Source organism: Triticum urartu, chromosome 2 (genome assembly GCF_003073215.2).
Source record: "Triticum urartu cultivar G1812 chromosome 2, Tu2.1, whole genome shotgun sequence".
Lineage (NCBI taxonomy): Eukaryota > Viridiplantae > Streptophyta > Magnoliopsida > Poales > Poaceae > Triticum > Triticum urartu.
In genome coordinates this window covers 650,364,366-650,435,264 of record NC_053023.1, presented here as the reverse complement: position 1 = coordinate 650,435,264, position 70,899 = coordinate 650,364,366, and the positions used below count along the sequence as shown (strand labels likewise).

At 46.6% G+C, this 70,899-nt stretch overlaps 4 protein-coding genes across 6 annotated transcripts; 1 reads left to right on the top strand and 3 right to left on the bottom strand.

Moving 5' to 3' along the window:
• Positions 1-31,681: 31,681 nt before the first annotated feature.
• LOC125539444 (coiled-coil domain-containing protein 124) lies at positions 31,682-34,119 on the top strand. 2 transcript variants are annotated; one of them, XM_048702896.1, is made up of 4 exons: positions 31,682-32,417; positions 33,215-33,334; positions 33,739-33,792; positions 33,888-34,119. In XM_048702896.1, exons 1-3 carry the CDS (start codon positions 31,848-31,850, stop codon positions 33,748-33,750), a joined length of 702 nt encoding a protein of 233 aa, XP_048558853.1. In that variant the 5' UTR covers positions 31,682-31,847; the 3' UTR covers positions 33,751-33,792; positions 33,888-34,119. The 2 variants fall into 2 exon arrangements, with proteins under 2 accessions (XP_048558853.1, XP_048558852.1); XM_048702895.1 differs by having other exon boundaries at positions 31,683-32,417; positions 33,872-34,119.
• Positions 34,120-34,787: 668 nt separating this feature from the next.
• On the bottom strand, positions 34,788-39,158 carry LOC125539442 (sucrose synthase 7). Of its 2 annotated transcripts, none has more exons than XM_048702893.1 (16): positions 38,798-39,158; positions 38,524-38,678; positions 38,219-38,411; positions 38,018-38,136; positions 37,718-37,934; positions 37,540-37,635; positions 37,275-37,451; positions 37,069-37,185; positions 36,810-36,976; positions 36,499-36,723; positions 36,102-36,423; positions 35,716-35,960; positions 35,488-35,626; positions 35,271-35,375; positions 35,155-35,178; positions 34,788-35,046 (listed from the first exon to the last, which is right to left on the bottom strand). In XM_048702893.1, the coding sequence occupies exons 1-16, from the start codon at positions 39,032-39,034 to the stop codon at positions 35,005-35,007; spliced, it is 2,580 nt and encodes an 859-aa protein (XP_048558850.1). In that variant the 5' UTR covers positions 39,035-39,158; the 3' UTR covers positions 34,788-35,004. The 2 variants fall into 2 exon arrangements, with proteins under 2 accessions (XP_048558850.1, XP_048558849.1); XM_048702892.1 differs by having other exon boundaries at positions 35,275-35,375; positions 38,798-39,152.
• A 674-nt stretch (positions 39,159-39,832) lies between these two features.
• Positions 39,833-45,101, bottom strand: LOC125539443 (tRNA pseudouridine synthase Pus10). Its single transcript, XM_048702894.1, has 15 exons — positions 44,884-45,101; positions 43,802-44,154; positions 43,281-43,404; positions 43,089-43,203; positions 42,842-42,987; positions 42,676-42,747; positions 42,153-42,221; positions 42,002-42,082; positions 41,818-41,937; positions 41,654-41,728; positions 41,398-41,478; positions 40,904-40,977; positions 40,744-40,804; positions 40,503-40,558; positions 39,833-40,283 (listed from the first exon to the last, which is right to left on the bottom strand). Exons 1-15 carry the CDS (start codon positions 45,001-45,003, stop codon positions 40,205-40,207), a joined length of 1,626 nt encoding a protein of 541 aa, XP_048558851.1. The 5' UTR covers positions 45,004-45,101; the 3' UTR covers positions 39,833-40,204.
• A 14,856-nt stretch (positions 45,102-59,957) lies between these two features.
• LOC125537669 (GDSL esterase/lipase At1g33811-like) lies at positions 59,958-63,008 on the bottom strand. Its single transcript, XM_048700985.1, has 5 exons — positions 62,519-63,008; positions 61,229-61,374; positions 60,926-61,147; positions 60,361-60,631; positions 59,958-60,274 (listed from the first exon to the last, which is right to left on the bottom strand). The coding sequence occupies exons 1-5, from the start codon at positions 63,006-63,008 to the stop codon at positions 60,054-60,056; spliced, it is 1,350 nt and encodes a 449-aa protein (XP_048556942.1). The 3' UTR covers positions 59,958-60,053.
• Positions 63,009-70,899: the final 7,891 nt, after the last annotated feature.

Sequence of the window (70,899 nt, the reverse complement as noted above, 5' to 3'; positions counted from 1 at the left end):
TGTCGCGCCTGCGTAAAGTTTTGTTTAACTGATTTCTTTGCTCTGCCAACTGACAGGTGGGACCCAGAAACCAGGTGACAATTTAACCAGTCAACAAAGTGCCACATCGACTATGTGGCCGGTCAGTAGGGTGCAATACGGTGCTCTACGATGAGCTAGTGATCGCATAATCGCCGCAAAACTATATATAGTGATCGTAAAGAGCGTATTGTTACATACGTTGATCGCCAGTGTATTTTTCTCGTTTCAAATTAAGCCATATTAATCGGAAAGGATGCGGTATGGACTACTACTACTAGTACTAGTATTGCTTCGATGTGTCCCGTCAACTCGCCGAATGAGGAGAAGCTTGCTTACTACGCCTCTCCCTCGCCCACGCGCGCGGTGGTTCATAGGACGAGGAGAGGGTTTTGACTATAGCGCCCTCTCCCTCTCCCTCGCCCTCGCCCTCGCGGTGGACGTGCAGCAGTTCAATCGGTGTCAGATTGCCAGAAGCATATTGTACTGTAGTATCATCATTGTTGGACCTTCCGAAGAGGCAAAGAGCCAAGTGCAAGGTTCACACGAGTACGAACTGTTGAACCTCCCGAAGAGGCAAAGAGACAAGCGCAAGGTTTTATAGGAGTTGTCGTCCTAGTAGGAGTGTACTAGTACAACTATAGCGAACGATGCTACTGTATGATTCCGCCACGTCACGTATATCCAAAGCTGTGCCACCTTTTTTTCTCAAAGAGCATGTTGGAGCCCGTGCAACAACCACACAAGTTGCACGTAGACATAACACATTTACTAGTAATAAATTCTAAAGGACAAATGCAAGTATGCCACACAAGTTCATCTCCAACTCATGTGATAAATTTGTGCACGACTAGTCTACATATATTCACAGCGCTACCGTTCACAATTACCGTACTCCACTTACACGTTATAGATGGGCTACATGTCCTCCTCCAGGTTGCAGTCCCAGGTGTTCTTCATGGATGGCAAGATCCATAGCGGTGGGCAACGGGAATCATTATCGCAGCTTTCTAGTCCGGTTCCACACGATGGAGACTCATCCAAGCTGAAGCGGCATAAATCAGGGATAGCGTGTCCCAGCATGTCGTTCATCCGGCGGTGCGCACTGAAGACACAACCATGCTTCATGAACGGCGGGCCTTCTATGTCCTGCACGGAAGGTGGCATCCGCTTCACAATGGGGTAGCTGTCCCCGATGAAAAGCGAGTACTCTCCAAGAGTGTTCCTCGGCACCCATGTAGCATCACGGGGGGTCAAACTTGGCGCCGTTCATCTGGTACACGCGGCATCCCAGATCTGGACACATGGTGACATACATAGTCAAGGTCCATGCATAATAATGTTGTGCTCAAATGTGGCGGTCAGTAATACTGTGCAGCAAATAGTACTACTCCGGTATAGAGGAAGTAAAATAACCGGCTTATTATATATAGCCACTCTTGGCTACATGGATGAGATAGTAAGACATGGAAAAACAAAAATGGTGGCAGCTAGTGGGTTCAAGTCTTCAAGGGCCTAGCTAGCTATACGCGTCCTCCAAGGTAAAAAGTACTCCTACTAGTACTACAAACTATACTATTAGTACAACAATGAAAGAGAAGGCGAGAGGGCTAAAAAATGGAATACCTGGGTAGATGGTGACGGTCCGATCATGGTAGATTATGTGACCATGTTGCACATCAGTGGTACCATGGGTAACGACTGCTAAGATAGTTGATCCCAATATGCCAAAGTCATCTACAAGGTTCCAGGTTAGACCAAATCGCGGATGCAAATGCACATCCAGGATCGGCGATCTTATTTTGATCACGGGATGACTGGTCCCTGCAAAATAATGGAGTACCGTTAGGGATGCAAATGATGGTTTGTGCATTCCATTTGTAATCTCCCGTACCGTAGGATGTCAAATAGATGAAACAAATCCCCTGGCTTGTCACCGTGAAGATGCGGCCTAGATGGCGCACGGCGTCTTCGAACGTGTAGGGGTACAAATCTGCCGCCGCCAACATGCGCCAGCCTCTGCCATTACTGCCTCCTGCATTGATGGCAATCCTTATGTTGAACACCGCGATGAGATAGTAATCGTTGTAGCCGCGTCGCTTTGTCGGTGGGTCCGCAATTGCTATCTTCTTCAATCTCATGTAGGCATCATCATACGTATTCTTGCCCAGCCAGTCCGGAAGGTCGATCCCAATGGTGGAGAAGGGGTCTACCAGAACGGCCGCACTGTTGTGGATGTTGTGCAAAATCATGGTGGTATCCGGCCAGAGGTATGCAAGCCAATCTTCATTGGCACCGACCCAGACCTATATATAAGACGGTGGGCAGCGGAGAAATTATGGGATGGAAATGGAATAACTAAATACTACATGATCAAACTCCATTACTAACCTGCTCATCGGACAAAATCCGACTACCTCTCAACGTCGTCAACTCTAGCGGAGTCAACATGCAACCATGGCCAGGGAGCGGTGGACTGTTCGAAGAATTGTCCCATAGAAGAACCTTCTCCTCGAGGACACATGGAAGACCAACAAGCATGGCCTTTTCCCAAGCCTGTTTAAGCAACGTCTTGAAAAAGTTGGTGCAGGAAGCACTGAGTCTTGCGGCGGTGAGGACGTCGGAGCGGCGTGCGATTTCTCCCAGAGAATCATCGTCCAAGGTCTCCCAGCCCTGGCGAGGAGGAGAACCGCCTAGCGAATCCATGGGAGCAGCGATGAACTGCCTTCTCTTCGGGGGGAGGGGAACTGGCGAGGAGGAGATAAGAGCGTAGTAACCGCAGGGCCTCGTCCCTTCCAACTGTAGATCGTTCTTCGGCGAAGGGGTGAGGCTATTATTTACTACTCTAAATAATAGCACTAGTAAGAAATTTTTGGCACTAGGTAGTAGTTTTTGGTACCATGGAGTACTAGTACTAGCATTATGGAACGTTATGGGATTGCATTATATTGTAAATAATAGCACTAGTACGAAATTGTTGGCACTAGGTAGTAGTTTTTGGCGTGGATTAAGAAATTTTGGGTATGTTTTTGCCATTTTTTGTACATGACAACTAGTGTCAAAAAACGTCGTACATTATGTGACGGAGGAGTACGTACTCGTACTGTAGCAGTACTAGTACTACTTTTCTCAACTACTCCTCAAAAAAGCACCCAATTAATGCTCTTGTTTTCCTCAAAAAAGTATGTTTACCAATGCATTAATTGCAATGCATGCATGCATAAATTACATTCATTGGTCAATTTTCTCTTAATACTTGCATGCAATGATTTAATGCACCTTGGAATCTGAACATGTGATGGGAAACAACCAAATTGAGCCTTATAAAATGGAAAAACTAAATTTTTGAGATGAGCCCTATAAACCGGAAAGGAGGGAGTACTGTACTTCTAGTCTAGTCTTGTATAGTGCACCAGTTTTGAACTCTTGAATCTCAGGGCCAAGGAGCTACAGTTGGAAGTGGAGGGTACTACTGTTCTCTAGAACCATCGCTGTACTATCAATGCAGGGGAAGTACACCTGCGTAGTGGCCTAGTGGGTACTCTCGGTGCTCTATTCAGCCGCTCCTCTCACGTAGCTGGCCTACTCAGCCGCTCCTCTCACGCACACACTAGCAGCCTGTTTATCAGCAACAGTTACTGCGGGGGCAGAACATTTGAGTTATTTGATACAGCGAGACTAGGCTTTTCGCTTCCATTTGTGGAGGTGTAATGGATCTCGTCGAACTTTGTTAGTAGTTCCTTCTTTATGAATGAGATGAAGCAAAGCTTTTGCCTCCGTTTCAAACAAAACATGTCAAAAGGAATTTCTTTTATAGTAGAGCCGATAATGGAGTGAAGTCCATGCATGCAACGCCACAAGCTACAGAGTAGTAGTAGAGAACTTTACGTACAGAGCCATATTGCACAGTTCCCAATGCCCCGTCAGGCTTTTCCGGCTCCTCGGGCTTAATTGGGAGGCGCTAGTTTAAATATGCTACTAGCTGGAAGCTGCAAGCGAGGTGCGGCTAGGGCGAGCACGCGAGCCACGGGATGCTGGGAAGGAAAACCCGTTCACGTGGCTAGGCTGTCCAGACTCCAGTGCACCCAGATTGTGGGGCCGCACGTCCGTTTGACTTCAAAACTCAAGCTACCCGTGTAAAATATTGGCTCGCAGCGAAGTGTAGTACTCCCTCCATTCCGAATTACTTGTCGCAGGTATGGATGTATCTAGATGTATTTTAGTTCTAGATACATCCATTTCTGCGATGTATCTAGATAGTATACTATTTTAAAAAAAAAGGCCGCCGTGCGTTCGGCCGAGATCGAACCCACAAAACGAGCTATACACTCCCGCGACCACTAGTAGTACTCGTTGGAGTACAACGCAACCTAGAATCGCCTTTTGTCGCTAGTAGTAAGTACATTGTTCCTTACAAGAAACCCCTAAGAGCATGGTTAATAGTATAGCCAGCTGCTGGCTATAAGCCAGTGCCATGTCATCTACAGCCCATCTTATAGCCAACATGTAGTAGTAGTTTATTTCTTATAGCCTGCTGACTCAGCTCTATTGTACTTGCTCTAATAATGCAAGAAACCACTAAAATGCCAAGAAACTACTACCACTTGCATACATGGCAGACTTAAGATAAGACTACCTTATCAACCATTGTACTCCTCTTACCAACAAAAATCCTCGAGTGACCTCCTACCTCCGGCCCGTCCACCTAGTCATCCTCAGCCATGGGACACAGCTACCGCCGCCGGAAGAAGGCGAGGTCAAAACTGCCGGCGGTGCGGAGCCCATGTTGCGGCAGCCCGGATGCCAGCTCCGCCCGGCGCTCGCGGCCGCTAGCTATCCAAGATAGCTTCGTCCAGCTGCTTATTTGCAAGGTTTGCTAGCTAGATTGGCACGGCAGCGCGGTGTCTTGCTAGCTCATGAGTCACGCTCGGGCCAGCCTGCCAACCCGTGCGGAGGCCAGCGCAGCGTCCAGCCCGTCCAGCGGAGCGGCGGCCAACTCGCTCATCACCGGCGCCACCGACGAACACGCATCAGTACTGTTTGAAGTAATGTTCAGGAAAAATAATGATTTTAGGGGGAATAAAAGGATAGAAGGTCAGATGTGGGTCCCTCGTGTCAACAGTCAAACAAAATGTGTTGGTTTAAGCTGCCTCGTCAGCACAGATATGTGGGCCAACCCTGTCATAAATGGGTTAAAACGAACCTAATCGGTAGGAGTACTAGGTAGTTTTGGCGTGGATTAAGAAATTTTGGGTATGTTTTTGCTATTTTTTGTACAATAGATTCCTCCTAGGGCTGGTTGAAAGTGGTAGTTTTTTTTAAATACTCTACATATTGTAAGTAGGAGTGAAAGTTAAGCTTTGGAAACCAATAAGCAAGGCTAGTTACATAGTGCAGATGTGTACATGATTGAAAGTAAATATCAACCATGAGTGACTAATATCTTGATGGAAAACTCGAAACTATGGAATACTAGGAAAAGAAATGCATGGTTGGAAATACTAGCAATGTTCATGTCCGTTGCAACGAATCACAATTAGAATAATACTTATTCACAAACTTGGTACAAAACACTCTAATTTTGATATACATATGTCACTAGAGATATATTATGTTTCAAATAGAATATATTCCTTGGGCTGTTTTGGTGAGGTCAGGGAGGGATGTGGTTGGTTTTAAGATACTAATTATGGGTTTTTCTGCAAATTGGTAGACAAGTGGGATGTTGGTGAGAAAAGGCAACAACTTACCTCACAATCGTTAGATGTAGATCTAATGGTCAGAAACGACGGATGGCAGACACACCAGCATCACCAACTTAGTCTTGTGTAGGAGTACAAGCAAGATCTGTGCATTGCACGGAACATCAAGATGCATTTTTTTATAAAACACTTGTTGTGATTGACCCTTGCGGGAGTAATCCCATGTGTAAAAACTAATGATATCTCGAGAAATATGAGATAAGGTGAAGAGGAGTGGGGTGTGGTGGTGGTTGGTGGTCGGACTGAGCGGAGGCATGGGGATTGACGACGCCGGCAGCGGCCACCAGGCCAGTTTGTTCCAGAGGCTTCCTTTATTAATTGCTCAATAATGAGGTTTGTTGGAGATAAGGATGAATGAGGGAAGGCCTTGTCTGCAAATGTGGAGAGGGGTGCGGGTATCTTTTAGTTTAATTTCCATCCGTCAGATATAGATCGGACGGTCTATATTGCAAGATGGCACACGTACCATCATCACCAACTCGGTTTTTTATAAGAGAAGAAATATAAGTATGGAGATACAAACGTATTATCGATACTTGCTTCCGTAAACTAGCATCTACATTCTATTCAACACCTCGACATGTGGGGCCTTAGCACAATGACTTCTCGACTGTGTAAAACGAAGATTTTCCCGTCGCCGACAAGGAGGGGGTGACGGCGGTGCGCTTTTTGGCTTGATCTAGTCCTAGTAGTCATACTAGGTGGTCTAAGCACGTGTAGATTTATTCTTTTTCACGTCTCATGTTCGCCGTACTGCCACGACTGTTCATGAATAGACGGTAAGTTATTCACGGGGAAACCCTTGTTGAGCGTGTTTGAGAGAGAGAGAGAGAGTGCGTGTGTGATATGTTAGAGACTGAGGCAATGATAACAAATTCTTTGTGTCTATGTGTGTGGAGGATAGAGAGAGACATGTACATGGGGATTTGTGTTGTGTAACGTGGAGACACATATACATAATTAGAGAGTGAGTGTGTGAGATACACATGCGGACATGAGGAGAGATGATGATCCAGGTAAATGGGTGTTTGTGCGTGTCTGTGTGTGTTTGTGCACGCGTTTGTGTGTGAGAGGCAGAGAGTGTATGTGGAGTAGAGAGACCACTGATGATGTAAACCTAGTATAAGGGAAGGGGGATGGTGTGACATGTGTAGTAGCGAGAAAGCACGGGTGCGGGCGGGGGGAGCAGACTATTTGGAAGAGACATCGAGTGTGTGTGTGGGAGAGGGGTGTGAGAGCGAGAGAAAGAGAGAGCTAGCGATGGAGAGAGAGTGAGAGGAAGAGAGGGGGCGAGAGGGGTCGTTTGTGTCCATAAATGGCATACAGATAGGGAGACAATGTTGACGTTGTCCGAAATTGGCCTATGAACGGAGATGCAAGGGAAGCAAGTCATAGTGTGTGTGTGATAGGGACTTCATGAGAGATCTAGAATAGATGGTGTAGAGAACAATGTGCGAAATCGAGAATGATTATACATTAGGGAGCTATGCAAAGAGTCACGACATATATGTATACGGGGAAAGAGCTGGGGCGGGTCCGCATGTGGGAGAGATAGAAAGAGGAGAGTGGTGCACAAGGAGACAAAGTGTTCTTGTTTGCAGTGGGGGTGGTGTGTGAGGTGAGTGCGCGAGAACCACATAACTAGGGAGATAGACGTTTGGGGGTGACGTTTTGTGTGTATGGGAAATATACACTCTACACAGTGCGTGTGCTTGGGTAAGAGAGATAGAGGGAGACCTAGAGAGTGAGGGAAGAGATGTGTGCATGCCCGAGAGACAAAGTGATAGAGACCTATGTTGGGGTCCGGACTTTACAAGAGAGAGGGGTGTTAATGTGCTCGTGTGTTGGTGTTTGGGGGAGAGAACGACTTCTCTGTGTGTGTGTGTGTGTGGTGGGGGTGACTTCAGATAAAAAGTGAGGTGTCTATATTTGAGGGACTTTAGCATGATTGAGATGTTGTGCACTCATGGTTGGTCAATTTGTTTCACAGTTTGTACTATGAGATAACGATACTTTTGAACATGCGTGATATACCTTGATGTACCAGAATTACAAACCTAAGATTGGAATTTTGGAATTCGACTCCATCATTAGCTTTTGTAATTCATTTAAACGGAGGTACATTTTTTAAGCCGGGATTTCATGATTTCAAATTCATATATCAAACCTAGAGATATACACATACGGGCATGTTCAAACTTTATAATCATCCACTTTATTCGTACACATACACATTTTTGCTTTTGTCATCATATTTAGGATAAACACATTTGGAATTACATTTGAATTGGACCGTATGATGGTATTTGCTTGTACTAGCTCAATGATCCATATTTGAATTGAATGGACAATCTAAGTTTCAAGTTGGAGACATTGATTTTCAAAACTTGCACATTTTTTTGCGTGCAAAACAAAAAAATTGTCGGCCATGATATCATAGTCGGCCGTACGAGAGCAGAATACTTATAATTTTAGGCGCCAAAAGCTTTCAAACTTCCCGCTCACATCGAAATATCACGCGCCCGAAAGTTTAGCCCTGCAATATTCCTGTTTTACCCCTGCCACATGAACGGAAAAGGGCTGCTTTGGTAACTCCATTGTTTTCCCCTCTTTGCCCCCACCATTCTTCCCCAGGGCCCCTCCCCTTCCCCTCCCCGACCCCCCCCCAACCACGGCAAGCCGCCGAATCTAGTCCTCCCCCGCAGCGATGGACCTCACACCCCGCCGGATCTACCGTCCGCACCTTGGAACCCCCAACTGCCAACTCACCACTTCATCGGAGCCGCTTCAGCGACTGGCTTGTCCACCGCTCCAGATCTCCTTGACCGCCATCATGGTCCATCACACTGGATCTGCTTAACTGGCGCCCTCGTCCACCACAACGTAGGCCCTTCACTGACTCCCTCGTCCGCCCCTTCACTGGCCCTTCATACAAGCCCTCGTCTGCCGCAACAGATCCGCCTCACCGAAAGCACTGTACAACGCGCCCGCCGAAGCCTTCGTCCACTGCACCGGACCCGCTCCACGGACGCCATATTAAACTCCACCGGCCCTGCTTTACCGATGGCGCAGCCTCATCAGGTTATTTCGATTTGTACTCCTTTCGGTTTTTCTCTTTATCGTGCAACTGTTCACTTACCACAGATGAGCTTTCTTGTATGTCGACAGGCGCCGCAACCGTAGCACCGGAGCCGCTTCAGCGACGACGATAGCCGGCCCAAACTCAACCGCAACACGAGCACCATCGATGATCCTTAGCTATAAAGTATGACAACGATACCCATACGCCGCCGAGAATCAGGTACTATTATCCAACGGCCGGCGCCTACGTTCACTTTTCTAGCATAAGCAGCACACCTTTGAATTTCTTCAGGGCATCATTCATTTTTTCATGAGACGCATTATTCTGCTTGCACCTGTAGGGCCATACTTCTGGCAATGAACATGTTACATGTGCTAAATTACATACCAGTGCACATATAGTTAATATGCTTTAGTTTTGTTCTGATGCCACCTGTTGGTTCCATCAGACTGCTTAATGTTCTCTATGCTTAATTACACATCAGCAAACTAGCATGTGGTTCCGCTGCTTTTTGTTCGTTTTACCCTACATTTTCTAATGCTAGCTATTACATCACTGCTCCGAGCCTCTGTTCATTACTTGTTTCTGTGTTCTTGATCTTCCCAAGTTGCATGACTAATTTGATGCTTCTATTAATTATGGAGCTGCCAACCCCATCAAGCAAAATATTTGTTCTTTTGGGGCTGGCACCTCGAACAAGCATAAAAATATAGGGAAGCAGATATACTCCCTCCGATTCTATTTACTCTGCGCATAACTCTTGACCCGCATACCAAGGAGGGCACTGGTTTAATTTTTCTGGACTAATTTGCCAATTAATTAGGGCAGACGCGGATGGGGCGGGGCACAAAAGGAAACTAGCGCTAGGAATCGGCAACGCGCAGACTAATACGAGAAAACTGAGAAAAAGTTATACGCAAAGTAAAAAGAATTGGAGGGAGTATTGTAGTGTATGCACACACCCTTCTTTCATTAGTTTAGATGAACCATTGATGATCAATTCGGACCAGTGCATGCGATTAAAATTAATTTTACCTAAATAGATGGTGCAGAATAAACTACAACAACTAGATTTGCAACCACGGGATGCTGACGATATCTTCAAAGAACATTGCAACAGCAGCTAGGCTTCACAGCAACATATGGTAAGCCAGTGTGTTTTAGTACATGTGAAATGTAATGTGAGTGGGCTGCTTTCTTGGCTTGTTCCCTCAACGTGTAATCCTACCGAATTACAAATAGTTCAGTTGTCTGCTTTGCTGTATTGCTTGATTTGAATGCTTATTTGTTGTTACGCTATAACTGAGTTGGCCAATATGTCAGCAGTGCCTGCTGTACTATCGTAAAGAAATGCATGCCTATTTCATTTGAGTCCTTAACTTTTCCTCTCAACTTCATCACAAGACTGTCTTCGTAGTTTATATGAGGCCACACTGTTAAGTGATTTCTCAGATTATTTCAACTGCTTAGATGCCTTGGCAACTTAAATATAGCGGTTGTACACTCCCTTTCAACTAGGAATGTCAACTGGGTCCAGTTTAATCCCGATTAAAGTCCACTAGTGGTATGATAGTTCAAAAGAGTTTTTGTTTTTTTGAGGAAAATGAACTAGGGAGGTAGAAAAAACTAACTAGATGGGACTGGCGGATTTCGTTTATTTGCCACTTACATCCCTAGTTTCATCTTACCATTTTAATTTCTTTTCAGCTGGTGCTGCTTCGAACCATTTAAATATAGTTTGCCATGCTCGGCAATAATTCGTCCGTCGTTTACCATGTAAGCTTACTGCCTGGATCATACGATAACTATCTCTTACTGATGTCCAGCGGAAACCTTTCAGGATGCCGTTCACACTAGGACACAATGTACAACCCCAGAATCTATTTGTGGAAGCAGTGCGCCATCCATGTTACCAGATGGTAGCAGTTCAGAGGCAACACCGCCGGAGAGCAGTCTGAGCACAGATATTATAGTGCTTGAGGCTCTACTAGAGGCAGAAAGAGATAGTGTGGCTGCCATGAATGAGGTAATCTTTATCTTGAGGCTGGAAATTACGGAATTAGCGGCACGCATTATGCAAGCAACCCAAGAATTGGAGGGAGTAAGAATGTTGCATTTGAAGACAGAGGAGGTCCTGCTGTTTCTGTTATCTGAAGCCCAAGATAATCCCGGTTCTTCTTTAGATACCAGTTGAAATTTTCATTAGATTATTATACTTGCATGTTGTGTCATGTCTCTGAATGGATTATGTTGCAAGACCCCCTATGTTTTCCATGTGTTGTAATGATCCGAAATTTTTAGGCGAGGTAATCCTCAGTACTTGTATGATTGACATAAGGTGAACTATTTTTCGTGTGAGCATATTGTATTGGATGAAATAACTGTTTCACTCAGAGTGTATCCAACCTACTGAATTCGAAGATCATGGCATTTCTAAATCATAATCATATATAAAGGTGGAATAAATCTTTGTTGTGGTTTTGAAGAAATAAATAACAAAACATATAATTATCTGTGGATATTCGTAATCGAATACAAATTGGATTTGAATTTAGTTTGACAGGTCCCAGGGCAAACATGAATGCTAATTCTCCCAAGTTTTGAACGAAGCGGCTAAACACCCACTATAATTTGTGGGCTGCCCGAAGCAAGTGTTTGCGAGATGGAAATTACTGTCTACCCCTGACACTTGACATCCTTATCGACAGGATTTACACTGCTGTCAATAGGGGTAGACTAGTAACTTCAATCAGACGTGACACGACGGCCTCTGAGCCCATTCAGACACGGTGGGCGCCAAACGTGGGCGGCAAAACACATTTGATTCAAGCTCGTCCGAAAGACATGTGTCTCTACCTCCATTTCCCCATTCATACACGGTGGGCGGCAAAAAAACTCTCCTCATCCGAAATCGATGTAGGCTTATATTTTAAATAGGGGCAGATGTGTAACTTCCATCAGACATGACACAACCGCCCTACCTATCAGCCCCGTTCATAAACCGTGGGCACCAACCGTGGGCGGCAAAACACACTCTCCTCGCCTGAAATAGTTACCGGCAAATATTTGGGAGATGCGAGATTACCGTCCTATCCCCAACCGACGCGATGTTCGAAATTTTAAACACGGGATAACTTCGTAACTTTCCCCCATTTCAGAGAAGCGCGTCCCAAAGTTTGAGATCCCCCCTCCCCTCCATTTCCCCATTCATACACCGGCGGCGGCATGACAACCTCCGCACTTCGGCCAGCCTCCTCCGTCCGCCATCCCATCCTCCACCTTGCCGGAGCCGCTACCCCTACCCCATCGTCCACTGCAAGAGATGGACGTCTCTCATCCACGGCGCTAGACCAGGATCCTTTCATCGCCTCCTCTCGCTTCATCAGCGCCGTCGTCCACCTTGCCGTTGCCGCTCCTACGACCTCCTCGTCCACGGCAACAGGATATATCCCCCAACCTGGCCGTCTGCCATCTAAAGTCTTCTTCCCCGCCGCCGACAGTCATCGCACCCGCAGCACCCTCAATGTATCAGCATAGGCCTACACGGCGTCGCAAGAGAGCTGGTACTCTTCCATATGTGCTTAAGTTATTGATCTCACCCAGAAAATAGATCGTAATTTGTTTACTGTACTTTTCTTGTCCGTACCAAATCGTAGTGGTTAGTTGAAAGCAAACATTGGTTGCGAGCTTTGTCCGGTTTGCACCTTCAGATCCGCCATGGCACGGGCACTATACTTGTAAAGCTTATGGTTTCCCCCTTCATTCACTACCATCATCGTAGGTGCTTCATGTCGTGCTAGCACTGCTCCTCAAGACCTCAACCCAAAGCTTACGTGTTGAAATACGAATCTGATATGATGCTAATATCACTAAAATAGAGAACGTTTAATTGGTCACCTAATGTTCCTATATTTGTTTCGAAAAGTATGTGCGCCACCCACTGGTCCAGCTAGTTCCACTTTCCTGATTTTTCTCTTGATGCTTAGGGTTTTCCCCTTATATATACTCTACTATGATCTGCGTAGGTGCTTTCTGTCGTACTAGCATTACTCCACCCTTGAAGCTAAACAACACAACACTTAGAATTCGAAAGCTTAGTTGTTCAAATATGATTGTGATATGATACTGATATTAGTTAATCGACACATTTAATTGGTTAGCTAAAGGTCCCACTTGAGTTTCCAAATGCATGTCGCGACATATAGAGAGACAGCATAATTGCATTTCTTTATCACTTGTTGACCGTACTTTCTTGTCCATACCAAATCTTAGTTGTTATTTCAAAGCAAACATCAGTTGCTAACTACCCTTTGCGCGGTTTGCAGCTTCAGATCTGCCATCCCACTGCCACGGTCAACACTGTACTCATCATGCTTATGTTTTCCCCATTTTATGATGACCACAATCAGCCTACGTGGTTCGTGTCGTAATAGCACTGCTCCACCCATCGAGCTAAACAAACTTAGTTGTACAAATTCACATATGATATTATTGCTAATATTAGTAAAACTGAGATATGTCTAATTGGTTAGCTAAATGTTCCTACTTTAGTTTCGAAATGCATGTGAGCCACATATGGAGAGACCGGAAAGAATAGTATTTCTCTGTGCGCTCTGGTTCATCATGGGTGGCCAACCGACATTGTATTAAAAGACATATAATATCTTCAATCTGCTTGCTCTTCTGCTCTTCTTTAAGATGATACTCTTCTCTTGCGGTCGACTGGTCAGGTCGAGTTGTTCTCCCTTAGTATATTTTGAATCTGTCAGGTCAGGTTGACTTGTTCTTCTTTACTATATGTTGAAGCTATCATCTGCGAAGTGTCATCACTTCTGGAGCTCTCATATTTTGAGTAGTAGGCCACATTATATTAATGCACACAAAAAATTACAGCATGCATGGCATCTTTTAAAAGAATTGCAGAGATAGCACAAAGGGTTTTACAGGGAGGCAGTATTTGTAACGCCCGGGTAATCAAGCTACAGTAAAACTCTCCTAATGATGTCATGTCATCTGCGATTACTGTTACTAATCTCGGGATAATTCAAAACCGCGTCAAATTCAAACTTAAAATTAAAGTCGACAATAAAAGTTTGCAAAATTGAAACAAAAATGTTCGGTGGACGCCAAATATTACAAAGGTAATTATGGTGCAGAAAACACATTTTTAGTAAAAGACTAAATACTTTAAAATCAAAAAAACAGAAAAGAAAAAAATAAAGAAAAGAAAGAAAGAAAGAGAAAGGAAAACCCCCCAAACCCCCCTGGGCCATCTGGCCCAGTTAACCCACCTGGCCCATCCGGCCGAACCGGCCCGCCTCCCCCTGCCGCCTCCCTTCCCTGTTCCCCCGACCCGGGTCGGAACAGGGGCGCGTCCCCGCCGCACCCTCTCGCCGGCAACGACGAGGGGATAAGGTCGCCACGCCGCGCCCCCTCGGTCTCTCCTCCCACTCACCCCCACGCTCGCCTCGGTTCTTGCGCCTCCCACTCCCCTCCAGAGCCACCGCACCTCGCCCCCTCATTCCCCACCACAACCGAGCGCCACCATGGCCTCGCCGCCGTAGTACTCGCGGCCACAGCGACCTCCAAGCCCTTCCGACGCGTCCGCTCGCTCCACCTCCCTCGACTACGCCTCCACGTCAAGACGCAGGACGCCGAGCACCATCGAACGCTGCCCCAACCTCGTCTTCTTCCTCGGATCCCCGACGCATCTCCGACGAGCGCTGTCGACTCTCCGGCTACTAAACTCCCAAGGGCCATCTTGCGTGCCGCACGGTGAGCTCCCCATCTCCCGCCCATCTCCGTTAGCTCCCTCGCACGCCCTAGCTAGCTGCCGCCGAAGCACCCGAGCGCTCCGCCGCGGACCCCGTCGCCGACGAGTCTCCGGTGACCAAATGGTCACGGGCTCGTGTCAGTTATGCTCCTCATGCCGCGTAGATCCTCCCCAACCTCTCCATTTCTTCGCTAGCTCGCCCCAGCTCCACTCTCCTCGAGCTCCCGACTACGCCGCCGCCTGCGCGCGTCGCCGGCGCCCTTCCGGTGACCAAATGGTCACGGGGCCGTGCCCTTTGTGCTCAGCGCGTCGCGCAGCTCCACCCTAGCCTTCCCGCTCGCCCCGAAGCGTGCTGCGTCGCCGTCTTCGTCCGCGCCCAAACAGCAGCCCGCCGCACTCGTCGCCGGCGACCATTCCGGCCACCCCCGCCGTCGTGCTCCCCTCCATCGGACGCGGCGCGAAGAGGCCGTTCCAGAGAGCCTGGCCGCGCCCGATTTGGTGCCCCGTAGCGCGATTCTGGCCAACTCCGGCGAGGGGCCGCCTCTGTTGGGTCGCCGGAGTCGCTCCGGCACCGTCCGCCGACGTGGCTAGGCGGGCCCCACCCCTGGGTCGCTACTTGTGGGCCTGGGGGCCCCAACTGGCCACGTTGACCAAGTCAACTTCGCTGACGTGGCAGCTACTGCCACTGACATGCGGGCCCCATGCCATAAAACAAATAAAAACAAATATATAAACTACTAATTAATTAAGTTAATTAACTAAAACCTAATTAGACACTGACTGCTGGGGCCACCCACTAATTAACCCATTTTAGTTAGTTTTAAAACTCTGTTAAGGCCCTTGACAATGACATGTGGGTCCCACTGGACCCACCTGTCTGGTTTGACTGGTCAACCGACCAGTTGACCTGCTGACATCACTCTGATGTCATGCCTACGTCATCACACACTGTTTTGGATAATGTTGGAATTAAATATATAATTAAAAACAGAAAATGATTTAAATCTTTAGAAAATCATATCTTTTAATCCGTAACTCGGATGAAAATACTTTGTACATGAAAGTTGCTCAGAACGACGAGACGATTCCGGATATGCAACCCGTTCGTCCGCCACACCTCCCTAACCTATCGAACTCGTAACTTTCCCCCTCCGACTACTCTGCCCGAAAACGCGAAACACCGGGGATACTTTCCCGGATGTTTTCCCCCTTCACCGGTATCACCTCATACCGCGTTAGGGCACCCCTAGCACCGTTACTTGTCTTGTCATGCATCATTATGCATCTGTTTGCATTGTATTCATTGTTTCTTCCCCCCTCTTCTTCCGCTAGACACCGAGACCGACGCCGCTGCTACCTAGTACGACTACGGAGTTGACGACCCTTCTCTCTTGCCAGAGCAACCAGGCAAGCCCCCCCCCTTGATCACCAGATATCGCCTACTCTTCTCTCTACTTCTTGCATTAGAGTAGTGTAGCATGTTACTGCTTTCCGTTCATCCTATCCTGATGCATAGCCTGTCCTTGCTACTACTGTTGTTACCTTTACCTGCAATCCTAATGCTTAGTATAGGATGCTAGTTTATCATCAGTGGCCCTACATTCTTGTCCGTCTGCCATGCTATACTATTGGGGCGTGATCACTCGGGAGGTGATCACGGGTATATACTATATACTTTATACATGATACATGTGATGACCAAAGTCGGGTTGGCTCGAGGAGTACCCGCAGTTGATTCACGAATTGGGGGCTGGAAGGACATACTTTCCCGACGGCCCTCTTTGTGGATCTTTGTGGCGAAGCGACAGGGCAGGTTGAGACCACCTAGGAGAGAGGTGGGCCTGGCCCTGGTCGGCGTTCGCGGTTATTTCAAGATAACACGTTTAACGAGATCTTGGTATTTGATCTAAGTCTGGCTACTGGCCTATACGCACTAACCATCTACGCGGGGACAGTTATGGGCACTCGACGTCGTGGTATCAGCCGAAGCCTTTGTGACGTCAGCGACTGAGCGGCGCGCGCCGGGTTGGACCGCGTAACGCAACTTCCTTTGTAATGGAGGTTGCTAGGTCTGCTCTCCGGCCGCGTACGCAACGTGCAGGTGTGCAATGGGCGATGGGCCCAGACCCCTGCGCCATAGGATTTAGACCGGCGTGCTGACCTCTCTGTTGTGCCTAGGTAGGGCTGCGACGTGTTGATCTTCCGAGGCCGGGCATGACCCAGGAAAGTGTGTCCGGCCAAATGGGATCGAGCGTGTTGGGTTATGTGGTGCACCCCTGCATGGAAGTTAAACTATTCGAATAGTCGTGATCTTCGGTAACAGGACGACTTGGAGTTGTACCTTGACCTTATGACAACTAGAACCGGATACTTAATAAAACACACCCTTCCAAGTGCCAGATACAACCGGTGATCGCTCTCTCACAGGTGGACGAGGGGAGGATCATCGGTTAGGATTATGCTATGTGATGATACTTGGAGGACTTCAGTCTACTCTGTTCTACATGCTGCAAGACGGAGGCTGCCAGAAGCGTAGTCTTCAAAAGGACTAGCTATCCCCCCTTATCCCGGCTTTCTGCAGTTCAGTCCACATATAATAGCCTTATTTCAGTTGATACCAATGCATACATATGTAGTATAGCTCCTTGCTTGCGAGTACTTTGGATGAGTACTCACGGTTGCTTTCTCCCTCTTTTCCCCCTATCCCTTCTACCTGGTTGTCGCAACCAGATGTTGGAGCCCAGGAGCCAGACGCCACCTTCGACGACCACTCCTACTACACCGGAGGTGCCTACTACTACGTGCTTCCCGCTGACGACGACCAGGAGTAGTTTAGGAGGATCCCAGGCAGGAGGCCTGCGCCTCTTTCGATCTGTATCCCAGTTTGTGCTAGCCTTCTTAAGGCAAACTTGTTTAACTTATGTCTGTACTCAGATATTGTTGCTTCCGCTGACTCGTCTATGATCGAGCTCTTGTATTCGAGCCCTCGAGGCCCCTGGCTTGTAATATGATGCTTGTATGACTTATTTTATTTGTAGAGTTGTGTTGTGATATCTTCCTGTGAGTCCCTGATCTTGATCGTACATGTTTGCGTGTATGATTAGTGTACGGTCAAATCGGGGGCGTCATAGTATTGGATTGGAATCACTTCTGCATTACAAAGAAAATCTCACTTGTTTTTATGTTTTCATGCATGTCAGATATTGAACATTATAAAAATGAATATGAGAATGGGCGCATGAGAGGAATATTGCGGAACGATCCACTGGCTATCAAACTTGGCATGGTGGAGGATGGCCTATCTTATTCACCCATCAAGGTGCTTGCTCTAACTTTGCAAAGTTGTATTGGTTGCACATATTTTGCGTCTGACCTCTTGCATTACTTCTACTTTGTTACACCATCTTCTTAGTTTAAGCATCATATATGAGTATATGCCATACCTATCCATTTTCTGTACCTATTCCATGTGTCGTCACACTATGTTTTTCCAGTCAGATGTTGTTCTTTCGTAATAGGTGTCCAAAAGGAAGAGGGTGAGTACAGGTCGTCAAGGAGTACAAACTAGGTATTTGGAAAAGGTAGTGATACCTGTTAAATCAGATAAATTAGCAGCCACAGAAAACACAGGCCCAACTGTACCACACTTTACCCCTACTCCAGTGGCCAAACCCCTATTAGAACTGCTGGGAGCCCAGCGTCAGGTACTGTCTATGATATCAATTCAAAATTTGAACTCCTAAATTTTTGCTTGTGCCTTACCTTCTCTCTTGTATGAAAACTAATTTCAGATGAATCTCCTTGCTCAAAGGATCATACGATCTCAAAACAATAATGGGCTCTGCATTGCTCTTGTCAGTACCTCTCTCCCTTTTGCCTTGTGACGCTGTACTTAATTAATTGCTATTTGATTATGTATCATCAGTCTGCACCTGAGCTTCATTATCCTCTGTTTCTTCCAATATTATTTGATCTATATTTACTCTTTGCAAAATGTAGAATAATGGCAAGCTTATAAAGAATTTTCTTTGGGGAATTTATTGAATTATCCTTCCATCAACATGGAGAAGGGCTTTGTCCAGCCTGTGTTAACATGTAATGTAAGTTCATCCTTCTCAAGCCTTCAAACTTTGTTCTAGTATAGATTAGGATAGGCATCATTTCCTCCACTGCTGTTTGCTTTGCTGTTTACATCTGATTGGATGTTTGCAACAACTACCAGTTTCAAATTGTAGTTGTAAAAACATGTTCCTTATGCAGAACAGATCCATTTATTTGCTTATATAATTGTGAAACCTGTTACGTGTCTCCTTGTTTCTCTTTCAGACTCGTATCTCTTACGCCAGGCAGAACTTTAGGGAAGATAGTGAGCCAAACCATTTTGAGGACAGCGAGATGACCCCAAGGTCCTGTCTTGATGAAGACAGTGAGTTGAAGCTACTCACCAGCAGGTGTGAGACAACCTCTGTGCAGTCGCTGCCTCAATCAGTTCGACTTCTTCAGTCTCAACTTAAAGCGGAAAGGCTTGCTTCAGCTCAGCTCCGACTTGAAGTGAAAGATGCAATGAAGATGTCAGAGGACTGCTGTGCGCACCATCATGCCTTAAATCTAGTGTTAATGCATCTATCGTTGACACAACTGAGGTCTACTCAGCTTCTTCAGCTGTTTGGGGGGGCGACCTGGCCAGGCCTAGTGCCTTCTGAAGTGCTCTCAGTTTTGTATATTCTTTTGTCGGCGTGTTTATTTGCACTGGTGGCGAACTTTGATGCCCAGTGGATAATAGCCGTGATAGCCTAGCGTTAGTTGCTTGCTTATTTATTTCCTTGTTGTATTGTTTATTTGTTTGCTTCTAGTCATTGCAGTTGTTTTTCCGCGGTTTGCTAGTGGCTGCATTAACCTATTTTTTAAAACTAGGCCACAATAACCATGGGCTAATATTTACTGTAGTGACACTGGGCCTCCTATGGGTCGTAGAAACAAACAATGGGCCTTCTACGGGCCGTAGAAACAATGGGCCTTCTACGGGCCGTATCATCAATGGGCCTTATACGGGCAGTATGATCGATGGCCAAACATGGGCCAATAACAGGCCGCATTATGGCCATAAACGGGCTAGAGTTGGAATCGTCTGTTCATGGGCCGACCATAACGGGCCATCGTTAATAGGCCGTATTTGATGACGCTATGAAAATGGCCCAACGTATTAACGGACCACAAACGGGCCGACTGTAACCACGGGCTGAAGTTGGCCCACAAGCAGAAAATGACAGTAACGGGCCATAAGTAAATGAATGCTGGAAATGAGCCCAAGAATAAATGGGCTCTGAGAAGGCCGAAAGATAACATGGGCTGGAAATGGCCCAACGGAATAACGAGTCGTTAATGGGTATAAAGTGATACACTGTTCATCACGGGCCAGTTTCACCACGGGCCGTTAATGGGTGTAAAGTGATACACTGTTCATTACGGGCCGTTAGTAGGCCAAGAGTTACATAGGGCCTCATATGGGCCGAAAGACGTCATGGGCCATACATGGGCCAGAAGTGAAAACGGGCTGGAATCATATTGGATGGCCCAGATGACGCTACTGGGCCTAATTCGGATAGGGTGTAACGGGCCTTGGGTTAGCGGGCTGTAAATGGGCTATATTCGAACAGGCCGTTAACAGGCTTTCCATGGGCCGGCCCGCCAGCTTTTGACCAAGTCAAACGGGCCGGCCTTTACACAGGAATGGGCCTCTGTTGGGCCACCTCATAGTTCGTAGGTTCGTCATGGTCAATTAACATGACCTACCAGAACAGGATTACCATACCACTCTGGTGCGGATCTCACTCTGGTTGACCTACGAGTTTCGGTAGTAACTTGATCTGAAGTTACATGATCATCATCATTAGCTTCCTCACTAATTGGTGTAGGAGTCACAGAAACAGATTTCTGTGTGAACTACTTTCCAATAAGGGAGGAGGTACAATTACCTCATCAAGTTCTACTTTCCTCCCACTCACTTCTTTCAAAGAAACTCCTTCTCTGAAAGGATCCATTCTCAGCAACAAATATCTTGTCTTCGGATCTGTGATAGAAGGTGTACCCAATAGTTACTTTTGGGTATCCTATGAAGACGCACTTCTCCGACTTGGGTTTGAGCTTATCAAGATGAAACTTTTTCACATAAGCATCGCAACCCCAAACTTTAAGAAACGATAGCTTAGGTTCTTGCTAAACCACAGTTCATACGTGTCGTCTCAACGGATTTAGATGGTGCCCTTTTTAATGTGAATGCAACTAATGCATAACCCCAAAACGATAGTGGTAAATCGGTAAGAGACATCATAGATTGCACTATATCAAATAAAGTACGGTTATGATGTTCGGACACACCATTACGTTGGGGTGTTCCAGGTGGCGTGAGTTGCGAAACTATTTCACATTGTTTCAAATGAAGGCCAAACTCGTAACTCAAATATTTCCTCCATGATCAGATCGTAGAAACTTTAGTTTCTTGTTACGATGATTTTCCACTCACTCTGAAATTATATGAACTTTTCAAATGTTTCAGACTTATGTTTCATCAAGTAGATATACACATATATGCTCAAATCATCTGTGCGAAGGTCAGAAAACAATGATACCCGCCGTGAGTCTCAACACTCATGGACTGCATACATCGGAATGTATTATTTCCAATAAGTCAGTGGCTCGCTCCATTGTTCCGGAGAACGAGTCTTAGTCTTCTTGCCCATGAGGCATGGTTCGCAAGCATCAAAATATTCATAATCAAGTGATTCCAAAAGCCCATCAGCATGGAGTTTCTTCATGCGCTTTACACCAATATGACCTAAACGGCAGTGCCACAAATAAGTTGCACTATCATTATTAACTTTGCATATTTTGGCTTCAATATTATGAATATGTGTATCACTACGATCGAGATCCAACAAACCATTTTCATTGGGTGTATGACCATAGAAGGTTTTATTCATGTAAATAGAACAACAATTATTCTTAACTTAAATGAATAACCGTATTGCAATAAACATGATCAAATCATATTCATGCTCAACCAAACACCAATTAACATTTATTTAGGTTTAACACTAATCTCGGAAGTATAGGGAGTGTGCGATGATGATCATATCAATCTTGGAACCACTTCCAACACACATCGTCACTTCACCCTTAACTAGTCTCTGTTCATTCTGCAAATCCCGTTTCGAGTTACTACTCTTAGCAACTGAACGAGTATCAAATACCGAGGGGTTGCTATAAACACTAGTAAAGTACACACAATAACATGTATATCAAATATAGCATTTGTTCACTTTGCCATCCTTCTATCCGCCAAATACTTGGGGCAGTTCCGCTTCCACTGACTAGTCCCTTTGCAGTAGAAGCACTTAGTCTCGTGCTTAGGTCCAGACTTGGGCTTCTTCACTTGAGCAGCAACTTGCTTGCCGTTCTTCTTGAAGTTCCCTTTCTTTCCCTTTGCCCTTTTCTTGAAACTAGTGGTCTTGTTAATCATCAACACTTGATGCTTTTCTTGATTTATACCTTCATTGATTTCATCATCATGAAAAGCGGGAATCGTTTTTTGTCATCCTTGCATACTATAGTTCATCACGAAGTTCTACTAACTTGGTGATGGTGACTAGAGAATTCTGTCAATCACTATTTTATCTGGAAGACTAACTCCCACTTGATTCAAACGATTGTAGTACCCAGACAATCCGAGCACATGCTCATTGCTTGAGCTATTCTCCTCCATCTTTAGCTATATAACTTGTTGGAGACTTCATATCTCTCAACTCGGGTATTTGCTTGAAATATTAACTTCAACTCCTGGAACATCTCATATGATCCATGACGTTCAAAACGTCTTTGAAGTCCCGATTCTAAGTTGTTAACAATGGTGCACTAAACTATCAAGTAGTCATCATATTGAGCTAGCCAAACGTTCATAATGTCTACATCTGCTCCTGCAATAGGTCTGTCACCTAGCGGTGCATCAAGGACATAATTCTTCTGTGCAGCAATGAGGATAATCCTCAGATCACGGATCCAATCCGCATCATTGCTACTAACATCTTTCAACTTAGTTTTTCTCTAGGAACATATCAAAAATAAAACAGAGGAGCTAAACGAGCTATTGATCTACAACATAGATATGCTAATACTACCAGGACTAAGTACATGATAAATTAAAGTTCAATTAATCATATTACTTAAGAACTCCCACTTAGATAGACATCCCTCTAATCATCTAAGTGATCACGTGATCCAATATCGAACTAAACCATGTCCGATCATCACGTGAGATGGAGTAGTTTTCCATGGTGAACATCACTATGTTGATCATATCTACTATATGATTCACGCTCGACCTTTCGGTCTTAGTGTTCCGAGGCCATATCTGCATATGCTAGGCTCATCAAGTTTAACCTGAGTATTCTGCGTGTGCAACTTGTTTGCACCCGTTGTATTTGAATAGAGCCTATCACACCCGATCATCACATGGTGTCTCAGCACGAAGAACTTTCGCAATGGTGCATACTCAGGAGAACACTTTTACCTTGAATTTAGTGAGAGATCATCTTATAATGCTACCGTCAAACAAAGCAGAATAAGATGCATAAAGGATAAACATCACATGCAATCAATATAAGTGATATGATATGGCCATCATCATCTTGTGCTTGTGATCTCCATCTCCGAAGCACCGTCATGATCACCATCGTCATCGGCGCGACACCTTGATCTCCATCGTAGCATCGTTGTCGTCTCGCCAACTATTGATTCTACGACTATCACTACCGCCTAGTGATAAAGTAAAGCAATTACAGGGCGATTGCATTGGATACAATAAAGCGACAACCATATGGCTCCTGCCAGTTGCCGATAACTTGGTACAAAACATGATCATCTCATACAACAAAATATAGCATCATGTCTTGACCATATCACATCACAACATGCCCTGCAAAAACAAGTTAGACGTCCTCTACTTTGTTGTTGCAAGTTTTACGTGGCTGCTACGGGCTGAGCAAGAACCGTTCTTACCTATGCATCAAAACCACAACGATAGTTCGTCAAGTTAGTGCTGTTTTAACCTTCGCAAGGACCGGGCGTAGCCACACTTGGTTCAACTAAAGTTGGAGAAACTGACACCCGCCAGCCACCTATGTGCAAAGCACGTCGGTAGAACCAGTCTCGCGTAAGCATACGCGTAATGTCGGTCCGGGCCGCTTCATCCAACAATACCGCCGAACCAAAGTATGACATGCTGGTAAGCAGTATGACTTGTATCGCCCACAACTCACTTGTGTTCTACTCGTGCATATAACATCTATGCATAAAACCTAGGCTCGGATGCCACTGTTGGGGAATAGTAATTTCAAAAAAATCCTACGCACACGCAAGATCATGGTGATGCATAGCAACGAAGGGGAGAGTATGTCTACGTACCCTCGTAGACCGAAAGCGGAAGCGTTTATCAACCGGTTATGTAGTCGTACACCTTCACGGTTCGTCCCGATCAAGTACCGAACATACGGCACCTCCGCATTCAGCACACATTCAGCTCGAATGACGTCCTCGCCTTCTTGATCCAGCAAGACGGGCGAAGTAGTAGATGAGTTCCGGCAGCACGACGGCGTGGTGATGGTGTTGGTGAAGAACAATCTCCGCAGGGCTTCGCCTAAGCACTACGAAAACTATGATAGAGGATAAACTAGAGGGGACAGGGTTGCTGGCACATGGCTTGGTGTTTCTTGATGTGTCTTGGGTGCTAGCCCTACCCCTCTATTTTATGTTGAGCCCTGGGTCGAAACTTGGAGCAAAAGCCTCCTCAAAGTCGGTTTTGCCCGAAAGGCAAGAGTCCCACTTGGACTCCAGGACCAAACGCCACAATCCTTGGCGTCTTGCCCAGACGGCATGGGCCTCGGTCTAGCCCAGGGCCAAAAGCCAGGGTCTCCGGCGTTTGGCCCCCTGTCCTCGCAAAACTTCCTTTTGCACGACTTATAGCCCCGTGGGCCTGACCCCTTGGCCTAACCATATCATCCAATATATGAATCTTTACCTCGACCATTTCGGAGCTCCTCATCATGTCCGTGATCTCATCCGGGAATCCGAACAACATTCAGTTACCAACATACATAACTCATAAATACTATATCATCAACGAACGTTAAGCGTGCGGACCCTACAGGTTCGAGAACTATGTAGACATGTCCGAGAAACTTCTCTGGTCAATAACCAATAGCGGAACCTGGATTCCCATATTGGCTCCTACATATTCTACGAAAGATCTTTATCGGTCGAACCGCATAACAACATACGTTGTTCCCTTTGTCATCGGTATGTTACTTGCCCGGGATTCGATCCGTCGGTATCTTAATACCTAGTTTAATCTCATTACCGACAAGTCTCTTTACTCGTTTTGTAATACATCAACCCGCAACTAACTCATTAGTTACAATGCTTGCAAGGCTTATAGTGATGTGCATTACCGAGTGGGCCCAGAGAAACCTCTCCGACAATCAGAGTGACAAATCCTAATCTTGAAATACGCCAACCCAACAAGTACCTTCGGAGACACCTGTAGAGCACCTTTATAATCACCCAGTTACGTTGTGATGTTTGGTAGCACTCAAAGTGTCCGTCTGTTAAACGGGGTTGCATAATCTCATAGTCATAGGAACATGTATAAGTCATGAAGAAAGCAATAGCAACATACTAAACGATCAAATGCTAAGCTAACGGAATGGGTCAAGTCAATCACATCATTCTCCTAATGATGTGATCCCATTAATCAAATGACAACTCATGTCTATGGTTAGGAAACGTAACCATCTTTGGATCAACGAGCTAGTCAAGTAGAGGCATACTAGTGACACTATGTTTGTCTATGTATTCACACATGTATCATGTTTCTGGTTAATACAATTCTAGCATGAATAATAAACATTTATCATGATGTAAGGAAATAAATAATAACTTTATTATTGCCTCTAGGGCAGGATAAATGTGACATGTCCTCTTGACTCCTACATGACTAGGAAACCATGTGAATTCGGAAGGGTGCTTGATACCACCGAAAATACAAAGGAAGTTTATCGAGAGGTTTAGTTGGATGGAAATGTTTCTCCAAAATAGAGTGAAAATATTTCCTTCAGAATTTTTCGTAATGATTCCATTTAGCAAAAATCCATAAGGATCCAAATCCTTCCAAGAATCCTATGAAATTAATTTGAACCAAAGTGTCCATGGGGAAGAGAGGATATCAGAGATCAGAGTAGCCCTTTTAGATGTTCGGCCGGTGGTCAAAGCACTTCAGATCATTTAAGAGAGGAGGCTTTGTTTATCTGGGATCAGGCCATCGTAGAGGATTAACACCCTACATACTGCGGGTTTTTTTCTTTTTCGAAAAGGAGGAGAACCCCCGGCCTCTGTATCTCTTGATGCACACGACCATATTATTAAAGATCCAGGTTTCAAACAAGGTCTTAAAAGGCCTTAAAAAACTGACACAAAAACATGAAAAACCACAACCGGCTAAAATAGGCTAAAATGACTAAACATCTATTCTATTATTGGACTGCCATCCAAACCGGTTGTATGTATCATGTGCAACCATCTCTCATCGATTGCACCCAGTCCATGAGCTCCTTGTGGTCTGAGTAATGACCACATATACGGATCCAAGCTGACGCCCTGAAGATAACTTGTAGAAAATTTATGACAGTTTGTCTGTCAAAGGTAACATCATTTCGACAATTCCAAATGGCCTAAAGTAATGCACATACTCCTACATGGATATGTGCCTCAGTTTTAGGCTCAACCCCAGTTAAACAAATTCCCAAATAGATGTGTAACCGAGATGGGCGAAGCGTTAAATGCTACATAAATGGTCCGCTACAGTAACTTAGCAAGAGGGCAGAGTAGAAACAGATGTTCTATTCTTTCTTCCTAATCGCATAAACAACATTGTTTACTACCATCCCAGTTACGCTTTGCCAAGTTATCCTTTATCAAAATGACTCCCTTGTGCACAAACCACATAAACACTTTGATTTTCAACGACACTTTAATTTTCCAAATGTGGATCGAGCTCGGTATCGTCCCAGTGTTAATCAAATTTGTGTACATAGACTTAACTAAGAAGACCCCTGACATGGACAATTTCCAATACAAGGAGTCTGCAACATCATAGAGGTTGACCTCCATCAACCTACGCACGAGATGCGGCCATCTAATCCATCATTCTCCTATTAGCGATCGTCTGAACTAAATGTTAAGGGGCATAGACCCCAACACCATGGAAACGAAAACCTCTTTCCGTTGTACGGTGTTATAGAGGGAAGGGTATTGTATGGCTAGTGGGGTATCACCTAACCAGGTATCTTCTCAAAACCTGGTACCCTGTTTGCTCCCTATAATGAATTTGCTCTTGTTGAAGAAGGCATTCTTAATCCTCATAAGCCCCTTCCAAGACGGAGAGTCAGACGGTTGTGCTGAAACTTGCACCAACATTTTAGTATCTAAATGAAGGAAATATGCCCTAGAGGCAATAATAAAGTTGCGATTCTTCAAGATCATTCCACCTCAAGAACACGAGAGAGAGAGAGAGAGATCAAACACATGGCTACTGGTACATACCCTCAGCCCCGAGGGAGAACTACTCCCTCCTCGTCATGGAGAGCACCGAGATGATGAAGATGGCCACCGGAGAGGGATTCCCCCCTCCGAAAGGGTGTCGGAACGGGTCTAGATTGGTTTTCAGTGGCTACGGAGGCTTCTGGCGGCGGAACTCCCGATCTATTGTGCTCCCTGACGTTTTTAGGGTATATGGACATATATAGGCGAAAGAAGTCGGTCAGGGGAGACACGAGGGGCCAACGAGGGTGGGGGCGCACCCAGGGGGTAGGGCGCGCCTCCCTGCCTCGTGCCTCCCTCGAAGCTTCCCTGATGTCTACTCCAAATCTCCTGGATTCCTTCCGTTCCAAAAATAAGTTCCGTGAAGTTTCAGGTCAATTGGACTCCATTTGATTTTCCTTTTCTGCGATACTCTAAAACAAGGAAAAAACAGAAACTGGCACTAGGCTCTAGGTTATTAGGTTAGTCCCAAAAATCATATAAAATAACATATAAATGCATATAAAACATCCAGGGTTGATAATATAATAGCATGAAACAATCAAAAATTATAGATACGTTGGAGACATATCAGAGCCCCGAACGGACTCCAGATCAGCCCTCCCGAGAGAGATTAGGGCTTGGAGGCGGCTCTGTATCGTAAAACGCGATGAATCCTTCTCTCTGATTTTTTTCTCCCCGAACATGAATATATAGAGTTGGAGTTGAGGTCGGTGGAGCACCAGGGGGCCCACGAGGCAGGGGGCGCGCCCCCACCCTCGTGGACAGGGTGTGGGCCCCCTGACCTTGATTCTTTCGCCAATATTTTTATATATTCCAAAAATATTCTCCGTTGATTTTCAGGTCATTCTGAGAACTTTTATTTCTGCACAAAAATAACACCATGGTAATTCTGCTGAAAACAGCGTCAGTCCGGGTTAGTTCCGTTCAAATCAAGCAAGTTAGAGTCCGAAACAAGGGCAAAAGTGTTTGGAAAAGTAGATACGATGGAGACGTATCAAATACATAGACAACACAGAGTGTCCCTAGTATGCCTCTACTTGACTAGCTCGTTAATCAAAGATGGTTAAGTTTCCTGAAAATAGACCTGTGTTGTCATTTGATCAACGAGATCACATCATTAGAGAATGATGTGATGTACAAGACCCATCCGTTAGCTTAGCATAATGATCGTTTAGTTTTACTGCTATTGCTTTCTTCATGACTTATACATGTTCATCTGACTATGAGATTATGCAACTCCCGAATACCGGAAGAACACCTTATGTGCTATCAAACGTCACAACGTAACTGGGTGATTATAAAGATGCTCTACAGGTGTCTCCGAAGGTGTTTGTTGGGTTGGCATAGATCAAGATTAGGATTTGTCACTCCGTGTATCGGAGAGGTATCTCCGGGCCCTCTCGGTAATGCACATCACTATAAGCCTTGCAAGCAATGTGACTAATGAGTTAGTTGTGGGATGATGCATTACAGAACGAGTAAATAGACTTGCCGGTAATGAGATTGAACTAGGTATGGTGATACCGACGATCGAATCCCGGGCAAGTAACATACCATGACAAAGGGAATAACGTATGTTGTTATGCGGTTTGACCAATAAAGATCTTCATAGAATATGTAGGAGCCAATATGAGTATCCAGGTTCCGCTATTGGTTATTGACCGGAGATATGTCTCGGTCATGTCTACATAGTTCTCGAACCCCTAGGGTCCGCACGCTTAACGTTCGATGATGATTTGTATTATGAGTTATGTGTTTTGGTGACCGAAGTTTCTTCAGAGTCTCGGATGAGATCATGGACATGACGAGGAGTCTCGAAATGGTCGAGAGGTAAAGATTCATATATTGGAAGGTTATATACGGACACCGGAATGGTCCCGAAGAAGATCGAGGATTTTTGTAGTACCGGGAGGTTACCGGAACCCCCCGGGAAAGTTAATGGGCATAATGGGCCATAGTGGAGGAGAGGAGGCAGCCACAGGAGGTGGCGCCCCCCCCCCCCAACCCAATCCGAATTGGACAAGGGTTGGGGGCGCAACCCCCCTTTCCTTCTTCCTCTCCACCTCTTTCCCCTTTCCCCCTCCGTTGGAAGGAAGGAGGGGGGTCGAATCCTACTTGGGCTAGGAGTCCAAGTAGGACTCCCCCCTTGGCGCGCCCCTCCTAGGCCACCGGCCTCCTCCTCCCCCCTTTATATACGGGGGTGGGGGGCACCCCAAAGGGACACCAAAATTTGTCTTAGCCGTGTGCGGTGCCCCTCTTCACAGTTTACTCCTTCGGTCATAGCGTCATAGTGCTTAGGCGAAGCCCTGCGTGGATCACATCACCAACACCGTCGCCACGCCCTCGTGCTGACGGAACTGTCCCTCGACCCTCTACTAGATCAAGAGCTCGAGGGACGTCATCGAGCTGAACGTGTGCTGAACACGGAGGTGCCGTACATTCGGTACTTGGATCGGTTGGATCGTGAAGACGTTCGACTACATCAACCGCATTAACATAACGCTTCCGTTTTCGGTCTACGAGGGTACGTGGACACACTCTCCCCTCTCGTTGCTATGCATCTCCTAAATATATCTTGTGTGATCGTAGGAATTTTTTTGAATTACTACATTTCCCAATAGTAAATACCTATTACGCAAGATCTGTATCCAAACCCCTTTCGTCTCCACCGACAATCTATAAAGCCACTTGCTAAGCACGCTCTTATTTTTAACTTCGAGATTTTCAATGCCCAAGCCCCCTTGGTCCTTTGGCCTACAAATAATATCCAATTTAGCCAGTCTATATTTGGTTTTGTTCTTGTCAATCTACAAGAAAAAACAGAGATCGATAAAAATCCAATCTTTTTCGTACCCCTACGGGTACCTCAAAGAAGGATAGGAGAAGCATCGGCATGCTCGTGAGTACCGAGTTGATGAGGACCAAGCCGCCCCCTCCTCCATAAGATAAGAGCTTGCCCTTCCAGCTGCTCAACTTATTTTCAAATCGATCTTCAATACATTTCCACTCTTTATTAGTGAGTTTACAATGGTGTACTGGGATGCTCAAATAAGTAAAAGGTAAAGAGCCTAGCTCGCAACCGAACAACTATTTGTAGTTATCCTGTTCATCTTTGGCACGCCCAAAACGGAATAATTCACTCTTGTTGAAATTAATTTTCAACCTGGACATTTCTTCAAAAAGGCATAAAACTAACTTCCTGAGGCTTCAGACATAACAGGTCAGAGGAGGTTCTATAGGAAACTTGTCAGAAATTGAGAGAAGGCCTCTAGTTTCCCTTGTCCTGCTTTGATCATAGGATCATCCATAACTTGACAATTTTCAAGTTACTCCACCGCACATGCTTCTTAGACATTTATAGTCATTATTAAATATCATGGATCTTATAAAACTTCCATGCATAAACAATGTTAATAGTAGAAATTATTTCTATCTGAAAACCCTAATCTAGCTAGTGATTCATGATCATTGCCTAATTTCACACCAAAATGCTCAATGATAATGCCAGACAGCTCTGGCAACAACACAGTGAAACATCAGGTGATTAATAAATTCATCCTCGCCACAAAACCCACAATTAAATGGTTTAGTTTGTGCCCTTTCCTAAGGTTATATTTAGTCATCAACTTATCAAGAGAAAACAACCAAAGGAAGATGTTAGATGGACATTTAGACTTGCCACTACAAGAATATAAAATGGGTTGAACTCCTCTAAAACAGATCGCATGACACAATGAGCTAGTGAAGTGGTGACTGGGATGACCTTTGTTTTCTACCCCCTTGGTTTCTAAATATAAGTTTTTTTTTAGAGATTTCAATATGGACTATATACTACTGATGTATATAGACGGTGTAGACTCAGTCATTTTGCTCCTTATGTAGTCTTTATTGCAATATCTAGAAAGAGTTATATTTAGAAACGGGGGAGTAGGTGCCAGATCAAGGAATAAGATTCACTAGAAGTTATTATTGGAACTTAGAAATGGGTGTGGCTAAGTTTGAGTCGACTGAAACTTAATCAAGTCTTAGTCAAGTGATATACTCCCTCCGTCCCAAAATTTAAGACAAGCATTTAAGGCAAATTTAAGACAAGAATTTTGGGACGGAGGAAGTAGTATATAAGAAGAAAAAGGAAAAACCGAAAAGAAATTTTTTGTACGAATCTTCCTGCAAGATCAAAGGCATATAGTATCGACTGAGACATAACGAAGTTTTAGTCGACTGAGACTTAGCAAAACTGTTAAAAAATATGGCAGCAATACATTGTTGAATTTTTAATAAGTTCAAATGATTCCTTTGAAAAGAAAAAACTTATTTGATCCTCGACGACCCTGCGCGTCCATACGAGCTGTACCTCTAGAAGACTCTGGAACGCGTTTCCTACTGCAAAAGAACACGCGTACAGAATAAGCCACTCGCGCATAGAGGACCCCAGACCGGCCCGAGCCCTAGACAGCCAAACCTTCCCCGAAATCCCAATCCAGACCATCAGAGCTTCCCCCAAATTCCCCACGCCGCGCCGCGCCGCCGATCGAGCGCAGAATCTCGAGCGCCGCCCGCGATGCCGAAGAAGATGGGCGTCAACTCCAAGGCGGAGGCCGCCCGCGAGCGCCGCTCCGCCGAGGAGTCGGACCGCCGCCAGCGCGCCGAGCGCGCCAAGGAGGAGGAGTACTGGCGCGAGGCCGAGGGGTCCAAGTCCCGCGCCGCGCGCCGCCGCGAGGAGGAGGCCGAGAAGCGCGCCGAGGCCGCCGCCCGCAAGGCCGAGAACCGCCGCCTCGCCGAGGCCGAGGCCGCCGCCGTCGCCTCCGCCGTCTCCAAGACGGACGCCCGCAAGGCCAACCGCGTCGGCGCCCCGGCCCCCAAGGTCACCGAGGCCGAGCTCGTGCGCCGCCGCGAGGAGGAGCGCCTGCGCCTCGAGCGCGAGGCCGAGGCCGCCAAGAAGCGCGCCGCGCGCACCGCCGAGGAGGAGGAGTACGAGCGCGTCGTCCTCGTCGCCAACACCAACAGGGACGACTCCATCATCGAGGCCTCGGGTGTCGACGAGGCCATCGTGCGGCTGTCGCTTGTTGACACAGACGCGGCCTTGCCGGCAGACAGGCATCCTGAGCGCCGCCTCAAGGCATCATTCAAGGTATATTCTTTAGTATTTGGCTAAAGTTCAGATTTGCTTACTGAACTGCTGCATAAGTTTGAAAATTTGATGATTGCATTATAATCACACACACAAAAAATCTGTGCCAAGGAGTGTAGGATCAACCAAACCGCAGTATGATTTTATTGTTCCATGCGCATTAGGTCTGCTGACAGTGATAGTTATAGTTTGGGTGTGACTTGTGAGAATACCCAATAGTGACTTCTTCTGGTACTAACAGATGAGCCCTATGGTACTTGTTTGCAATTGTTGGATGTTCCATGAACATGATTTGAGACGTGAGCAATCAAATTTGTATAACCTCTCTCGAGAGGATGAAATGAGTTGATATCTGATATCCTACATACTGAGTGGAGTATCTTGTATGGTAGTTATTGGTTTATTACTTGTAGTATGCTAAAAACTCATAAGCTGAGGACCATAAGGGGAAATTCATCCACAGGAACGATTAGCTAGTTGGGGAGGCAACATCCTACCACTCCCACTGCCAGCCTCACAGACAATATTTTGATGTGCTAATGCATTTAGTCTTACGATTTTGCGGGTACCTTAGTTCAAGGTTCAAGCACAAACTTCTGATTGGTAGATGAATTTCAATCATGTCACTTACAAGAGTGTTCTGCATTATGTGCCATGTTACTTTGCAAATCCTACATTGGATTCTATTTATTATACTCATAATGAGTCATTTAGTTTCATGTGGTATGCTATGGTTGGAATTTTATGCTCACTGGAGATCTGTTGCTGAAGTACATTTCGAATTATCTTTATGACAGGCATTTGAAGAGGCAGAGCTCCCTAGGCTGAAGGAAGAAAAGCCAGGCCTAACACTGAAACAGTACAAAGACATGATATGGAAGCTGTGGAAGAAATCCCCAGACAACCCTCTGAACAAGGTTTGTTCATATAATTCTATATGCTACATGTTTTTCGAATATATTTCTTATTTGTGCCCCATATTTTCTTGGTTCATTGAGTCTGTTGCCTGTAGCATTAGAACATGTTATTTTGAAATTATGTTGCATGAATGTAGTCTACAAAGAACTAAAGGTAATCAATACATCAGCGTCATCTACAAAAGAACAGAAAGAGAATTGGGGCAAACCTTGACAATCGATAATTGCATTACATATATTTAATATTCTTAATGAAAATAGTTTCCAACAGAAATTAACCCCAAAGTGATAATTCTGGATATTTTCCTGTAATTTAACTTGGAAAGCAGAAGTGGTGGTGTATGAATTATGATACTCTAGAGGTTTGTTGTCTCACCTGAGTTGTGACTAATTATCATGCGCAGGCAACTGAGTGAGGATGCAGTCCCAGTTTCTTACCGAATGATATGGATTCTAAGGTGAGTTTCCATGGCTTTAATTTAATAGGCGCCTGTGGCTTTCATAGTTCATGGAACAATAATGTGCCTCAACACGCAGGCATCCAATGGAACAGAACTGCAGCTGTCTCAGTACCTTTGTCGGTGGAGTGAAATGATGTGTGACATAGCTTGAACCAAATACTCAAGCTTCTCAGCTAATAATCAACAAATCGATGCAATGTATATTCTGAGGGTTTGCTTTTGATTAGAGAGATTTTGTCCAAGTTCATGTTGTACTTAGTTATGTTTGGGGCATGTTAGTACTTGAATTTTGAACAGTTGGGCTAATACAGGATGATTATGCCATTTTCTTCGGTCTATGTCTTCCGTAATCGTTGTGAGTTTTTCATCTGGTCATTGCGATTGTAGCGAAAAGTAGTATTGGTGAGGAACTGCTGCTAAAAAATATTGACAATGCAGCTTTTGCCTGAAAACAAACCATTCCTGAAACATTTCATTGCTGAGGGCTAGGCGGCGGGATAGAAAATGCGTAGGCGTGACGATGGTTTTTGGCGTTGGGGCCTTGGGGTGGTTGTGAGGGGAGTGTCCACATGGATCATGGATCTGGTGGGGAGCAAGCTGCTCTGGGCTAATTGGAATCATGTGATGCATCATGGACCGTTGCAGTTTTGTACAGGCTCTGGCCTAGAAGGGTGTGACGGTTCCTTGCATACATCTCTGAACCGAAAGTATGGTGAAATTCTGAGGGGCATTGTCGAATAGCTGGTCAATATATTGATTTACAACTGTCTCCTTGTAGGATTTGATTGTATAGAAATCTTTTCTGGCTGCTGTCTTCAGTGATACCGAGGAGTTAACATTTCTATGTTTAAACATGTTTCAGAAGCAATCATCTTCATACGTTGTGAGTTGGGGTGCTTACGCGGGGCGGATAATGATTGTACAAGGCAATTTGAGATCTCATTTAAGTTTGTTATAAAAATATGGAGCTTGTGTCAAGTAGATTCTCAGCGTAGAACAAATCTTCAATCATTGTATTATTATCAGTTGTTGCCATGGGCACTTTTGATCTTTGTTACATGTTTCCAAACAACAACCGACATAGTAAAGATCCACACACGTATACAAATCCCACACCAATCACCTCACACTATGTCATCAATGGAATGAATTGAGCTGCGGACATCTTGCTCCAGCATACCAATCATAGTTCATCTGTAGCCGTTCTGCTCATACGTCGACGGCTTCGGCCCGAGCAGGCTGGTCATCATCCTGAGCACACAAACAAAGGCAACATTCAATTATCTGTAGCACTCATCACTGTGTTGTTCTACAGACAATTTCATCCATTGCTGGAAGGAAGAAGTGAACAGTACTAACCTTTGGACCCGACCCTGCGGCTTTCTGCGGCAGCACCCAAACCCCCCAAACAACAAACGGGTCAGTCAGTTGCTTCCCCTGTCTCTCCTCAGTAAATTTCGTAAGAGTGCGCACACTTGCCTTTCTCTCGGCCTTGCCACGATCTGGTTACGCTCCGCCGCCGAGCCTGTCGTGGTCGCGGGTCTTGGAGGCTGCTCCCCTACTCTGGGGACAGTCTTCACCTGAAAAAGAAGAAGATGATATGGTCATTGATGGTCAGACCTCCTTTGGCTATCATCTTGTTTGCATTGTGCATTGGCCACTGCATCAGATGTATATCAGGTCATAACTCACCAGATTCCTGAACTGAAGGTTGTAGAACATCTGCATGTAGCGTTGTTTCGCCACTCTCTCTTCCTTGTTCAGAGTCCTCCAGAAGCCATACATTGACCCCATGTTCAGCACCTTGGTTGCGTAAATCTTCCATGTGTAGCTGCCATCATGATATATAGCACATGGTTAGTTTTTTTTACCAGGTGACAGAAAGACCATTCGTGAGGTAGGATAAGAGACGATGCCTACCATTCGTAGATGCGCTGAAGTCCGGCAGTGGACACCTTGTTCCAGTAGCCTGGGTCTTCCTTGCACTTCTGGAAGAAGTCTGCAATCTTGGTGCCTGCCTCCCTGCCGTTCATTGGGTTTATGTGGAAACCTGAGACACCATCCACAATAATCTCTGCCGGCCCTCCTTGATTCGTTGCGAAGGTTGGCAGCCCGCAGTTCATCGCCTCGATGACTGTTAGCCCAAATGCTTCATACAGAGCAGGCTGAAACCAAAGAAAAGGCTAGTGTTGAGATTTTATTTCAAGAAAGAAAGAAAAGGCTAGAGTTGAGGTTTCATCCACTTCAGAGGATGTAGGCATATATTGTTCATGATCGAGCAATTAGTTTTGTAGCTTATTGTATACCTGAACAAATGCACCCTTTGTATCTGCAATGTAACGGTACAGCTCTCCGTTACGGACACGGTCAGTTTGAGCCTTGATCCAGCGGATCTGCCCTTTGAGTTGGTACTTGTCGATCAAATTGTGCATCTTGTTGATCTCGTCTATCTCTTCCCGGTCCTTGGACTGTGCAGCATTCAGGAGGCCTGCAACGACGACGAGGTTCACGAGGTCCCTAACCTTCTTGTTCTGCCCATACCACTCGACTAGTCCAGTGATGTTCTTCACCTTGTCCAGCCTCGCCATCGAGAAGATGATTGGCTTACTTCTGTCTGCCAGATACCCTCTGATTTGGTAGCACCACGGCAGTTAGCAACTTCGTCTGACAAAATAAAAGTACGTGTGTTTGTAAGGAGCTTACATGTGTTCATCTGTGTCCTCCTTACTGTACAGCAACTCCTCAATCTGTGGGTGTAAAGCTGTCAGCCGCTTCTGCTTCTGTGTGAAGGGGAAGTAGACGGACTGATCGGCACCAGGTGCAGCAATGTTGAACTTCGGGTCGAAGACATTGATGCCCGTGGCGTAGCGGCAAAGCCCGGGCATTGTGAATGCGTAGTGGTGTTCATACTGGCCAGGCTTCTCTTTGCTGCATCACACATATTTATGTTAAGAAGTTCTAGGAGTAAGTACTTCGAGCACTGAAGTTATTACAATAAAATTCAGTATACAGACCTTCCAGCGATTTCTTGGTATGTGCTAGTGATGATAAAGTCAGTAGTGTTCATGGCGATCATATCAGCAGTGAATTGGCAGGAGAAGTGGTACTTCTGGTCCAGCTCTCTCCACTTGGAATCCGAGTCCTCATACTTCGTCTTTTCGAGAGCATGCGCAATCGTTCCCTGTCAGGAAGATCATTTAGGGATGTGACATCAGCTGCGATTGGTGGCAAAAGAAATCTTGAGGAATCCTATTTGATTAGACATTTTCTCACCTGTGTGACTCCTAGTTTGCTCGACATGAGAGACGCCACCAAGTTGCCATCAGTGTAGTTACCAATGATCAAGTCTGGTTTGCCCTCTAGAATGTCAAGAATTTTGGTAGAGGCATCCTGAAATTGCACCGCGTTTAAATTTTACTCAAGATCCCTTAACACAAGAGACAAGAGTGCTGATGATTAATAATTCGTAGGTGGCAAACCTGAGCATATCTCTCTAGGTAAGGGTAAATGTCAAACCGGGAAACCCACTGGCGCAAATCCTTCCCATCTTCAGTCTTGAACGGCACACGTAGTATGTGTGAATATTTTGTATTTTCAACTGGTTCGAGCTCCACATTACACTTTGTGCCTTTGGAATCTGGTATCAGTCTTGTTAGCTGCAGCACAGGAGTAGACATTAGTTTATCAGTTCTACAAATGCAGAGATAGCAGGAATGGCTATGATCACGGTGTAAATAGCTTTACCACAAGAATCTTTGGTGTTATATGCAAACCCTGCAGCTTGATTCTTTGCAGAAGCTCCTCCTCCATGGACCTGACTTGGTCCAGGATGTAGACAACCTGTTACGGAGAAACCATGCCTTCAGAGTATGATTATAAGCTGATCAGAGTATTATTTCTTACGATTTGATGATATCGATACCTGACCGCCGGTGTCTGGCAAGCCTAGAACCTTCTCCTGGCCAAAGTAACCATGGATAGAGAAGACAACAATGTTAAATATGGTTGGAACCCTGCTGAAGAACTTCTCCATGTTGATAGGATCCGGTGCCTGGAGCACTTCAGATAGGAAATTCAGTGTCTCCTTGCACGTCTCAGCATTTTCACCCCACCCTTTCTCCAATCCCCATTCTTGAAATCTGCAGGACCATTGTAAAGAAACCTTAGGCATTTTTGGCACCATAGATTTTTTTTTAAGCTACTTAATTTGGCTGTACATTACCTTTGTTCAAATTTCAAATATGGTGTGAATTTTGGCAGCCCGCTAACAAAAACTTCTGCAAGGAGCAGCGCCGTCTGAAGCTTGTTCACCGTGTCGATTGTGTCGTTAACCATCAGCTTCTGCATGTTTGCAAGGATATATGAGTCTAACCAGTCTGTTAATTTCAATAATCTCTGTGGTGTGAATGGCTGATCTTCTTACCTCGCCGCGGTAATTCAGAGTGAGTAAATAGTCGAGCAACGGCTTCATGCTTTCAGGCTTGCCATTCAGCTTTGAAGACATGAACTTGGAGACAAACTGCATCCCGTTCCCTATGGATGAGGGAAGTGTCAGACGTGGCGTTGAGAGGTCAAGAGCGCCGAAATCAACCTCCAGCGAGTTGTCATCCTTGGCCCTGAAATTCACATGAGCAAACAATTTTCTTTTTCAGTTTCACAGCTACATAGAATCAAATTGCATTGCTCTCCCATGTGAAACTTATATCATATATCAGGAAATGTACATACCATTTCTCATCGTATAACGTCTCTTTGAACTTGAGGTACTCGGATGGCGTGATCCCTTCGACCGACAGATCATCGGCATGGACCTTGACGTACTCCCAGATGCCGGGGTTCATTCTGACAGCGAACGCAACGAATGGCGGCAGCACTACCGCTTCCTGCGATCATAATAACAAGGATGCAAAATTTTAATAAGCTCTCTCTGCTTGTATCGAACATCATTTATTTCAGCTATAAGAGTGAATTGGGTAATTCTCAAAGCGAAATAACAAGTAACCTGGGTGGAACAAATGATGTAGCCGAGGAAGCCTTCGACGAGCTTCTCCTTCTCGACCTTGTCGTCGAGCGACCTCTCCAGCTCCTCCATGAGCTGCTGGTTCTTGAGGAGCCTGCGGCCCTTGGACACGTAGCGCTGGAAGCACCGCTTCATCTGGTAGCGGCTCTGCCGCAGCGCGTCGGGCATGGTCTCGGCGACGCTGTCCATCCTCTTGAAGCTGAGCTTGGTGGAGGCCATGGCGGGCGAGGGACTCAGCTCACCACCAGGCTCGCTAAAGCTGGCGGAGAAGGCCCGAGAACTATGTTGGGAAAGGGAAGTAAGCTGTGTGGTTTGTCTGGGGCGTGGGTGAGCAGCGATTTATAGAGGATGGCACGGAGCAGAACTTGGCTCCATGGAGGAAGTTTTCTGTGGTGTGGACAACTGGACATGGCTGGAGATGCAAGGTAGGCGAGGCTAGGCCGGGAGGAGAAAGCACATCGCCCGGGACAAGTTATTCCAAAGAACTGAAAGAAGCACACACGCGACGTAGGGAAGAAACGCATAGCGGCATAGGATGTCTTGCACATTTCCCTTTTCAGTTTAATCTCTCGCTTTTATTTAGGACAGAAAGTGAAGTTCCTTTCGTGTGTCGTCACGGCATGAAGATGCAGCAGGCAGGATGGGGCCAAGTATTTGTCGAGGGTCCTACTACAGCCGGCCAGGCTAGCACTCGACTCGATGCCCGTCTACGCAGCCCCGGTACTGCACAGCCGTGCAGGATGCCAAGGCCCTAGCGCCCTTTCAAATCTTGCTCCTACCAGACCAGATACCAGACCAATGAAGCACAGCACTTTTGAGAAGGGAAAAACGTGTCAAACCTCGATCAAAAAAAGAAAAAGAAAGAGAAGCCGAACTACTCCCTCCGTCCCATGATATAAGAGCGTTTTTAAGGAAGGGGTAGGACGGAGTGGAAGACCGAAATACACCAGAAACTGAGTATCAGCCTCGCTCCAGTAAATTCTCAAAATCAAATTTGTTCTGTCGTCCACGTGATGCTGCTCAATGAATATCATCTAGGAGTAGTACTTTCTCTCGAGCGGAATGTGATTGTTTAGCAGCAGAACAACACGAGGTGACAAAACTGATAAACGTTGGGGCCGAAATGGTTCAATCTCTCAACTTTTCTCTAAGTTGTTGCTGGGAAAAGGTAAACGTCCCCAATTTCTCAAAATTGTTGCTGCTTGCTCCTGGCTGGTGTACATTTTCCAATTGACATCAAGTAACGCACTCGAGAAAACGAAAAACGATTCGTCGTCATTCCTAGCACACGTGGCATCGGCATACGTCTTCGGCAGTAATCTTGGCTTATCAGTACGCCTCCTCTACCAATAATACTTGCCCTGGATGGCATCATGTTGCAGCAGCATATTATTGCAGCAAGTCCATCTTAACGTCCGTGACATCGAGTTGCAGTATCTCGGCTCTGCAACGTAGCATGGAACCAATACTGCAATAGCAAGAGCACAAGCATGCGCAAAGAAGCTCATCAGAAATTAATAAAATTGTACTCCAGGGATGTAAATTCATTTCTTATTTATCTACAGATGGTGAATGGGGCTTGAGAGGAGACGTCCACGGTTGAACATGCATCACATGTTTCTTTAAGGGCGCCAGAGATACCTGATAAATGGCAAGGAACCTAAACATAGACAAGAAGGATGGTTACCTCGGATTTGTGCGTCCAAGATCACCGTGCACAAACTCCTTAATGTATGTTCCTGCCTGTAAACACATCACAGTCGATCAAACAGGAAATAGAAAACTATGGTACACTTCTAATGAAGATATTTACACAAGCATCCAGCAAATGCTGCATTTTTCCAGCAGTTAGGGCATACAAAATCAGAATGTTTATAGACAGATACTAACTTTGGAGACAAATAACCTACTAACTGGCAAGATAGTACCTGAGTGCATAGATGCAACAAGTAATAGTTTGAGCTGCCTTCAACTTTCTCAATCTCCATCCTGATTGTCAGATAAATGAAATACAAAGTGATTTTTGAAAGAAGAAAAATAGAACAATGAAACAGATTACATAAAGCTGGAATCAGTCTCAACTCTCACCAATGTATAATCCGTTTCCGCTCCAATGGGCTTCTTCGATGAAGAACCCTTACGGGGGTATTTTGTACAATTTCCTAGAAGGCAGGAAATAAAATAGATGCCATTATGTTTACTTCATAGGGAGTGTTGGCTTAGTGTACCCGAGTAGCAAGATATCAACACAAAATAGTTGAATAAACTCAGGATAAAGTCCCAGTCAATTCATCACATATATACTCATGACAAACAAACTGCCTTAACAAAAGCGCGGATACCCTAGCAAAGAATATCAATCCTGGCACAGAAAACAAAAGCAAATATTGACAAAGTTCATCTCATATCTCAACAGGCTTATTCCCCGCTACCTGCCTCAGTACTACTTGCTTAGGTAAAAATAACCCAAAGCTTTACTCCGACACATGGTCACGTGCAAAACCCCAACTTATCCAATAAAACAACAAGAGAACAAAATCAAACTAGCTCGGTGGGTTTACTAGTAAGCAAATATACTGTACCATATCCTTAATAACTGAAATTTTCTGCAGGTCATCATCCGTCAGAGGACTAGAAGTCCATATGAGGGCAGCATACTGCTTCTGCACACATAAAGTAAGAGTAAACCTTGATGATCAGGTAAGGATTGTGTTGTTTTGCAAGACAAGGCAATGTGTAAGGTAATGTGATGTGATGTGACAAAAAAAATGTAAATGATTAGAATAACTGACACTATCATTTCAGCTAAATGATACTGTCACCAGTTGAATGGAGCACCTGCTTCTCCGCTTCCCCTTCACGCATCATGGCCCATATTTCATTGTCTACCAACTTGAGATTTCTAATTCTGACCTAGAAAATTCAAGTCATAAATATATGATATGCAATCTGTGTGTAACTATGACCTGCAACGTCAATCCAGCATGAATTTGATTCCTTACATGTTTCTTTTCGGAGCTATTAATCTTGTCAGAAATTTGTTGAATTTCAATCGCAGATGGAATTGATCGCACATTCAGGACTTCAATTAGAAATGGACGACCAGATCCAAGCATCCGTACCTGTGTGTGCGAGACATTCAGCATACCATATACCAACAGATACAGTTCCAAACTACAACATTACATCGATATCTTCTCTTCCAGCAGCATGGAACTTGTAGCCATCACCTCTGGAGATGGCACAAACACTCTCTTTAATTATCTCCTACAAAAAAAGGTGCAATGATGTTCAGTTTTGTTGGGTTGGGACCTGACTCTGATGCAGTGTGTTTTACCTCAACTGATGCTTCCCCCATTCTTTCATCATCAATTATCCAACATGACTGACTGACATTTCTTGAAAGCTGACAATGGCAATTAGTAACATGAGGGATTCAGAATCTTTTTTGAACATCAACAAGTTTAACTGAAGAGCAAACGCACAGGTAGTTTGTTTATGTATATTGAGGATAGGGAAACAAATACCAAGGCGCATGCAACTGCTATTATGGCACAAAGGTACAGTGTAGCCTCTTTAAAAGAAAACTATTTGATTTTGAAACGACATTTTGTATTATTCATAACAACTATTTGAATCTTTTCATCACCTTTAATGAGGTTGGAAAGTGAGTTTACAGAACTACATAGTTCTTGATGGAGTAACCTTCAAGAAAGCAGGTGATTATCGATCAAGAAGGCATTTCATAAGTTTGCTACTAGGGAATTAGTCCTTACCGACAGAAAAAATTGGTGTTCTGCTATAATTGACATTCTGGTAATGAACCACACTGGTTAAAACCAAGGATTACTTGAACATACCTTCAAGTATCTTCCGCCAATATATATGGCCGGCCTTAGGAAGGATATCACAAGATGGCAAGGTTTGGACACCTGAAGAGGAAATCAATTAAGTTGATCTAAAAAAATCAGTATAATATGGCCAATTTCTGGGGGTAAAACAGTATTGCAATAGTACAGTGGGCACCTTTTCAGGAGGCAACTTAAATAAACTACAGAATTCTTGATCTTGAATACCCTCGAGGGACTTGTGGATGAATGAATCTGTTTCACTTAATGTCTGTTTATCATCATATGTTGAGTTCCTTCTAGTATCATTTCCTTCTCTTGACTCTGTTACAACATCAGACAAATCATTATATGAATGAAAATCTGATAAATCCAGAAGGATGATCAAGTTACCTTGTTAGTAAATGACCACTTAAAGGACTTACCTGCTTTCCTTTTACGATTACTGTCATTTGGCAATAAACGTTTGAGCTTCAGTGAAGCATCATCATGAGTATATGTTAAGCGAATTCGAAATGAATTGTTACCGTGCTTAACACCCTGCATGTATTTGTTTAGTCAAGCAATTGTTGGTTGCACAACGCTCCAAGACAAAAGACAATCACAGAAGATCCTACCAGTTGTTTCTCGAGCGATGGTACTATCAGCAGTCTCAGACCCTCCTTCACTGACATGGTTTGTTGAGAAAATATTTCGTCCTTGAACCAATTTTCACTGCCATATTTTTCTTTCATATATAACCTATTAAGAGGGAAAAGGAGAACACATTATGAGAACAACAGTTTAGAATCATCACATGTATTACAAGAACATTAAGATTAGAATGAAACACACACAAAAATAACCATGCACATTTGAGAGCAGGTAAGACATGATCTTAATTGTAATTATCCAGTATCCACCAAAACCAAATTTAGCTCACTGCCGTGAACAGAGTTGGAAGTTCTTTTAACATTGGTTGTGTCAAATATCACCATATATTCAATTGAGAAGACAACCTTCTAGATTATTGATATGGTTAGTATACACTATATAATGTCATCTCCTTGAATTACCACCGCCATATATTGAATTGAATGTGCAGGCGCTACAGAAAAAAAACTGAAGCAGATATTCTCAAGTAGGGATAGATGGTTACCTGATGGCACGTTCATTCGCTGCTACAACTGCAGGCAGTGAAATTTCTAAAGAAAACCCATCGATTTGATAACCCTCTCTTTGTATTGCTTGAGATACCATTGAAGTAATTATGTCGATACGAGAAATGTCATCAAACGGTACTACACCCTCATCCTGATGGCAGGTGGGTAGCAATATTCCAAAGCAAATAGAGCAGCATGCTCCATCCGTTGATAAACATGAGCAAGACCCGCCTTTTGCGGAGTCATCATGCTCTTCAAGAAATGAATGGAAGAAAGGCACCGTAAGAGATGCACATGAGCAGGCATGGCTAAAGGCTCCAAACATGCGAAAGATGCATCGCACACAAACCTGCAACATGACAGTAACGTTGATGATTTATCTCCAGTTGTGAATTATGTATTAACAGGCAGATCAGCAGAACAATGCAACGGAATGAGAGCCACTGGTCAGAAAAAGCTCCATACACTGTCAACATCGCACACATGTTTACATACACAATAAAGAACAACTGTTTCTCTCTGGTTCACTTTATCTTAATTCTTAAACACAGTCAGAGTTCTCTATATTGCTCCTTACTTCTAGTTCTATAAAGAATTAACACAGATCGAATCAATCAATCAAGGGAGGTGACACAATTTTCGGAATCCCATCTATTTTTTTCGGAATCAATCAATCAAACAATCAACCGCTTTCCTAGCAAATGCTCATCGGATCTATAAAACTGTACATTGGTGCATTAATCTCACTTAACAACTACACAAACAGATATTGAATATGAGAGGAGTGAGGATTCAGCAGCAAAGTTTGTACAGCGAGGAGCTGGTGCATCTACCAACGAAAACCACCGGCCGTCAAAGACGATTGAATTTGGGGTTTCTTCTACTACTTTGCTTCAAGCAGCTAAGTTCATCGCAGAGTAAAAAAAAAGTGACTGAGCTGTTCTCCGAAGGGGAAATTCTAGTCCTGTTGCTCCTTAGGAACAACATCAATCTATAAAGCTGTCGAGATTTCTTCCTTCTAGTTCAGAAGGCTGCCGTAATTTTGAGGGGAAGATAAAAGATGGGTGAGGAGCCGAACCCCGACGGAGAGGAGGTGGTGGACGGCGTGGAGCGGCGGGAAGGATGCCGCCGCGGCCCGCTCGAGGATGCTTCTGGCCTCCGCGTCCGACTCCGCCGCCGCCGCGTGTGTGGCGGTCATGGTGGTCGCCGCGGCTCGTTAAACCCTAGCTAATCCCCCCTGGTGCAGGAGGACTGAGACCGCTACAACTGACAAGGAGCCCGACTAGGTTGAACCGGACCTGTTTCAGAGGGTGTACACACCAAATAAGCATGTCAAACATTTTTCTTTAAAGGCTGCGGTAGGCGGGTGCCCCTATATCTCGCGTTCAGCGAGAGTGGAGGAAGCCTTGCTGAATTGGAGACCGAGATGGGCCGGCCAAGAAGCGCGGGAGGCCACAGCCTCCTTTTTTCTTTTTTTTTACGTTTTCTGTTTTTCTGTTTTTCTTTATTTTTGTATTTTTTTATACTTAAAAATATTCTATATATATATATATATATTAGAAAAAAAACTATACAAAAAACATTTCAAAAATGTTGAAAAAGTATTAAATTTATTTAATCAAGCATTTGGAAAATGTTGAACAAGTATTTGAAAAATGAAAATCAAGCATTTGGAAAATGTTGAACAAGTATTTGAAAAATGATGAACAGGCATTGAAAATTGTTGAACAAGTATTAGAAAAATGTTAATCAATAATTCAGAAAAATGTTGAACAAGTATCTGGAAAATGTTGAACAAGTATTTAAAAAATGCTAACCAAGCATTCGGAGTCCCGAATGAGATCACGGACATGACGAGGAGCTCCGGAATGGTCTGGAGGTAAGGATCAATATATAGGACGATGATATTTGGACACCGAAAGAGTTTCAGGAGTTACCGGGTAGTCATCGGATCACCGAAAGGGGTTCCGGGAAGCCCCGAGAGGATGATGGGCCTATCGGGCCAATAGAGGGGAGCACACCAGCCCACAAGGGGCTGGCGCACCCCCTATGGCAGTCGGCCTATGGGAGAAAAGGAAGGAGGGGGATTCGTCCTCCCCCTTCCTTTCCTCTCCCCCTTTCCTTTCCCTCCGGCACAAATATGCAAGGGGGCGGCTTGGGGCAGGAGCCCAAGTGGGATTCGGCCCCACTTGGAGCGCCTCCTAGCTGCCTCCCCTCTCCCCCATCTATATATATGTGGGAGGAGGCGCCACACATAGCTCACGACAATCTCTTAGCCGTGTGCGGCACCCCTCTCCACAGTTTCGTCCCCTGGGCATATTTTCGTAGTGCTTAGGCGAAGCCCTGCGGAGATAGCATCATCATCATCGTCATCACGCCGTCGTGCTGCCAGAACTCATCTATTACGTCGCCCGTCTTACTAGATCAAGAAGGCGAGGACGTCACTGAGCTGAATGTGTGCTGAACGCGGAGGTGTCGTACGTTCGGTACTTGATCAGTTGGATCGCGAGGAACTTCGACTACATCAACCGCGTTACTAAACGCTTCGCTTACGGTCTACGAGGGTACGTAGACACACTCTCCCCTCTCGTAGCTATGCATCTTCATAGATAGATCTTGCGTGTGCGTATAATTTTTTTATTTCCATGCAATGTTCCCCAACATGTTATAAATTTGTATTTCTCTCCGATCTATCCGTTTGGTTTGACCAACTAGATTGACTTATCTTCAGTGGGGGAGGTGCTTTGTGATGGGTTCAATCTTGCGGTGCTCTACCCCAATGACAGAAAGAGACAATACATGTATTTGTATTGTTGCCATTAAGGATAAAACGATGGGGTTTATTCATAATAGTTGAGTTTACTTTGTCTACATCATGCCATCTTGCTTAAAACGTTAATATGTTTTTATTAACTTAGTACCCTAAATGCATGCTGGATATCGGTCGATGGGTGGAGTAATAGTAGTAGATGCATGCAGGAGTCGGTCTACTTGTCTCGGCCGTGATGTCTATATACATGAGCATTGCCTTGAATATCGTCATAACTATGCGCTTTTCTATCAATTGCCCCACAATAATTTGTTTACCCATCGTATGCTATGTGTTCGAGAGAGAAGCCTCTAGTGAAAACTATGGCCGCGGGTCTACTTTTATCATATATAAAACATAAAAATATCTTGCTGCAATTTTTCTATTTTATTTTATTTTATCTTTGCAATTTATCTATCTACCACTATAAGATTTAATCCTTGCAAGTAACCGCCAAAGGGGATTGACAACCCTCTTATTTGTGTTGGGTGCAAGTATTTGCTTTTATGTGTGCAAGTGCTGCTAACGGTTTTCTGTGGTTCTCATACTAGATTGATAATCTTGGTTTTTAAGGGAAATACTTATCTCTACTGTACTGCATCTCCTCTCCTCTTCGAGGAAATCCCAATGTAGCTCACAAGTAGTAGATGTTTTGCAAGCTTTGAACAACGGAGTAATCCCAACAGGATGGAATGAGACGACCATTGTTCTAATTCCAAAGGTATTGAATCCTGAAAAAATTACTCAATTCTGTCATATCTCGTTATGGAATGTGATTTGTAAAGTGATTAGCAAGGTTCTAGCAAATACATTGAAAAGTATTCTTCCATAGGTGGTTGGAGAATCGCAAAGTGCTTTTGTTCCGGGGAGGCTAATCACTTACAACATTCTTATTGCCTATGAAAGTATTCATAGAATAAAGAAGAAAGTTGGGAACCACGGCTTATAAAGCTTATGATAGGGTTAAGCGGTGTTTTTTTGGAGGGTATTATGCTCAATATCGGGTTTGATGATAGATGGGTACGGTTGATCATGGTCTGTGTGAAGTCGGTCACTTATACTGTCAAGTTTAATTCATACGAGACACAACGGTTTACCCCTTCTAGGGGCCTCCGGCAAGGTGACCCTCTGAGCCCGTAATTATTCATCTTGGTTGCTGAAGCTTTGTCTATGATGATTTCAGATGCTGAGGAGAGAGGCCTTATTGAGGGGGTGAAACTATGCTAGGAGGCCCCCTCTATTTCTCACTTGTTTTTTCGGATGAGTCTTTAATTCCGATGAAAGCTGATGTAAGTAATGCAAATTGTTTGAAAGTGGTCCTTGATGACTATTTCGTGCTTCTGGACACCTGGTTTGGGAAAGTAAGTGTAGTATCTATTTCAGTCCAAAAACTGTTGTTGAAAAAAGGGTGGAAGTGTGCACTGTGTTGAACATCATGGTTGAAGCTCTGTTAGATAAATATTTCGGTTTGCCAATGATGATAGGGCTGATAAAAGTGATAGCTTCCAATATTTGATTGATAGGATTTGTCAGTTGGTGCAAGCATGGAAGGAGAAAATTGGAGGGAAGGAGGTGCTTCTAAAGGTCATGGCTCAAGCATTGCCGACATTTGCGATGTCTGTATTTAGGATCCCAAAGAAAATTTGCAAAGGATTTCTGATGCAATTTCGCAATGTTGGTGGGGTGACGATGTCAGTAACAAAAGGATTCATTGGTTCGTGTGGTGGAAACTTTGTGTCACAAAGGACAGAGGTGACATTGGTCTTAGAGATTCATCGGAGGCTGATTTCCGAGCCTAAGGGCATCTCCAGCCGTTGGCCCCCCAGGGGGCGCCTAAAATCGCCGCCTGGGGGTAAGCCGGCGCAAAAATTGGGCATGGGGGCGAGTGTTGGGGAACGTTGCAGAAAACAAAAATTTTCCTACGGTTTCACCAAGATCCATCTATGAGTTCATCTAGCAACGAGTAATCGGATGCATCTACATACCTTTGTAGATCGCGAGCGGAAGCGTTCAAAGAACGGGGATGAGGTAGTCGTACACGACATGATCCAAATCACCGGAGATACTAGCACCGAACGGACGGCACCTCCGCGTTCAACACACGTACGGTCAGCGTAACGTCTCCTTCTTCTTGATCCAGCAAGGGGAAAGGAGAGGTTGAGGAAGATGGCTCCAGCAGCAGCACGACGGCGTGGTGGTGATGGAGCTGCAGTACTCCGTCAGGGCTTTGCCAAGCACTATTGAGGAGGAGGAGGTGTTGGAGAGGGAGAAGGAGGCAACCAAAGGCGTGTCTCAAAAAGCCGTCCTTCCCCCACTATATATAGGAGGGACTAGGGGGGGTGCCGGCCCTAGGAGATCCAATCTCCTAGGGGGGACGGCGGCCAAGGGAGGTTTCCCTCCCCCCAAGGCACCTAGGGGTGCCTTCCACTTGTGGGACTCTTCCCCTTTTGAAACCCTAGGCGCATGGGCCTCTTGGGGCTGGTGCCCTTGGCCCATGTAGGCCAAGGCGCACCTCCTACAGCCCATGTGGCCCCCGGGGCAGGTGGCCCCACCCGGTGGGCCCCCGGGACCCTTCCGGTGGTCCCGGTACAATACCGGTGACCCCTGAAACTTGTCCCGATGCCCGAAATAGCACTTCCTATATATAATTTCTTTACCCCGGACCATTCCGGAACTCCTCGTGACGTCCGGGATCTCATCCGGGACTCCGGACAACATTCGGTTACTGCATATACATATCCCTACAACCCTAGCGTCACCGAACCTTAAGTGTGTAGACCCTACGGGTTCGGGAGACATGTAGACATGACCGAGATCGCTCTCCGGTCAATAACCAAGAGTGGGATCTGGATACCCATGTTGGCTCCCACATGCTCCTCGATGATCTCATCGGATGATCACAATGTCGAGGATTCAATCAATCCCGTATACAATTCCCTTTGTCAATCGGTATGTTACTTGCCCGAGATTCGATCGTCGGTATCCCAATACCTCGTTCAATCTCGTTACCGGCAAGTCACTTTACTCGTACCGTAATGCATGATCCCGTGACCAGACACTTGGTCACTTTGAGCTCATAATGATGATGCATTACCGAGTGGGCCCAGTGATACCTCTCCGTCATACGGAGTGACAAATCCCAGTCTTGATCCGTGTCAACCCAACAGACACTTTCGGAGATACCCGTAGTATACCTTTATAGTCACCCAGTTACGTTGTGACGTTTGGTACACCCAAAGCACTCCTACGGTATCCGGGAGTTACACGATCTCATGGTCTAAGGAAAAGATACTTGACATTGGAAAACTCTAGCAAACGAACTATACGATCTTATGCTATGTTTAGGATTGGGTCTTGTCCATCACATCATTCTCCTAATGATGTGATCTTGTTATCAATGACATCCAATGTCCATAGTCAGGAAACCATGACTATCTGTTGATCAACGAGCTAGTCAACTAGAGGCTTACTAGGGACATGTTGGTGTCTATTATTCACACATGTATTACGATTTGCGGATAATACAATTATAGCATGAATAAAGACAATTATCATGAACAAGGAAATATAATAATAATGCTTTTATTATTGCCTCTAGGGAATATTTCCAACAGTCTCCCACTTGCACTAGAGTCAATAATCTAGTTACATTGTGATGAATCGAACACCCATGGAATTCTGGTGTTGATCATGTTTTGCTCTAGGGAGAGGTTTAGTCAACGGATCTGCTACATTCAGGTCCGTGTGTACTTTACAAATATCTATGTCTCCATCTTGAACATTGAGTTGAAGCGACGCTTGATGTGCCTTGTCTTCTTGTGAAACCTGGGCTCCTTGGCAAGAGCAATAGCTCCAGTGTTGTCACAGAAGAGCTTGATCGGCCCCGACGCATTGGGTATGACTCCTAGGTCGGTGATGAACTCCATCACCCAAATCACTTCATGCGCTGCCTCCGAGGCTGCCATGTACTCCGCTTCACATGTAGATCCCGCCACGACGCTCTGCTTGCAACTGCATCAGCTTACTGCCCCACCATTCAAAATATACACGTATCCGGTTTGTGACTTAGAGTCATCCAGATCTGTGTCGAAGCTAGTGTCGACGTAACCCTTTACGACAAGCTCTTCGTCACCTCCATAAACGAGAAACATTTCCTTAGTCCTTTTCAGGTACTTCAGGATATTCTTGACCGCTGTCCAGTGTTCCTTGCCGGGATTACTTTGGTACCTTCCTACCAAACTTACGGCAAGGTTTACATCAGGTCTGGTACACAGCATGGCATACATAATAGAACCTATGGCTGATGCATAGGGGATGACACTCATCTCTTTTATATCTTCTGCCGTGGTCGGACATTGAGCCGAGCTCAATTTCACACCTTGTAACACAGGCAAGAACCCCTTCTTAGAATGATCCATATTGAATTTCTTCAATATCTTATCAAGGTATGTGCTTTGTGAAAGACCTATGAGGCGTCTCGATCTATCTCTATAGATCTTGATGCCTAATATATAAGCAGCTTCTCCAAGGTCCTTCATTGAAAAACTCTTATTCAAGTAGGCCTTAATGTTGTCCAAGAGTTCTATATCATTTCCCATCAAAAGTATGTCATCTACATATAATATGAGAAATGCTACAGAGCTCCCACTCACTTTCTTGTAAACACAGGCTTCTCCATAAGTCTGTGTAAACCCAAACGCTTTGATCATCTCATCAAAGCGAATGTTCCAACTCCGAGATGCTTGCACCAGCCCATAAATCGAGCGTTGGAGCTTGCACACCTTGTCAGCATTCTTAGGATCGACAAAACCTTCCGGTTGCATCATATACAATTCTTCCTTAAGGAAACCATTAAGGAATGCCGTTTTGACGTCCATTTGCCATATTTCATAACCATAGAGAAAAAAGAAAAGATATCTCGGTAACGAAAACCATAGGAGGCTGTATTGGCGAGATCCAAGGGTTCACAGCAGCCCAAAAGAAAAACCGCCTGGAAGTCCGAGGACCTTTAGTACCGTACCGAACCAGCAGCCTTCGCGCCAAGCGACGACCGCCCTTGTTAAATCAAGTATCAAAGGACCCGGGCAATAGGTTTATGACTGAACTGAAACTAGAGCAGGGAATAGCAGGATGCCTATGTTTCCAATACAGAAATCCTTAACAGAACCTGCTGGATGCACTGCCTCTTAAAGACAGAAACAGAGGAGGGAAAGAAGGTAGTATAGGGAACTTGCTTTTGGATTCTTATCGAAAGTGAATCCCTCCAAAAATTCGAGATAGATCTAATTATACTTTTTTACTTATTTCTGCATGCGGCAATCGCTAACATGATTCGAACGGACTTTAGCTTCGCTACCGGTGAGAATGTCTCATCGTAGTCAACCCCTTGAACTTGTCGATAACCCTTAGCGACAAGCCGAGCTTTATAGATGGTCACATTACCATCCGCGTCTGTCTTCTTCTTAAAGATCCATTTATTTTCTATGGCTCGCCGCTCAACGGGCAAGTCAGTCAAAGTCCATACTTCGTTTTCATACATGGATCCTATCTCGGATTTCATGGCTTCTAGCCATTTGTCGGAATCCGGGCCCGCCATCGCTTCTTCATAGTTCGAAGGTTCACCGTTTTCTAACAACATGATTTCCAAGACAGGGTTGCCGTACCACTCTGGTGCGGAACGTGTCCTTGTGGACCTACGAATTTTAGTAGGAGCTTGATCAGAAGTATCTTGATCATCATCATTAACTTCCTCTCTAGTCGGTGCAGGCACCTCAGGAACATTTTCTTGAGTTGCGCCATTTTCCGGTTCAAGAGGTAATACTTCATCAAGTTCTACTTTCCTCCCACTTACTTCTTTCGAGAGAAACTCTTTCTCTAGAAAGGATCCATTCTTGGCAACAAAGATCTTGCCTTCGGATCTGGGGTAGAAGGTATACCCAATAGTTTCTTTAGGGTATCCTATGAAGACGCATTTTTCCGACTTGGGTTCGAGCTTTTCAGGCTGAAGTTTCTTGACATAAGCATCGCATCCCCAAACTTTTAGAAACGATAGCTTAGGTTTCTTCCCAAACCATAATTCATACGGTGTCATCTCAACGGATTTCGACGGTGCCCTATTTAAAGTGAATGCGGCAGTCTCTAAAGCATAGCCCCAAAAAGATAGCGGTAAATCGGTAAGAGACATCATAGATCGCACCATATCCAATAGAGTGCAATTACGACGTTCGGACACACCATTACGCTGAGGTGTTCCAGGCGGCGTGAGTTGTGAAACTATTCCACATTTTCTTAAGTGTGTGCCAAATTCGTGACTCAAGTATTCTCCTCCACAATCTGATCGTAGAAACTTGATTTTTCTGTCACGTTGATTTTCAACCTCACTCTGAAATTCCTTGAACTTTTCAAAGGTTTCAGACTTGTGTTTCATTAAGTAGATATACCCATATCTACTCAAGTCATTAGTGAGGGTGAGAACATAACGATAGCCACCACGAGCCTCAACACTCATTGGACCGCACACATCAGTATGTATGATTTCCAATAAGTTGGTTGCTTGCTCCATTGTTCCTGAGAACGGAGTCTTGGTCATTTTACCCATGAGGCATGGTTCGCACGTGTCAAATGATTCATAATCAAGAGACTCTAAAAGTCCATCTGCATGGAGCTTCTTCATGCGTTTGACACCTATGTGACCAAGGCGGCAGTGCCACAAGTATGTGGGACTATCACTATCAACCTTACTTCTTTTGGCCCTCACACTATGAACATGTGTAGCATTACGCTCGAGGAAAAATAAACCATTCACCATAGGAGCATGACCATAAAACATATCTCTCATATAAATAGAACAACCATTATTCTCGGATTTAAATGAGTAGCCATCTCGAATTAAACGAGATCCCGATACAATGTTCATGCTCAAAACTGGCACTAAATAACAATTATTGAGGTTCAAAACTAATCCCGTAGGTAAATGAAGAGGTAGCGTGCCGACGACGATCACATCGACCTTGGAACCATTCCCGACGCGCATCGTCACCTCGTCCTTCGCCAGTCTCCGCTTATTCCGCAGCTCCTGCTTTGAGTTACAAATGTGAGCAACTGCACCGGTATCAAATACCCAAGAGCTACTACGAGTACTGGTAAGGTACACATCAATTACATGTATATCACATATACCTTTTGTTTTGCCGGCCTTCTTGTCCGCCAAGTATTTGGGGCAATTCCGCTTCCAGTGACCACTTCCCTTGCAATAAAAGCACTCAGTCTCGGGTTTGGATCCATTCTTTGGCTTCTTCCCGGCAGCTTGCTTGCCGGGCGCGGCAACTTCCTTACCGTCCTTCTTGAAGTTCCTTTTACCCTTGCCCTTCTTGAACTTAGTGGTTTTATTGACCATCAACACTTGATGTTCCTTCTTGACTTCTACCTCTGCTGATTTCAGCATAGCAAATACTTCAGGAATGGTCTTTTCCATCCCCTGCATATTGAAGTTCATCACAAAGCTCTTGTAGCTCGGTGGAAGCGACTGAAGGATTCTGTCAATGACCGCGTCATCCGGGAGATTAACTCCCAGCTGAGTCAAGCGGTTATGTAACCCAGACATAGTGAGTATGTGCTCACTGACAGAACTATTTTCCTCCATCTTACAGCTGAAGAATTTGTCGGAGACTTCATATCTCTCGACCCGGGCATGAGCTTGAAAAACCATTTTCAGCTCTTCGAACATCTCATATGCTCCATGTCTCTCAAAACGCTTTTGGAGCCCCGGCTCTAAGCTGTAAAGCATGCCGCACTGAACGAGGGAGTAGTCATCGGTACGTGCCTGCCAAGCGTTCATAACGTCTTGTTCTGCAGGGAGAACAGGTGCGTCACCCAGCGGTGCTTGTAGGACATAATCTTTCTTGGCAGCTATGAGGATGATCCTCAGGTTCCGGACCCAGTCCGTATAGTTGCTGCCATCGTCTTTCAGCTTGGTTTTCTCTAGGAACGTGTTGAAGTTGAGGACTACGTTGGCCATTTGATCTACAAGACATATTGTAAATATTTTAGACTAAGTTCATGATAATTAAGTTCATCTAATCAAATTATTTAATGAACTCCCACTTAGATAGACATCCCTCTTCTAGTCATCTAAGTATAACATGATCCGAGTCAACTAGGCCGTGTCCGATCATCACGTGAGACGGACTAGTCAACGTCGGTGAACATCTTCATGTTGATCGTATCTTCTATACGACTCATGCTCGACCTTTCGGTCTTCTGTGTTCCGAGGCCATGTCTGTACATGCTAGGCTCGTCAAGTCAACCTAAGTGTTTGCATGTGTAAATCTGTCTTACACCCGTTGTATGTGAACGTTAGAATCTATCACACCCGATCATCATGTGGTGCTTCGAAACAACGAACTGTCGCAACGGTGCACAGTTAAGGGAAACACTTCTTGAAATTATTATGAGGGATCATCTTATTTACTACCGTCGTTCTAAGTAAACAAGATGCAAAACATGATAAACATCACATGCAATCAAATAATAAACGTGACATGATATGGCCAATATCACATAGCTCCTTTGATCTCCATCTTGGGGCTCCATGATCATCTTGTCACCGGCTTGACACCATGATCTCCATCATCGTGTCTCCATGAAGTTGCTCGCCAACTATCACTTCTACTACTATGGCTAACGTGTTTAGCAATAAAGTAAAGTAATTTACATGGCGTTTCTCAATGACACGCAGGTCATACAAAAAATAAAGACAACTCCTATGGCTCCTGCCGGTTGTCATACTCATCGACATGCAAGTCGTGATTCCTATTACAATAGCATGAACATCTCATACATCACATATAGATCATTCATCATTCATCACAACTTTGGCCATATCATATCACAAAGCACTTGCTGCAAAAACAAGTTAGACGTCCTCTAATTGTTGTTGCAAGTTTTACGTGGCTGAATTAGGGTTCTAGCAAGAACGTTTTCTTACCTACGTGAAAGCCACAACGTGATTTGTCAACTTCTATTTACCCTTCATAAGGACCCTTTTCATCGAATCCGCTCCAACTAAAGTGGGAGATACAGACACCCGCCAGCCACCTTATGCAACTAGTGCATGTTGGTCGGTGGAACCGGTCTCACGTAAGCGTACGTGTAAGGTTGGTCCGGGCCGCTTCATCCCACTATACCACTGAAGCAAGATAAGACTAGTAGCGGCAAGAAAGTTGACAACATCTACGCCCACAACAAATTGTGTTCTACTCGCGCAAGAAGAACTACGCATAGACCTAGCTCATGATGCCACTGTTGGGGAACGTTGCAGAAAACAAAAATTTTCCTACGGTTTCACCAAGATCCATCTATGAGTTCATCTAGCAACGAGTAATCGGATGCATATACATACCTTTGTAGATCGCGAGCGGAAGCGTTCAAAGAACGGGGATGAGGTAGTCGTACACGACATGATCCAAATCACCGGAGATCCTAGCACCGAACGGACGGCACCTCCGCGTTCAACACACGTACGGTCAGCGTAACGTCTCCTTCTTCTTGATCCAGCAAGGGGAAAGGAGAGGTTGAGGAAGATGGCTCCAGCAGCAGCACGACAGCGTGGTGGTGATGGAGCTGCAGTACTCCGTCAGGGCTTCGCCAAGCACTATTGAGGAGGAGGAGGTGTTGGAGAGGGAGAAGGAGGCAACCAAAGGCGTGTCTCAAAAAGCCGTCCTTCCCCCACTATATATAGGAGGGACTAGGGGAGGCGCCGGCCCTAGGAGATCCAATCTCCTAGGGGGGGCGGCGGCCAAGGGAGGTTTCCCTCCCCCCAAGGCACCTAGGGGTGCCTTCCACTTGTGGGACTCTTCCCCTTTTGAAACCCTAGGCGCATGGGCCTCTTGGGGCTGGTGCCCTTGGCCCATGTAGGCCAAGGCGCACCTCCTACAGCCCATGTGGCCCCCGGGGCAGGTGGCCCCACCCGGTGGGCCCCCGGGACCCTTCCGGTGGTCCCGGTACAATACCGGTGACCCGAAACTTGTCCCGATGGCCGAAACAGCACTTCCTATATATAATTCTTTACCTCCGGACCATTCCGGAACTCCTCGTGACGTCCGGGATCTCATCCGGGACTCCGGACAACATTCGGGTTACTGCATATACATATCCCTACAACCCTAGCGTCACCGAACCTTAAGTGTGTAGACCCTACGGGTTCGGGAGACAGGCAGGCATGACCGAGACGACTCTCCGGTCAATAACCAACGGCGGGATCTGGATACCCATGTTGGCTCCCACATGCTCCACGATGAACCACGATGTCGAGGATTCAATCAACCCCGCATACAATTCCCTTTGTCAATCGGTATGTTACTTGCCCGAGATCCGATCGTCGGTATCCCAATACCTTGTTCAATCTCGTTACCGGCAAGTCACTTTACTCGTACCGTAATGCATGATCCCGTGACCAGACACTTGGTCACTTTGAGCTCATTATGATGATGCATTACCGAGTGGGCCCAGTGATACCTCTCCGTCATACGGAGTGACAAATCCCAGTCTTGATCCGTGTCAACCCAACAGACACTTTCGGAGATACCCGTAGTATACCTTTATAGTCACCCAGTTACGTTGTGACGTTTGGTACACCCAAAGCACTCCTACGGTATCCGGGAGTTACACGATCTCATGGTCTAAGGAAAAGATACTTGACATTGGAAAACTCTAGCAAACGAACTATACGATCTTATGCTATGTTTAGGATTGGGTCTTGTCCATCACATCATTCTCCTAATGATGTGATCTCGTTATCAATGACATCCAATGTCCATAGTCAGGAAACCATGACTATCTGTTGATCAACGAGCTAGTCAACTAGAGGCTTACTAGGGACATGTTGGTGTCTATTATTCACACATGTATTACGATTTGCGGATAATACAATTATAGCATGAATAAAGACAATTATCATGAACAAGGAAATATAATAATAATGCTTTTATTATTGCCTCTAGGGCATATTTCCAACAGTGAGTTGGTCCCCAGCCGCCGGCCCCAGGGCCGCCCCCAGGCACGTTTTAAAATAAAAGAAGTTCGGCGAAGTTCGGCTTAAACACGATAAAATTCGGCCAAACACGATAAATTTCGGCCAAACACGATAAATTTCGGCACATTTCGGCGAAGTTCGCGGATTTTCATTACATAGCACATATACTATGTAATGTCGCCGCCATCGTCGTCGTCGGCCTTCTCCTCCTTGACGCGGGCGCTCCTGTTAGACCCCTGCCCGGCGTCGCCATGGCGGACTGGTGGCGGCGCATCGTCGTCGTCGTCGTCGCTATCGCAGATGACGACGACTCCGCCTTCGTCACGGCCGCGTCGATGCTCCGCGAAGCGAAGCAGGGTGGCGCGCTGGCGCTCCTTCGCCTTCTCCAGGCGCTCCTTCTCCATCGCTATGGAGTCCCTGCACGCCCATTCCAGGGCCGCGTCATCGTCGTCGAGCTCCGTCGTCACCAGCGCGGCCGGCTCCTTCTTCACCGGCGCGAGCCCCGGCTCCATCTTCACCGGCGCGAGCCCCGGCTCCGTCTTTGGCTTGACGAAGCGCGGAGGAGGAGCCGACGAGTAGGCGCGCCGGCCGCCCTCGTTGATGACGATGCCGGCGCTGCGAGTGCGTCGGCCGAGCGGCGTCTCCGCCGCGGGCTCGGCCTTGACGCCGAGCAGGGCCGGAGTGCCGGAGGAGTGCGATGAAGATCGGGAGGAGGAAGAAGAGGAGGAGGACCCGAACCTCCTTGGCGCCCATGGCCCGGCGCGTCGGTGCTGTGCCGGGGCGGCCGCCCTCGCCGGGTACGCCAACGGCGGGTCGTTGCCGCCCTCGAGGTACGTCAGCACGCCCTCGAGTGTGCGGCTGGGGACGCCCCACCACAGGTGGCGCCCCTCGCTGTTCTGCCGGCCGCCGACCACCGGCGCGCCGTTGGTGGACGCCAAGCGCTGCTGCTGGCGGCGCTCGAAATACGCCGCCCAAGCCGCGTGGTTGTCGGCGGCGTACTGGGGGAGGGAGAGTTGGGCGTTGGTGAGGGAGGCGCGCACGACCTCGACTTCCTCGGCGAAGTACTTCGGCTTCGCCACGGCGTCGGGCAACGGGGGAATGGGCACTCCCCCGGTGCTGAGCCTCCACCCCGTCGGCCCGGCGCGCATGTTCGGCGGCGCTGGGATGTTCGCCTGGAGCAGGAGTCAGGACTCCTGTTCGCGGAGCGAACGGCGGCCGAAGCCATTGGCCGCCGCCTCGTCTCTGGGGTAGCGTTCCGCCATGGCGACGGGCTCGGGAGAGGTAGAGAGATAGAGGGAGGGGCTGGGCGGCGGCGCTCGGGAGAGGTAGGGAGAGGGAGGAGCTGGGCGGCGGCGAGGGGCGGGGCTGGTGTGGGCACAGGCGAGTGCAGGCCACCGGCTATATAGCCGCGCCGCACCCGTGTGTACGCGTGCGAGGGAGGGGAGGCGTCGGCGCGTCGTCACGTGACGCGCCGCCCGTGAGGAATCAATGGCAAGGTTGATCGGCGGCAGCCTTGCCATTGATTCCCTGCGGAAACCGAGGCCGTTGGGGGAAGACGAGGCGCCGTGTCGCTGACGCGGCGGGCATGTGGCTGTTTCGCGCCAAAACAGTTCGCCCCGGCGCCCCCGGGCGCCCCTCAGCGCGCCGGGTTCGGCCTGGGTCCGCCGGCGCTGTTTTCGGCCTAGGCCGGCGAAAATCGGGCACCTGGAGGCGCGACTGGGCCGTTTTTTTAGCGCCGGCGCGAAAAAATCGCCTGGGGAGGCCTTCCTGTGGACGCGGCTGGAGATGCCCTAATAGTTTATGTACAAGGGTACTGAGAAGTAAATATTACCCTCCACAGTTAAATCAAGGGGTGTGTATTAATTAGTGGGCCCCGACAGTTATAATAAGGGGGGTTGAAATTAATTACGAAACTCCAGATTTAAATTCAAGGAGGGAACAGATTTTGGCGCGTGCCCCTCTGGAAACCGGGCGTTGCCACGACCGCTCGTAGAGGAGTCGTTTCGGTATATTTATGTCCCGTTGCAACGCACGGACATTGTCCTAGTATACTTCAAATAGTCAAATTGCCTGTTGCTCTCGCCAATCGTAATCATTCGTGCAAACCGTGTGTATGTCTTGTGTGAAAAAAAAACACTTGTGGATAAAGTGGAAACAAATCCTACAGAATGATCTCGGATAACAACAAGCACGCCGGTATTACCAAATTCTTGGACGTGGACAACAAACCCTCTATAGTCTATACCCATCTCCCAATCAAACTGCAGACCCCGAGTCTTTGTAGTCCTCCCTTCATCATCAAAAAAAGAGTCTCTGTAGTCCCACACCACTACTTATTCCGTAGTCAATAGTAGCAAGTCGTCCGTCGCCGGAGCACGGCCAGATGGATCGCTCGCGGCTCTCCACGCTACAGCGCCGCCAGCTGCCCCACGTTGATCGGGCGGACGAAATTGCCGGAGTCGGCGAAGAGCGCGGACGCGGCCAAACCCGACGCATACTCCGTCGGGTGGAAGCTGTCCCAGAACACGAAGTCGGTGCGGTTGGGGCACAGCGTGGCGGTGGTGTTGCACAGGCCCAGCCCGAACGGCCCTGGGCCGGCGCAGCAGGCCGTGTCCACCACCGTCAGGTCTGCCGAAAAAAAAACCGTAACGACACAGTACTAAAATAAATGTCCCGACACGTTACCGCATGGCGAAATGGTGTTGCTGACATGCCTTTGGCGCCGCCGGGCGTGAAGACCCCCTCGGCCATCCCTGCCGAGTCGCAGAGGGAGTAGTGCATGCCATCCAGATCGCCGCCGAGGTCCTGGAGCGTCGAGGCTAGCAAAGTGTAGAGTCGCTTGGAGAGGTTGTTCGCCGGGCGGAAGCAGTGGAGCTCGTCCAAGTCATTGTCATGTTGCAGCGCGGCCGCCCTCTGCGACGGGCAGCACCCCACCAGCGACGGGCTGACGATGCTGAACTTCCTCGCCCCGAGCGCATACAGCTCCTGCAACAAAACAACGTCCTTGATTACGAGGTTCCGACGAAGCTCCCTCAAACCGTATTAAGGTGTGTTTAGGGCACATCTAGATGTGCTCTAGTTATTGCACAACGAGTGAATCAAGCATAAAAAAAAATATCCATACGAATCTTGATGTAAAATCAATGATATAGGACTTAGATGTGCAATACTTATGGCACATCAAGATGTGCTTTAGCAAAACTACTGTATTAACTGTCACTGATTTAGTTGGGTTTGGGGGGGGGGGGGGGAAATATATTGAAAAACACGCAGTCACACCTGTAGGTAGGTCCTGTAAGAGTCGTCGAGGCATTTCAGGAAGGCGGCGTCGTCGCGGTTAGGAGGCGGGTTCTTGGCGTCGGCGTACTCGAAGAGGTCGTTGCTGCCGACGCTGATGAAGAAGAGCGATCTCGAGATGAGGTCGTACGAGCCGTTCCCCAGCATCATGACGACCAACTTGAACTCCTCCAGTTGGTCGGCCATGCTGTAGACTCCCCCGCACTGCAGAGAGGAAGCCAGCCTCGTACGTGGTTACTGATGCAGAAATCGAGCCATTTAGTTGGGGGCAAACAAAGTCTAGGCCGGTGCGCGTACATGATCGCCCGTTTGGTTCTGCAGCCCTGACCCTCCCGATGCAAAGTTGATGCCGTCTTTCATACGTGGAATGATGCCCCCGGCCGGGAAGGATAGGAAAGCGGGTGGGCTCTCGTTGAATCCAAGTAATTTAGCTGCACGTCAAATAGACATTATGATTATATGGAGTATATACATATATACATATACAGCAAGCTGGTCAACTCGGTTGTCTTGCATGATTACTCCGCCAATAGTAAATGAACCACAGTATATAAAAGATGGATGTGTGCACCGTTTGATGCGGAGACCAGGGGTAATCCCTCTTTTCGGGAAAAATATAGAACGCCAAAAAGGTCGTTATTGCTCAATGGATCATGGAAAAAAATAGCCTTGAGCAGTGCTTTTGGTATTTTCTTGTTCGAGTTAGACATGCTCACACGTTATTTTTTTTTCGGCCAGGCTTTCTCCGTTTGCATCAGTAGTGTGGTCCGGTTTCTTTTGGTTCCACTCTTTCGTCCATGGTCTGCTTCTAGTGACTAAAGGCTCAGAAAAGTGAATTGAAAGGCTTTGAAGCCTAGCACCTAGACCGTCGCCCCACCAAAGAACACGAGACTTTCAGTTTCGCTAGCCTCTACAACTAAAATTGAAGGGGGAAGAAATATTTGACGGTACCTATCTGGTCTGCGAGGTTGTATCCATTGCTGAAGCGGCCGGTGGGCGCATGGGAGGGGTGGTCGACGCCGTACTGCGGGTAGTCGGCCCTGCATTCGGGCTTGCAACCAGGCAGCTGGTTGTTGTTGCCGACGTCCACCGTCGAGTCTCCGAACACGAACATGGCCGGCACGAGCCGCTCCCCAGCAGCGGCGCCGGCGCCATGTAGCAGCGCGAGCTCGAGCACGCACAGCGCAACGAGCGCGAACGCCCCGCCGCGGCCGGCCATTATCGGACCGATGGAGCTCCCCTTACCTCGCGCCTCTCCGTTTCGAACACGAGCGGGCATTGGTACGTGGTATCAGCATGCCTATATATACACCCGGCGCCCAGGACGATTCCAAGAACGATGGGACGGCGCCAAGAATACACGAATATGATAAGCAAAAGGAGATGCAGCGATTGGCTACCCGCGGCAGTATCTTGGAATCCTTCGCCTCAGTCAGTGATCCGACGGGATATGCTGCTTGTTCCGTAGCGCAGAAGCGGTTCATCTGCCCGCTTGTGTTTCTCAGTCGTGCTAACTATTGTAAACTGAGTGCTTCTTAGTTCTTTTTTTTATATAAACTCTCAAGTTCTTAATACTATACTGTATGCCAGGGCATTCATGGTAGCGACTAGTGAACAACTTTGAATCGCCTGCTAGTGCAAAAAAGTAGTCCGGGCTTGGATCTTCAGCCCGTGCGCGGTTGCGAGCCGGTGGCCTGTTGCGGTTGGGAAGACGAGTGCATGCATACGTACAAATTGGACCGAAACCGAGACGCGACGTCCCACCGAGGATGGCGAGCTGCCTAGCTGGCACTGCGAAGGAGTGCATAGAATATCTCGGGGACGAGCGGGACGTGGTCGGCGCGCCCTCGGCGCTAGCTACGTCGAGGCCGAGCGCATTGTCGTTTACCAGTGTGTCCGCGTGTAAAATTCTAAGGTAGAGGTACGTGCCTGCATTCGTCAGGCTGTTCGCATTCTTTTTTTTCACGGTAATACGTGTCTCATTTATATTATAAAAAACAAAATACAAGTCACGTAAGGACCAATCGAAAAAACAGATTGTGTGCATTCTATTTTGGCTACCCATCCTGCCTTACTCACTCCGTCCGGTGAAGAGTGTACATCTAGAAATTTTAGAACAAATTATGGAGTTGAGTAAAAAATGCATTGGAAAAATGCAAGCCACTATCTCTCTCCTTTTTAATTACCCACCCTCAAATAAGTTAAGTGCATGTAAAAATTAAGAAGATCATGTGTAGATTGTTATTGGTCTTAATTACCGTGTAATGAGAGAGAGAAGTATTTTTCCTACTTTAAAGTGCATTGAAAAGATAGAAATACACTCTTTTGTGAACAAATTTTGAACCTAGATGTACACTCTTCACCAGACGGAGTATATAATAATAAGCCCATGCTACACCTATCCGACTTAAACAGCTAACTTTACATGTATTTCAAGTCTTAACTGTAGCCTAATGAATATGTCTTCACAATTTGAAGTAGTCATCTCCGCGCGAACACCTGATTAGACTTGGGGTCCTCTCCTATTTGCTCACTCGCACGAGCCAGCCGTCAAGCTCTCCACTTCGGACTTGGTAGCTGTCGGTGTCAAAACCGGCGGATCTCGGGTAGGGGGTCTTGAACTGTGCGTCTAAGGTCGATGGTAACAGGAGACATGGGACATGATGTTTATCCAGGTTCGGGCCTTCTCTATGGAGGTAATACCCTACTTCCTGCTTGATTGATGAGGGAGTCCTAGATTAGGGGGTGTCCGGACAGCCGGACTATATCCTTTGGCCGGACTGTTGGGCTGTGAAGATACAAGATTGAAGACTCCGTCCCGTGTCCAGAAGGGACTTTCCTTGGCGTGGAAGGCAAGCTTGGCGATACGGATATGTAGATCTCCTACCATTGTAACCGACTCTATGTAACCCTAACCCCATCCGGTGTCTATATAAACCGGAGGGTTTTAGTCCGTAGGACAAGGTACACATCAACAATCATACCATAGGCTAGCTTCTAGGGTTTAGCCTCTTCGATCTCATGGTAGATCTACTCTTGTACTACCCATATCATCAATATTAATCAAGCAGGACGTAGGGTTTTACCTCCATCGAGAGGGCCCGAACCTGGGTAAAGCTTCGTGTCCCTCGCCTCCTGTTACCATCCGGCCTAGACGCACAGTTCGGGACCCCCTACCCGAGATCCGCCGGTTTTGACACCGACATTGGTGCTTTCATTGAGAGTTCCTCTGTGTCGTCGCCATCAGGAAGGATGCCTCACCCCGTCTTTAAAGACGGCACCGTTGCTAAGGGAGCTTTGGTTGTCGGCCAAACCCTCCGGCTAGGTGGTTTTCTTATGACCGCCTGTTCGGCTTCTGCGCCGATGATGACCTCTCTAGCCATCGAAAACAATCTTCATGTCAGCTCGGAACTCGCCGAGCAGTTAGATCCAATGGAGCTCTCCTCCATAAACGATCTCTTGGATCGCTTCGCCGCCCTGGGAGTCGCCACGGATTACGACCAGATTGGGTCTAAACCCGATCTGAGAGAGATTAACTCTCCCCAAGTCACCCATCACGTTGCCGTGGTAGAGGGACAGTGCGGCGACCCTTCACCTATCTTAAAGACTCGCTACGTCCGGATTCCCGATCCCTCCAAGCCGGATACCCGCGGAGGGGAGGATATCACTCAAGACCTGAATTTAGAGTCAGGCGACGGGCTGGATTCATTGGACAACATCCAGGAATCCAAATTTTTGAGTTCGGAAATTCCTCGGCCTCTGAGCCTTAGATGGGGTGAGGCTTCAGATTTAATTCCACCCACCCACCCCAACATAAGCGATCTATCCAAAATCAGGCAAGAACCCGATGAAACAGTACATCATTACTGGGCCAGATTCCTCCTGGTTAAGAACAGGCTAAGGGACTGCCGCGAGGAAGACGCAATCTCAACCTTCTACAATAATTGCACGGACAAGGGAATACTCAACGCCATAAGTCGCCGTGATATTACACGCTTCGCTGACTTGGCGTCCATTGTACGAAAATACTGTGCAATGGAAAGCGCCTGGAAAACCGAAATAAAATTTTGGGACAATCCGGCCCTGAATACAAACCGAGTCCGAAATAAAAGGGTGCATCATCACCAGTCACCCGGGTCAAGCACTAAAAAGCAAAAACCCTCTACAGGGCATGGAACCGTACTGGAAGGATGGTTAATGGACCCTGTAAAATTCACAGTACAGAGGATGCCACACCAACTCACAGCCTTAGAGCATGTTGGATACTCCGGCAAGTGGCCAAAATTGGCGAAAATCTCCTAATTCTGGAGGCCACAGAAAGCCACCCCAGAGACACCAATACGGTATTAACAGTCTTCGAGACTTTCACATCAAATAATATGCGAAAAGGACACTCCGCAGCCTTGCCGAAGTCTACCAAGTAGCAACAATAAACCCATGGAGTGACACGGCTATTACCTTTAACGCGAGTGATGAACCTAAATCCCGAACAGCCCGAGCACCAGCCGCATTGGTCCTCAGTCCAATAGTGGATGGCTTTCGTCTTACCAAGGTACTCATGGACGGCGGCAGCGGATTGAACCTCATTTATGAGGAGACCCTTCAAAAAATGAAAATAGACTGGAACCGCATTGAGCGAAGCAGCACAACCTTTAGAGGAATAATCCCCAGTCGGGAAGCACGATGTACAGGAAAAATCACACTAGATGTGGTGTTCGGCACGCGGATAATTACAGGTCCGAAGAGGTCACGTTCCAGGTGGCTCCGTTCAGCAGCGGTTATCACGCTCTGCTAGGGAGGGAAGCGTTTAAAGTCTTCCAAGCAATACCCCATTACGGGTACATGAAGCTCAAGATGCCCGGGCCTAACGGGGTCATCACTCTCGCTAGTGATCCGGACATAGCACTCCGCGCCGAAAACAAGACAGCCGCACTGGCCCTCGAGGCAATATCCGAAGCCCTAGCGGCTGAGGAGCTAACTGCACTGCGCTCTACGGTGAATAGGGACGATGTGGTACTCGACAAAAGATCCAAGTCCACCTCCTTTAAACCGGCAGACGAAATAGTCAAATTCCAAGTCCATCCAACGGACCCTAATAAAACAGCTTCCATCGGGGCACAGTTAAACCCTGATGCCGACGCCGCATTGCGAGAGTTCCTACGAGAGAACTGGGACATTTTCGCCTGGCACCCTTCAGACATGCCAGGAATCCCACGCAGGCTGGCCGAGCACAGCTTAAATATCCAAGCAGGATTCAAACCTGTCAAACAGGCCCTTCGGTGTTTTTCCGAACCTAAGAGACAGGCCATGGGAGAGGAGCTAGCAAAGCTATTGGAGGCCGGATTCATTAGAGATATAAAACATCCGGACTGGCTAGCCAACCTGGTGATGGTACCGAAGAAGGACAAATCCTGGCGCCTGTGTGTTGATTTTAAAGACCTTAACAAGGCTTGTCCAAAGGATCCCTTCCCCCTCCCCCGCATCGATCAAATTATCGACGCTACCGCAGGACACGATTCGTTGTGTTTCCTCGACGCATATTCTGGCTACCATCAAATTAAGATGGCAGAACCAGACCAAGCCGCAACGGCATTTATCACACCATATGGGCCATTCTGCTTCAACACAATGCCCTTCGGGCTCAAAAACGCCGGCGCAACATATCGGCGCATGATTCAGACATGTCTGGCAAGCCAGATCGGCAAAACAGTGGAGGCATATGTAGATGATGTGGTCGTCAAAACAAGACATGTTGAATCTCTAGTAGACAACTTGAGGCTCACATTTGATAACCTCCGAACATATGACATCAAGCTCAACCCGGAAAAATGCGTTTTCGGCGTTCCAGCCGGAAAGCTCTTGGGCTTCATAGTATCCGGTAGAGGAATTTAAGCAAATCCAGCCAAGATCCGAGCTCTGTCGCAACTGGATATCCCAAAGGACCTCAAACAAATACAAAAGTTAACCGGATGCGTGGCGGCTCTAAGCCGCTTTATCTCCCGCTTGGGAGAAAAGGCCCTACCCCTTTACCGCCTCCTTCAGCGCACCGAACACTTCAAATGGATGGATGTAACCACGGCCAGACTCAACGAAATAAAAGCCATACTGGCAACAAACCATGTCCTGGCCGCGCCAAACATTGGCGAACCAATGCTATTATACATTGCAGCAACACATCAGGTTGTAAGCGCAGTACTCGTCGTCGAACGAGAAGCGGACGGACACAAATTCCCCCTTCAAAAGCCGGTCTACTACGTGTCCACTGTCCTCACTCCCTGCAAATCATGGTACCCGCATTATCAAAAGATTGCGTACGCGGTATTCATGGCATCCCGGAAGCTACGACACTACTTTCAAGAGTGTTCAATAACAGTAGCCTCGGAAGTACCACTTAACGATATTATAAACAACCGTGACGCAACGGGGCGGATTGCAAAATGGGCCATTGAGCTCCTCCCGTTCGACATAACTTATAAGCCTCGACGAGCCATCAAATCGCAAGTCTTGGCCGACTTCGTCGCAGAATGGACGGAGGCCGAACTCCCTAAAGAATACGGCACACATTCAAATTGGATCATGCATTTCGACGGCTCCAAGATGTTGGCCGGATTGGGGGCTGGCGTCGTTTTGACGTCCCCCACAGGAGACACAGTTCAATACGTACTACAGATTATGTACACGGACTCCAACAATGCAGCCGAATATGAGGTCCTTTTACATGGTCTCCGGATGGCAGTATCCATGGGCATCCAACGCCTAGAGGTGCGCGGGGACTCGAACCCCGCAGTATCCCAAATAAATGGAGACTTCGATGCCAAGGATCAAAAATGGCAGCTTACCGCAACGCCGTCCTAAAAATGTCAGCTCGGTTCGAGGGGCTCGAATTTCACCATATAGCCCGGGAAAATAATCAGGCGGCAGATGTCCTGGCACGCATCGGCGCAAAGCGCGATGTAGTCCCCCCAACATCTTCTTGGAAAGGCTGTTCAAGCCATCCGTAGTATGGGAAGGGGAGCCAAACAATAACAGCCCGGACCCAACCGTACTGCCCGACACCGGACATTCTGACACAATCGGAGGCTCTGCCAATGAAATAACATCTTCAGCCCACGTAATAATGGCCGTCATCGCCCTGTGGACAGAACCATTCCTCGCCTACCTTACTAGGCAGGAACTCCCCGAGGACCAAAATGAGGCACGCTGCATAGTGCGGCGATCTAAAGCCTACAGAGTCCACGAGGGAGACCTTTATAAGAAAAGCGCTACCGGAGTCCTTCAAAGGTGCATCTCCGAAGAGGAGGGGCGGAACCTCCTGGCTGAAATTCATGCCGGACTTGGCGGTCATCACGCTGCAGCCCGGTCCCTTGTAAGCAAGGCCTTCCGTACAGGCTTTTATTGGCCGACGGCCCGGGCAGACGCTCAGGACTTAGTCCAACGATGCACCGGTTGCCAGCTCTTTGCAAACCAAAGCCATATGCCACCCACCGCCCTCCAAACTATCCTCATTACTTGGCCCTTCGCGGTCTGGGGGCTTGACATGGTTGGACCCCTTAAAGGCGGAACCCACAAGCAAAAATACTTACTGGTCATGGTGGATAAGTTCACCAAATGGATAGAAGCCAAGCCTGTTAAGACGGCCGAATCCGGACCGGTGATAGACTTTATATCCGGGGTTGTACACCGTTACGGCGTCCCCCACAACATCATCACTGATAACGGCACGAACTTCACGGCCGACGAGGTAAAACTCTGGTGTAAAAACATGGGCATCAAGCTCGATTATGCTTCCGTCTATCACCCACAAACTAACGGCCAGGTCGAACGTGCAAATGGTCTTATCATGAGCGGAATCAAACCCAGATTAGTGCAGTCCCTCAAGGAATCTAACACGCACTAGGTAGAGGAGCTCGACTCCGTACTCTGGGGGCTGCGGACCACGCCGCATCGCACCACCGGATACACACCATTCTTTATGGTGTACGGCGCAGAGGCAGTTTTGCCTTGCGACATAATTCATGACTCACCTCGAGTGCGCATGTACGAAGAAAGAGAAGTCGGACTCGATCGGCAGGACAACTTGGATGCATTGGAGGAGGAGCGTGACGTGGCAAAAGCCCGTTCCGCATTCTATCAACAGCAGGCTCGAAGATACCAAAGCAGAGAAGTACGGGCCAAAAATTACAACGTTGGCGAATTAGTTCTACGACTACCGGACAAGAAAAAGGACAAACTCAAGCCCAAGTGGGAGAGTCCCTTCATAATTGACCAAGTCCTGACTGGTGGAGCATACCGCCGGCGGGATGCATCGGATAACCGACTCGAGCAAAACCCATGGAACGCAACACATCTCCGAAGATTCTATGCCTAGCACTGGACTCTGTGTTCGTCTCCTTCCTCTGTCCATTTTTTTATATATTTTCTGTCTTACATTTCTCTTCCTCTCTCTCTCTTTTATAGCCTCTAAAGGCTCATAAAGTGACGCGCTATCCGTGCTCATTAAACCTGGGGGCTTCTTTAAACAGAAGCTTATTCATACGGGCTTCATGCCCAACACTTGTGTCACACTTCCACATGTACCTTTTATTCACCATTATATGCATCGATATGACTTAAGTTTTGGCCAAGCTGGGTTGCCTGGCTCCTGTGCTTACCCCTACGTTCCCGATTGTTCGGCTAGGTGGTAAAGGGAGCGCCTCTGTTATTGTTACTACCGGGTCAGCCAGACATGTACCTCAGACTGGGTGAAGCCGAAAGCTAGCGTTCTTAAGGGAATATTCGGTCGGTGAACTAAAGATGATCTTTTTTATTTTTATCTATACACCCCCAGATGTTTTTCCTGCATTTCTTTTCGCAGCATGGACATGCACCTTAGGGCATGCCTCCCAGGGAAAGGAACCCCTAACGGAACTATTCTCCCTGGAAGATGTTTCTTACTAACCATGTAATATAACATAACTAGTCGGGCACTTGTCTGTTCAAGCCCTAATGACCCCTACGCCTGGTCTCCATGCATTCCCCGGTTCCTATATAACCGCATGGGAATTCGGACACACTCCGGACCGTTAGGTCCCGAGGCTGAAGTGAAAAGGTCGGCCATGACAAATGATCTACAATCCGGCTAGAAGGCATTATAAATGTCAATTAAATTACATAGTCATTTTGACTGGTTGAATTCCTCTTCAATACCATCTAACAGGCTGTCTAATTTACAGTCCTGCTGGGAATACTTTGCGGCCAACTCTACTTGGCCATATACTAAGCTTACAAGGATCTCCTTCCCATCGGGCCCTACAGGACCGACCTCGGCCATGTGGTTGGGGTCAGCCTTTGCGTACCGCGTCTTCACCATGGCCCAGGCCTCCCTAGCGCCTTGACGGCAGGCTGATATCTTCCACAATCGGAAGCGCCGCCGTGCTCCCTTTAGCTTCTCCGCAAGCTCTCCAAGACCTTCGGGCATGGAGATGGATGGCCACAGGGCCTGGGCGACGCCTTGCATCGCCTGCCGAACTCGATCGAGTAGTTGCGAGAGCTCGGGAAGAAGGTCACCCATAGAACCGGGCATCTCCTCTGCAGGACGACCTGTTAGCACACCTACAGACATTGCTCTGTTAGTCAACTTCCCCGCCGAACTTTCTTTCAAAGGTTCGTTCAAGCACTTACTAAATATGCCGCGCCGAAGCCGCTGATTATCCTTCACGGAGTCTGACAGCTGGGCACGAACATCTTTCAGCTCGACGCCCAGCTTGGTGTTGGCATCTTGGAGATCGTTCTTCTCCCGCCTCACCTTTGTCAGCACCTTCTCACCAGCCTTTAGCTGGCGTAGGAGGTGTTGCCTTTCCGGATTCAATCCGGCGCCATCTGCAATTTCATTTGTCAGATTCGCACCAAAGCCGTGCTTCGCAAAATACTTATCTTTCGAAGTGTATATTACCAGAGGGGGTCTCCTTGGGCTCCCC

Excerpts from the sequence above, each read along its gene's own strand:
- LOC125537669 (XM_048700985.1), bottom strand. The coding sequence starts at position 63,008 with ATGGGTAGCCAAAATAGAATGCACACAATCTGTTTTTTCGATTGGTCC. Across the intron at positions 61,148-61,228 it reads GCGATCATGTACGCGCACCG|TGCGGGGGAGTCTACAGCAT; the intron begins GCCTAGACTTTG and ends TCCTCTCTGCAG. Across the intron at positions 60,632-60,925 it reads CTTACAGGACCTACCTACAG|GAGCTGTATGCGCTCGGGGC; the intron begins GTGTGACTGCGT and ends GTTTTGTTGCAG.
- LOC125539444 (XM_048702896.1), top strand. The coding sequence starts at position 31,848 with ATGCCGAAGAAGATGGGCGTCAACTCCAAGGCGGAGGCCGCCCGCGAG. Across the intron at positions 32,418-33,214 it reads GCCTCAAGGCATCATTCAAG|GCATTTGAAGAGGCAGAGCT; the intron begins GTATATTCTTTA and ends TCTTTATGACAG.
- LOC125539442 (XM_048702892.1), bottom strand. The coding sequence starts at position 39,034 with ATGGCCTCCACCAAGCTCAGCTTCAAGAGGATGGACAGCGTCGCCGAG. Across the intron at positions 38,679-38,797 it reads ACATCATTTGTTCCACCCAG|GAAGCGGTAGTGCTGCCGCC; the intron begins GTTACTTGTTAT and ends TTATGATCGCAG. Across the intron at positions 36,977-37,068 it reads GCAAACTAGGAGTCACACAG|GGAACGATTGCGCATGCTCT; the intron begins GTGAGAAAATGT and ends TCTTCCTGACAG.
- LOC125539443 (XM_048702894.1), bottom strand. The coding sequence starts at position 45,003 with ATGACCGCCACACACGCGGCGGCGGCGGAGTCGGACGCGGAGGCCAGA. Across the intron at positions 42,083-42,152 it reads TGGGGGAAGCATCAGTTGAG|GAGATAATTAAAGAGAGTGT; the intron begins GTAAAACACACT and ends CTTTTTTTGTAG. Across the intron at positions 40,805-40,903 it reads CGGAAACGGATTATACATTG|GATGGAGATTGAGAAAGTTG; the intron begins GTGAGAGTTGAG and ends TCTGACAATCAG.